Source organism: Vigna unguiculata, chromosome 7 (genome assembly GCF_004118075.2).
Source record: "Vigna unguiculata cultivar IT97K-499-35 chromosome 7, ASM411807v1, whole genome shotgun sequence".
NCBI classification, from domain to species: Eukaryota; Viridiplantae; Streptophyta; class Magnoliopsida; order Fabales; family Fabaceae; genus Vigna; species Vigna unguiculata.
Window position 1 is genome coordinate 33,310,743 of NC_040285.1, and position 64,523 is coordinate 33,375,265.

A 64,523-nucleotide genomic window follows, 5' to 3' on the forward strand; every position below is an offset into this window, starting at 1 on the left:
CAAAAAAAACTAATCCTCTTTATAATATATATATATATATATATATATATATATATATATATATATATATATATATATATAGATAGATAGATAGGTATATGTAAATATTATATGATAATATAATAATAATAAAATATAATGTAAGAGATATATTATTATTATTATTATTAAAAAGGATAATATATTAACCAATGCAATAATAAAATTTAATATATAAAAACTTTATGTTTGAGGAAAAAAATTTAAGAGAATAATTCATTTATTTAATAAATTAAATTTTTTTTTTAAATAAAATTAATTATTTTGATGAGAAAAAAAAATTTAAGAATTTTAAAGAAGTATTTTAAATAATTAAAATATTACAATTTGAAATTCCTTTAAAAAGAAGAGATATTTTACACCTTGTCATTATGTGATAACTATTTATAATAATAATAATAATAATAATAATAATGAATACCGAAAGTGAAAGTATGAGATGAGAGTTACACATACTTTAAAATATTATATTTATAAACTTGTAAGTCATGAGCAAATTATTAATAACTTTATTTTTTGGAAATCACATAACATTATGTCTTTTTAAATATTAGATAATAAATTATTATATTGTGAGATATGAATGACAATGCAACGCGAGTTCGATGGATGAGTTCGTTGGCCCACTGTCACAGTGAATAACACACGGACAGAACAAATATTCTGAGCCGAGCTGATCTATAATAAATTTTCTTAAATAAAACCTTAATGAATAGGTTTTGTTTTTTTTTAAGTGAATGATATTAACATAAAATGAATATAATTTTTTTTCACTATAATTTTTAATGTTTCTTTATTTAAATACATTATCATTTGATTTATGGTGCAATGGATATAACAACTTTTAAATTTGACCATTAGATTCATAGTGCATTAAATAGAAAAACCTTTAAATGGGACCATTAAATTCATAATGTATTAGATAGAAAAGTGTTAGATTGGAATACAGTAAATACATAGTGCGAAAAAAAGAATTAAATTCATGATTAATAAAGCTATGCTATAAATTATAATAATCAATTAATAAATAATGTATTAAAAATATATTGATTTATTCCGTTTAAACTAAATCTTGGAATTCATTCAATTTTAAATCATCAAATTGAAAATCTACACTTTTATATAGAAAAAAAGATATAAATCATTTGAATGTCCACATTTTAATTTTTAATTTTATCTTTTAATAAGTAATTATTTTTTAAATTAATATAGTTAATTTATTGATCTTGTCTTTACAGTTATAACAGCAAAAACCTCCATGATTTCAATTAGTGTTCAGTGTCACATAAAATTTATATTATTCTATTTTCAGTTCATCTTCATAAATATAGGATATTGTTTTCTTGCCATATTTTCTTTAAAACTTAATTCACAAAAACTATAATAAAATACAATAAAACTATAAATAATATTGATGCTAGATTTGAATAATAACCTAAATAAAAACTAATAAATAAATAACTAAATATTTTAAAATAAAATCGTAGAAATATAAAATCAATTATAAAATGGAAAATATTTGATATAACATTAAAGATATATTTAATTTATGATTTTATTTTACTATCTAGTTAACGTAATTAATTATTTAATATATATATATATATATATATATATAATTAATAATTATTTATGTGTATATATAAATATTATATTACGTAGCCAATAATAATAATAATAATAAAAGTAATAATAATATTAAGGAGAGGAAAACGTTTAAGTAGTTAAAACAGATTTTAACGATTTAAATTAAAAAACAAAAAATGATTTCTACTTCGTTTGGTCTCTTCCTCCATCCTTCTAACTTTATATAGATTATTATTTTTATTATTATTATATTATTATCATAAATATTTTTGAGACATTTTATAATATTCGTGACCATATATAAAATATATATTTTTTTACAAAATACATATTTTTAAATGAAATTTTGTTTTAAAAAAAATACTTGATCAAAATTTAAAGTAATATTATTAGTTACTAAAATATTTAGAAAATAAAATAATTTAATTACAACTAAATTAAATATATTAAAATCCCCGCTTTGAAAAAAATCATGCATATTATAATTTTATTGAAAAGAAAAAGACTTATGCCAAATTAAATATAATATATTCAATTCAATTTATCAAATTATATCAGTAGTTATAACTTCAACCTTTCTTAAATCGTGTCATATTATTCTAAATAAATAACATTTCTAAATAGTTTTTTTTTCGTTACTTTACACTGGTTGATTAGATAATTGTGGTATATTTGGTTTAGTTATTGGAGATAAGAGATATGTTGTTAGTAACAGCTTTTTTTTAACATTCAGGTTTAAGATTTGAAATATATAATATGTGAGACAATATTTTAATTAGTTTAGACAGTCCTGCTTAACCAGTAATTCGTAACGATGAAAATCATTTTTTATTTTAAATATACTTATTCTTGAAAATTAAGAAATTATAAAATTTGAATATTTATAAAAATATAAAATTTTATAAATTTAATTTAATGAAAATAAGGTTATTAAAATCATATAAAAAAAATACAAATATACAATTTCTTATGCGTGTCAGCTCTCAATTCTGCAAGCATAACATTACAAACCAAATGCAGAATGAATCAATGATAAGCAAATATAATGTTATTCACACAATGTATACGAGTTGAGAATTTTAAATATATACATATATAAATATCTATTTGTTCATTGTTTAAAATGGTACTCTTGTAACATTTGAATAATTGTTTTTTTTTATAGATTTCATTATCTATTTTTCTTTTCTAATATAAACTATCTTATTAATTATTTTATCATTTAAATTTTGTAACTATTTCTTTTATAATTATATAATTATTTTTGTAAGAATATATATATATATATATATATATATTGTAAATTTAATAATATTTTTTATTTTAAATTTATTGCATGTTTTACCATTTTAATTTCACGAGTTAAAAAACAAGTTTAATTTTTTAGGACTTTTATCATTTATTTTATCAAACTATACACCTAATTAAATGAGTTTATTTATTATGTTTGCTATTTGTGAAATATACTTGGTTCTTAACAAAAATTTAATTTATCATTAATTTTAATTTTAATAGCTGAACTTTACAATTGGCAATTTTTTATTCTACTTTCTTAATTTTTCATAATTTTAATTATCTGTATTCTTAATCTTTAATTTTATGTTATACAGTTTTTATAATCTTAATTTATGCTTTTATTTCAATTTAATTATTGATAACATTTCCTTTATATAAGGATCATACGCATTTTAAATTTTAACAACCTAAATTAAAAAAGAATATTTTTTTAAAACGTTCTTGTAATAATTAATAAAGAAAACATCAACCAAAAGTAAATATTATAAGATTTTTGCATAAGAATAAAAACTGAAAAAAGAAAAAATCTTACCCATTATCACTCTACGATAAAGTGTAAATTACCAAATAAACTTTAAAAGTAAGTACCATACTCATTTGGAAAAGATATTAATTACATAAATTTATTTTCACAAAAATATAATTTGATAAGGATTTAATATAATTTGAACATAGTTAATAATAATTAAATTTGTTAAAAGAAATTTTAGAAATCAAAATTACAAATAATATCAAACCATTTTATGTTATTTTTGAGGTAAAAGTAATTGTTGTTCTACTTTTGTCAATGATTTTAATAGATAAAATGGAGTATCTTAGTTCTCCTATACATAGGCAAGCATGAAATAGTGAAATGCAAGGGATTTATATAACAAAGGTTCTTAATAACATCATTTGTTTATTCTTAATCATAAACTTAAATTTAAAGTTATAATTTTATTATATTTTTATGATTTGCAATCACAAGTAATACAAATAAAAGATCATCTCCATACAATCTTATTGCAAAAAGCTATATTTTCTCCTGATAAATTATATTATATACTATATATTGTATATTGTATATTATATATAAATTGTAATTAGATTTTATTTGTTGAACAGTTATAACAGCAGAAACCTCCTTAACCTCCATGATTTCAATTAGTGTTATTCTGTTTGTGTTACATAAAATTTATATTATTTTATTTTCAGTTCATATTCCTAAATATAAATATTGTTTTCTGTCTTATTTTTTTATTTAAAATTTAATTGACAATAATTATAATTATAGTAAAGTACAATAAAACTATAAATAATATATTAGATAAGAAATAATCTATGATACATGGATATGACGTGTATCAAATATAACATGTATCTGATATGCTAATATGTTTATTTTAAAAAATAATATGATAGCATATATGATATATGCGTATTAATAAGGATATAAAAATTATTAAAAACATGATAAATATATGATTGTTATTATGTGAATCCAAATTAAAATCACATGCATTAAACCTTGTCAAAATAAAGAAGGAAAATGATTTTTTGACTACTAAATTTTGACAACTTTCTCTTACAACCTTAGGTGTCATCTTCTAAGTGGTTTTCCATTTTTCATATTCTCATTCTCAATATTTCAAAACCATTTAAAAGATGACACCTCATATTGTAAGAGAAAATTATCAAAATGTAGTAGTCAAAATATTATTGTCCAATAAAAAATTGTAAATTATTGTCAATACTACTGCTTTGTATATCAGATACTTCATAAAAATATTATAAATTATCATAAAGTATCAAATACGGATATTAGGAAGGATCAGTGACCAAATTGAACTATTAATATATCATAAAAAATAATAAATGAAGTCACTAAATATAAAATCAGTTATAAAATGGAAAATATTTGATATAACATTAAAAATATACTTAATTTATAATTTTATTTTATTATCTATTTTAAATAAATATTTATTTAATATATATATATATATATATTATAATAACAATTAAGAATTATTTATATGTGTATATACCTATTACGTAAATAATAATATATAAATAATTGTACAAGGAGAAAAAATATCCATAGATAAATATTTATCTTGTACCCGTATCCATATATGTGTATTCTTATGCAGGTACCCACATATTTTTTTAATATTTACGGATATTCAGGGTATTCGTGAATATTTAAAAAATAAAAAATTTAATATTTAATAAAAAAATTTAACCATAAATTCAAATAAAAATACAATGCATAACTTTTATAAATTTCATACAAATTAAAAATAACTTATTTAACTAGTGTTGAATGACAAATTACAAATAAATGAAGATTTTTTTAAATCAATTGATAAAAAATAACCCATTAAAAATTAATGTGTTAATGTTATAATATTTTTATTTTAATTTAAATTATAGTATAACATGTACGAGTATTCACGGTACAAATACTATGATATCCGTACCCGCACCATTAACTTGTGGGTATAAAAAAAATACCCATACCTGTTATATGCAATATATATTTTCAACATCGATCTCTTCTTACCTACAAATTTTTTGACATTCCTGGTTAAAACTAATTTTAATAATTGAAATTAAAAAAAACAAAAAATGATTTTAGCTATTTACATTTCATAATTTTTTTTGTTTCTAAATTTGTCTAGATTATTATTGTTATTATTATATCATTATATATAACCAGTAAAAATAATATCTATTTTTTTACTGTATCAAAAATTTATTATAGATAAAATTAAAAAGTAATTTTTGTTATCATAAATAATTATTCTTAAAAAGTCATTAATAGATAAAATGGAAAAAAAAAATATGAACACAAAAATAATCTTATACCTTTAACTGATGAGGTAATGCAATTTATACAAAATTCGGAAATTTGATTTTAAATCAGTTAGGTCAACTATATGATTTTCCTTTAATTTAAAATAAAAAAAAATTCAGTTTATAATTTTACAAAATTCGCAAAAGTAGCATTTAATAAATTAAGTATTTAATTAGTAACGTGATTAAAAATTTAGATTAAAAAAATTTATATAAGTTGTTTTTTATTTTTTTTGTTGCATGATTAGGAAGATAACAAACATGGACTTATCTCGAAAGTATCTTTATAAAGCAATCTTTTTTAAAACTAAAAGTTAAGCAAATTAAGATAAAATTATAAGAAAAATATTCTGATAAAATTTAAAATTTTACGCGAATAAGTGAATAATAAAAATTACAGTATATTTATTAAATATTTGTTGAAGATTCAGATTTTTTTTTATATAAATTGAAATAAGTTAGCTGATAGAACAAATGCACAACAGAGGAAATAGGTGTAACGTTCTATAAAATCCAAATCTTCCTCCCTAACTTCTTCCTCTTCTTCAGTTCGTTCTCTATTTTCAGAAGAGAAGAAAGAGAGGAAAAAGAATCCTAACAGGAGAATGACATCTCCATGTTATAACAACTAGGATTCATTTATATTATTTTTTCTTCTATATTTTCATTCCAACGGTTGTTATTCCTTATTTTCTTTCCATCGAGTATCAGTTATTCTTTTTGTGAAAGAATAGTGAATGGCAGCAGCGGTTTCTTCACCGATGACTCAGTCTGTGACTGCAACAGCGGCTCCGGCAACTGCATTGGCCGGAGGAACATTTTCAAATGCCTCGCTGTATGTGGGCGATCTCGACGGAAATGTAAATGAGGAGCAACTTTATGATCTTTTCAGTCAGGTTGCTCAGATTGTTTCAATTAGGGTTTGCAGGGATCAGAGCAAGCGATCCTCTCTTGGTTACGCTTATGTCAATTTTTCTAACGCTCAGGACGGTTGGTTTAATTCTAAACTTTTGTTTATTTTATTTTTTTTTTCATAATTTTTTGTGTGATACGTGAATTGTCTCTATGTGTCGATGTTTTTATTATGATCGGCGTTGAGGGGAACCGATTTGTTTGCATTGAATTTAAGAATGTATATATTCAGAAAGTTTAAAAAGGTAAATCATTTAATGTTTAATATGTGGGTTTGTTTGTGTAATATGTGTTTGTGGGTAATATAGAAAATATTAATGTTAAATTTTTTATCATAAAAAATAGATGTACAAGATAATTTCATACACTACAATAGGAAAGTTGATGTCTTTGGTGTTCATTTTTTGGAGTCGATGTTTTATAGGATAGGAGATTCATATAATTAGGGCAACTGATAGAATAGCAGTAACTGTGTGAGAAGATTGGCTGGCTGGTTGATGGTTTGAAGGAAGTTGACTTACATGCATTTAAATGCCTGTGCTGTTATTTTTTTCTTCTTATTTTTCACTTTTTTATCCTGTGTCTGTCTAACTTTTTGACAATTTTATCACAGCAACCAATGCCATGGAACTTTTGAACTTCACTCCTGTTAATGGAAAACCAATTCGAATTATGTTTTCTCAACGTGATCCAAGCATTCGGAAAAGTGGACATGGCAATGTGTTCATCAAGAACCTGGATACGTCAATTGATAACAAAGCATTGCATGACACTTTTGCTGCTTTTGGCACTGTACTTTCTTGTAAGGTGGCTACTGATCACAATACTGGTCTGTCAAAAGGGTACGGTTTTGTTCAGTATGATAATGAAGATTCTGCCCAGAGTGCAATCAAACAGTTGAATGGCATGTTGATCAATGACAAGCAAGTTTACGTCGGACTCTTTATCCGGCGTCAGGCTCGGACAAATGGATCACCCAAATTTACTAATGTCTATGTGAAAAATTTTTCGGAAGCATTCACTGATGAGGACCTCAATAAGCTGTTTAGCTCCTATGGTACAATAACGAGTGCAACCATTATGAAAGATATGAATGGGAAATCTAGATGTTTTGGTTTTGTAAATTTCCAGAGTCCAGATTCAGCAGCTGCTGCAGTTGAAAGGCTAACTGGTACCACCATTAATGACAAGGTTTTATACGTGGGGAGGGCTCAGAAGAAAGCAGAAAGAGAGGCTGAGCTGAAAGCTAAAATTGAGCAGGAAAGAATTAGTAGATATGAAAAATTACAAGGTGCTAATTTGTATTTGAAAAATCTTGATGACAACTTCAGTAATGAAAAGTTGAAAGATCTTTTTTCTGAGTTTGGGACTATAACATCTTGCAAGGTATGTGAGATATGCAAAATATTCGCATTGCATGTCTTGTTTTATTTGTGCAGTAACTACCAAGTGAATGGTCATGTATGAAATACTTATTGATTATATCATTGTTATCTGAGGCGAATGTTAATATTGGTTTATTTTATCATTATCATTTGAGCAAATGGTAATTCTTGTTGGTTTTATCGTTATTATTTGAGCGGATGACAATACTTATTGTTTTTATCATATAATTTGATCAAATGACTGTACATTGAATTGAATATGTTAGGTGACTGTCGATTCAAATGGACATAGCAAGGGATCTGGTTTTGTTGCTTTTTCTACCCCAGAGGAAGCAAGTAAAGCTGTAAGTCTTAATTTTGTTTGGTTAAATATATCTTGCATATATATTAGGTGCTACCTGTTATTTTTTTTTTCTTATTGAATGGGTAACCTTTTTATCGTGTTTTGTCCAGTTGAATGAAATGAACGGCAAGTTGATTGGACGAAAGCCTCTTTATGTTGCCGTGGCCCAGCGCAAAGAAGAGAGGAAAGCTCATTTACAGGTGACGCTTTTCTTTAATCTTATTGTTAATATTCTTGTATTGTTTAAATCTTAAATACTTTCTTATTAAGCAAATGGCACTCGTAGTTAACTGGCTTTTCTTTAATCGTGTTTCTTGAGATATTCATCTGTGCTTTATGATGTAAGCGCCTTATGACTAATGTGCTTTATTTGTAGCATTAATGATAATTTTCTTTGGGTTATTTGAGTTTCTCCTTTTTGCTGTAACTCTTATTTTGAATTGGCATGTTGTATCCTCAAAGAAGTTCTTCCTTTTATAATTCTCTTAGCAGTTTTCCCTTAATTTGATGGTATGGTAACAAATTGACTTTGTACAGGCTCATTTTGCTCAAATCCGAACATCGGGTGGAATGACACCTCTGCCTGCTGGCATTCCTGTTTATCATCATCCAGGAGCACCAAGACTTGCTCCTCAACAATTATATTTTGGTCAAGGCAGCCCTGGCTTCATGCCGCCACAGCCTGCTGGATATTCATTCCAGCAGCAAATTTTGCCTGGAATGAGGCCTGGGTTTGCCCCCAATTTCATTACTCCCTATCCCCTTCAAAGGCAGGCTCAGTCTGGACATAGGACAGGAGTTCGACGAAATGGAAATCTTCAACCAATGCAACAGAGCCAGGTGATTAATCTGTAATTCTAGGTTTGGAACTAAATAGTTTTTTTAATCCACAATTACATTGTCAATGTTGAAAAAACATGAATGTTTCAAAGCAGATGATGATACATCGTAATTCCAACCAAGGAGGGTTTCGATACATGCCTAATGGTCGAAATGGTCCAACTATGCCTATGCACTTTGATGGTTCTGGAATTAATGCAGCACCTAATGATGGTCAGCGTTCTGGACCATTGTCTACTACACTTGCATCGGCTCTTGCGTCTGCCACTCCTGAAAATCAGCGCATGGTATGTATAAACTGTATTTTTAGTTTAATCACACACAAGTTAAGTTTAGTATTAAATTTAGGATTGAAATTCAGTTCATCTAAACATGAACTAAATTTGAATTAAAGAGCTGCCTGTAAACGTATGTATGAAAATAACATATTTTCATATGCCCACTTTAACTACTTAATTCTGTGAGCATTTTTTAGGATTAAACTTTGTTTTAATAATTTTTTGTTTGCCTTGAATGGATAAGTTTACAATGAAATTGACCTGTTATGTAAATGGTCGAACCTGAACAGATGTTGGGTGAACATCTATATCCTCTCGTGGAGCGTATGACATTAAACCATTACACAGCAAAGGTGACTGGGATGCTACTGGAAATGGACCAGTCCGAAGTAATCAATCTCATCGAATCCCCTGAGGACCTGAAGACAAAGGTGTCTGAGGCTATGCAGGTATTGTATGAGGCTGCACCTGAACCTGGAGTTGCTGATCAGATTGGATCGTTAACCGTGAATGAATGAAGCACATCTGGTGTAAAAAGTTTTCACCAATATCATATCATTCTTTTTGCGGGATTACTAATTTATGAGATGATGATATAGAGGGTGATGATACGGAGGATTTCTTTTGGTAGTCTTTTTTAGCAATTTTGATTCAGTATTTTTCGACTTTTTTATCATCCTATTTAATTTAGGACTGAGTTTGCAGTAGAGTACTCGGTTTATTAGCTTTGGATACAATTTTGGAATTTTAGACATTTGAATTGGGATTTTGGTAGACACATTCTTCACTCTTTTAATTTCTTAAGTTATTAATTTTCTTTGTTGGAATATCCATCTAATGTCTGTGGTGATGAATTACACATGCAACTATTTGTTTGTGTTTTTGTGTCTTTACCTTTTCTGCAATAGCAATGTAATGGATTGTGTTAGTCTCGTTCTTCTTAATTATTAAAGTCAAACAGCAGCTCTCGTTTTAGACAGTTTAGTTTAAGTTGGTAAATTTACTCTAGAATAAAACCAGTCTTTTAGAATAAAGTTAATTAGATTATTTAGATAAACAAACTAATATAGTTAGTTAACATTCATGTGAATAAAATTATATACACGTGCTTTTAAATGGCAAAATAAATATGAATTGTTCTTTTTTTATGGAACAGATTTCATATTAAAAATAAATTGTTTAATGAAGATTTATTTGTTGGAAAACAATTATTTCTATGAAAGCTGTGAGTGGTTTACTTTAAAAATATTTTTAATGAGTTATTCGCATTAGTTGTTTATATATAAAAGATATTTTAATATAGATCCTGTACGTATATAAAGTACATAGTTATTTATTAAAGTAATTTTTTTGAATAAGGTTATTTTTTTAATATTTAAACAATTATTATATTAAAATTATGTTTTCATTTATAAAAAACTTTTCACCAAAATGTTGCAATAAGCATCCCAAAGGCTTCACTGAACTCGATCGGAATGGCTATTATTACACCATTTGGTTTAAAATGCTTCTCCGGAGGTTTAATACTGTATCAAATTATAGTAAAGTATTTTTACCAGAAAGTTAAGTATTGAGATTTTTATGCATTTATTTTTTAAAATATCATACTAAATCATTTTAGTTTTCATAGCAATTTCAGTCAAACATTTTTGGGTAGTGATTTTGACATCATTTCAGGCCTTCTATTACTTTTCCAAAATTTTGATCAAACATTTTATTATTCTCTATTCTTAAAATATATACCTTTTCAGTTGAAAAATTATAGTCTTTTTAACGTTAGAGTACATTGGTTAAGAAATATTTTTGTGATACAAATTTAATAGAAAAGTACTCTTAAAACTTTTTATTTACACATTGCTAAAAATTCAGCCACAAAAAAGCCAAAAACAAGTTATCGTCTTTGTAAAACAAACAAAAGATTAAAAAGGCCTTTATTTTAAAATGAAAAAAATATTTTCTATATTACCCATTTGTGTATGTTACCCATGTGTAAGAGAATAACATTAATGCATTTACGAAAAGAAAAAAATATCGAAAATTGAGTGAGTAAACTAAGACTTATGTGTAATTTTGGTAAATTAAAATTTTAATGTAATCTGAAGTAAAAAAATTAAAGTCTTTTAAATAACACTATTTAATGGGTTTAAGTTAAATAGACTAAATATGTTTCTAGTGCAATACAACACTCATATTTCTTAAAAAAAAGGAATATTTATTTAAACAATATTAAATTCAATAGAGTAAAAAAATTATGTGAGCATTACTCAACGGAACAAAGTAACATTTGTTGTAATTTGTGAAATAATGTAATTCAATATATTCTTGATTAAGTATTAAATAAAAAATAATAATAGTCATCGATTTATAAATTATTTTTATTCTTCGAAAAAGAAAATATTACAATTATATGAATAATAACAAAAAATAAAAATTACAAAAGTAATAAAAAAATAAAGATAAAAAAATAATTATTCTCTTTTTATTAATAAAATTTAAATTAAATATAAAACAAATTTAAGTTCAATTTCTAGATTCTTTAGATCGACTTTTAAACCTTTAATATTTATCTTTGGATAATGATATTCCAACAAAATTTTTTGACAAAGTTTTGACACAGCTTACGTGGCAGCAGTTTTTTTAATTTTTAATAACTGAAAATTCTTGTTCGCACGTGCAGCTGAAAGGGAAAGAAAAATGAGATTAAATGTCATTTAGAGAGAGAAAGAGAAGAGAAAAAAGGGGGGAGGTCCATTCCGCAGTGAGAAGTGAAGAGAGAGAAGGTGGAAATACCAACATGCGACCGGAGTTAGAAAGTGAAGAGATAAAAGGGGGAAAGTGAGGCCTGGGTGGTTTCGAACTAAGAAAGTCAAGACAGAGAAGGGAGAAAGTGAGATTCCGGCAACCATTTGGGTTGGTGGTGGTGGTGGGTCGTTATCAGGCAATGCGAGAATGAGAAGAAGTGGTCGACGACAAGGAATTCGTCAGCCCAAGCGTATAATCGACCCTTTGGCGGAGCCCATTTAATTTGTTTAAGCCAAAGGTAACGTTTTTCGGTCGTATTACGCAGAGGATGTGTATGTGGTTGTTTGGTGTTCTTTTCAAAGATAAACTGCATTCATAAGCGGGGAGTTATGCGTACGTAAGTGGGGAGTAGAGTTTAACTTTTGCAACACTGCTACAATATGGAAGAAAAACTATTCTTAAGTAGCCTCTTCGAACCGTTGACCATTTAGTTGATAAATCACGACGTCTAATTGTCCAATTTAAATTGAATGTTCGGAATTAGGTGGATTTAATATGGCCACACAACTGCATAAACAGCTGAGGCCGATGTGGGGAGTAAGGAAGGAGTACGTGGGGAGTTGAAGCAAAGTTTTCTCAACAAAGGTGCAGGACATAGAAAAAAACCTAAGTAAAATGTCGTCAAGCCTTATTCCTATTTCATTTGTTTACAAATAAATTCCTTGGCGTGACTCAAGCGTTAGCCATTTTCAAATAATTTAATTTAATGTGACTGGACCCTCACAGAACCCCAAAGATATACTGCACTCAAAAGCGGGGAGTTATGCGTACGTAAGTGGGGAGTAGAGTTTAACTTTTGCAACATTGCTACAATATGGAAGAAAAACTATTTTTAAGTAGCCTCTTGGAACCCTTGACCATGTAGTTGATAAATCACGACGTCTAATTGCCCAATTTAAATTGAATGATCGGAATTAGGTGGATTTAATATGGCCACACAACTGCATAAACAGCTGAGGCCGATGTGGGGAGTAAGGAAGAAGTACGTGGGGAGTTGAAGCAAAGTTTTCTCAACAAAGGTGCAGGACATAGAAAAAAACCTAAGTAAAATGTCGTCAAGCCTTATTCCTATTTCATTCGTTTACAAATAAATTCCTTGGCGTGACTCAAGCGTTAGCCATTTTCAAATAATTTAATTTAATGTGACTGGACCCTCACAGAACCCCAAAGATATACTGCATTCAAAAGCGGGGAGTTTTGCGTACGTAAGTGGGGAGTAGAGTTTAACTTTTGCAACAGTGCTACAATATGGAAGAAAAACTATTTTTAAGTAGCCTCTTGGAACCCTTGACCATGTAGTTGATAAATCACGACGTCTAATTGCCCAATTTAAATTGAATGATCGGAATTAGGTGGATTTAATATGGTCACACAACTGCATAAACAACTGAGGCCGATGTGGGGAGTAAGGAAGTAGTACGTGGGGAGTTGAAGCAAAGTTTTCTCAACAAATGTGCAGGACATAGAAAAAAACCCAAGTAAAATGTCGTCAAGCCTTATTCCTATTTCATTCGTTTACAAATAAATCCCTTGGCGTGACTCAAGCGTTAGCCATTTTCAAATAATTTTATTTAAATACCTCATTCATATTTCATGCTTTAAGAAAATAAATATTTGTCATCATCGAACTAAAAAGGGGAGTTATTCACCCGTATGTGGGGAGTACAGTTCGACTATTTCAATAGTGCTTCCACGTTGAATCAAAACTATTCTTTAATCGCCTGAGTCGACCAATGGCCATCATGTAAGTGAACAATGAAGTCAATCACCAAGTCCAGTACAGTAATTAACATTGCATTCGTTTAATTTTGTGCATTGTCAACTACATAAACCGCTAAAAAACATTTCACGCATATATGGGCACTTATGCATACATATGTGGGGAGTAATGGCAAACTTTTTTAACAAAACTGCAGAAAACGTTAACACAATTACTAAAATGTGTAAACACATGATTTGTGTTTCATTTTTCCCAACAAATTTTCCCGTGTATTATCCATTCCAAATGAAGTAATTTGTTTGGATGTAGACTTAGTACAAGCAACATTCAAACCTCTGATGGTAAGTGGGGAGTTAGGTGTAACTACTTGTGGAGTGGAGTTGAAATTAATCAGTATTGTACAATGAATTAAAAGTTGTTAAATACGTCTACAATATTGAATTCTGTCACACATATGCTGCATACATTAACTGGGGACTAAGCCAGTACTATGTGGGGGACTAGTGCTACCTTTTCCTATTTGCACTGCAATAACTAAAAAACATTTCAACCTGCTGTTGTAACCTGACATACAATTGCCAAAGGGTCGATTGTACGCTTGGGCTGACGAATTCCTTGTCGTCGACCACTTCTTCTCACTCTCGCATTGCTTGATAACGACCCACCACCACCACCAACCCAAATGGTTGCCGGAATCTCACTTTCCCCCTTCTCTGTCTTGACTTTCTCAGTTCGAAACCACCCAGGCCTCACTTTCCCCCTTTTATCTCTTCACTTTCTAACTCCGGCCGCAAGTTGGTATTTCCACTTTCTCTCTCTTCACTTCTCACTGACTGCGGAACGGACCTCCCCCCTTTTTTCTCTTCTCTTTCTCTCTCTAAAGGATATTTAATCTCATTTTTCTTTCCCTCTCAGCTGCACGTGCGAACAAAGATTTTCAATTATTAAAAATTAAAAAAACTGCTACCACGTAAGCTGTGTCAAAACTTTGTCAAAAAATTTTGTTGGAATATCATTATCCTTTATCTTTTGAGGTGAAACCAAAAAGGACTTCGGTAGAATATCATTTTCCTTTTTTATTATGGGTTGCTGATTATTTTAATCAGATCTAATAAATAATAGAAAAGAATGTTTAAAAAAATATCTAACTTTCTCCAAATAGAACGAGGAAACGGTAGAGAATCTTAAAAACCCTAGTAGTAGTTGCAAAGCATCCCATAAACCCTTTCTAATGAACACGACCATGCATTCCCACATCAAGACTATTCTGTGGAGCGAGGACCAAATTTCTCGCCGTGTCTCGGAGCTCGCCGCCGAAGTCTCCGCCGACTTTGCAGGTTGTTCTCTAGCGCCCATAGTCGTCGGTGTGGCCACCGGTGCCTTCCTCTTCGTGGCAGATCTTGTTCGCAAAATCGAGTTCTCAGTACCCGTTGATTTCGTCCGAGCTGAATCCTACGGCTCAGGAACAGAGTCCAATGGTGCACCCACCATTTCCCTCGATTTGAAGGTCGACATCAACGCTCGTCACGTCATCTTGGTATTCCTCTTTTCCTCCGCTCAACACCCAATGCCACTGTTTTGCAAACGCGACACTGTTTTCAAATTGCTGGAATAAAACTAATACGTTGTATTTGCAAACGAAAGTAATTAGTTCGTTCACTCTTCTTTTCAGTTGCATCTGTCCTTTCAATTTCCGATATACTTATTTCTTGATTTCTTGTTCGCTTTTTTGATAGCCCTATGGTATGTTTTATATTATACATGATTGTATTGGACGAGCTTAAATGGAGAATCAAAGAAGCTATGCAACATTTTTTTTACAAATTAGTTGTAATTTTAACTTTTATTTTTTTAATTTTTATTTGATTATCAAAGAAAGAGACTGTGGAGAAACTACTCGAACTTGTTATACATGTTTTAATCATTAAGATTGGATTGATAATTAGGTTGAAGATATTGTAGATACTGGTCATACCTTATCTAGAGTCATTAAGCACTTGAAATCAAAAGGAGCATCCTCTGTTTCTGTGTGCACTTTCCTTGATAAACCTGCAAGGAGAAAAGTAAATGTTCAGCTCGTGGGCGAAGGAAAATTCTACCGTGGATTTGAGGTATGATGCATGTTTTGGGTTTTTACAAAGTATGGATTTTTTACGCACACCAATACATGCTAATGAGCTTCTTATATAGTTGTTGAACTTAAACACAATGTTCTTAACTTCTATTGAGACTGGCTCTGATAAACTTATCAAAGTATAAAAATGTAAAGTCAACCAAATTTATCTCATCTCTTAGAATTATTTGTTTACCTTGGTTTACCTTCATCTAGGATCAATGGCCAATTAACCTTTGGGGTGGAAAATAAATTTTGTTTTCAATTTTTTTGCTGTAGCTGATTCTTTAATCCCTAGATAATTTTAGCACGGGTCTGGATATATGCTCTAAGCAGCTATGGGGACTATATTTATGGTACTGACATGAAGTGCTATGGTCTAACTACGTAGCAGAATGAGTTGGAAGTACTGATTCTGTCTACATTTGTGTTGTATGCAGTGCCCAGACTGTTTTGTTGTTGGTTATGGAATGGATTTTGCCGAACAGTATAGAAATTTGCCTTACATTGGTGTTTTGAAGCCTGAACTTTACGAGTGATCTTATATCTCTTAGTGAGCACTTGTAGCAAATGGAACCTTAAGAGTTTCGGAGCTTTACAGAGTCGTTCACACCATTATCTTATTTATAAGAGAAACCTGACAGTGTACTTTTGAAAACTAGCATTGTCGTTTATTCTTTTTAATGATAAAGTTTTTTCTTTTTACTTTTTCTATTTAAATGCGTGAAGTGACTCTTAGATAAAGATACAGGTAAGATGTTTACTTATTTGGAATATATTCCAAATTTCACGTTAGTATAGGGTTGTATAATGGTGCCTCACGGGAATAGTAAATGGAAGGAAATGATTGCCAATACGTAGATAAAATCAAGTACTTTATGACTATTGCCAATACATTGTTCTATCTTTTAATTGTTTTGACAGTTTTTCCTATCTTCAAGATTGTACTAGGGCTGTAAAAAAGCTGTGTATTGGAAGGATTGCATTGTGGTTAATATAATTATTTCTGTTGTAAGAGGATATCGGTTCTCTGTCTTCTATAAATAATTAAAAAAAAATGATAATTAAATTTTAATTAATTTAAGGTATATGGATGTGATGAAAGTAAGCTTCTTTTAGATTTGAGTGGACTTTATTAATCATATTTTAGTTTAAGGGGAGTGAAATTAGTAATTTGAAGTACTAAGTACAGAAAAACCGGTTGAAGTCTTTGGTATTGGGCTGAAAAAGGAGATAGATCAATACATGGAATGAGCTTACCAATAGATGATCCCTCTATACAATTAACAACGAAGAATACGTAACCAACGAATTTTATTGACAAATCCATTACCAACAATTTCTTTTTTTATAATTAAATTTGATTTTATCGACGAATTTATTTCTATCGTCAAAATCTCATCGGTAATTACATATTTTTTGTTAGTGCTTATATAACAGAGGTTTGTGCATGGAAATGATTTTGAGGAGATTATATAAATTATTTGTTCTTATATTATTTATTTTACCATATTAACGATGGGATTGTTACAGTTATTCTACAATGAAATTGTGTTTCTGTCAATGAATATTTCTATAAAAGTAATTGGGAGCGTCAATTACAGATTGAGCCTAGGCATAACCTTTGGACTAGTTTTCTGTTGTTGGGCATAGTGAATTTTGATATTTTTTTGTACGATGCGGGTTTAAACTATTCAGACTATATGGGTTTAATTTTGAGATAGCAAGGTAATAGTAATAAAGTTTAATTTTTATAATCTGGAAAACTATGTATACTTTCACGTGATTAGAAAGCCTCTTATGCATGATATTCAAAATGTTGGTAAAAATAAATAAGATTACTGCGTATAATAATTTATAATTTGATGACAATAAAAATAGCATTTAATATTTTAGTATAATTTAATTAAATTCATAGATATAAAAACACAAGCAATAGATAAGCAGTGTAATGACAAGTTATGTTAAATTGGTACCGTTTAAAGAATAATAAGGTGACACTATAATGTCAATACATCACTCTGTAAACAGTGTGAACTCCAATTTAATAAAAGATATCCTATTAATTTTTTTAACAAAAAATAATATTATATTAAAACAACAAGATTGAATTATTTCGAATATAATTGGAATCAAAAACAGCTATTAAACCTAAAATCTAACAATTCTATACAGAGTAAAAATAAAAAAATAAATTTAACAGATAAACTTGTCAAAATAAACATTGAATGTCATATTTAGCAATTAAGAGATTAATATAAACAACTATAATCCCCATATGTGATTTCAGAAACAACACAATTAATATATACAGGGAATGAAATATTGGTTTTGCACTGCTTTATCTATGTTGTTATTGTAGCGTAGACTCATAAAAGTTTAATGGTCTCATCAATCCTGCTACAGATAATCACCCTTAAGTTTCGTGTTGCACATGCATATATATAATGGCCCAGATTTCCCTGCTTAATTATTGAAAGACCAAACAAAACAATTATTAAGTATTTTGTTTTAATATTCTAATGCTCCTTCACACCATTAAGTCAATGTCTCTTCTGAAAAACCCAAATTTTACTTCACCTTCTCAGTTTTAAATCTAACATATCAGAATAAGAGAGAAGTTTACAAGATTGACCAAATATGCAAATGTACGAAAATAATTTGTAATACCAACGAATTTGGCATTATACATAAACCATTTTTCTCTAATTAAAAAGCATGAAAGCAAAGTCTGAATTTCTGATCCCATATCTGGGAAAAGAACAAAATGAAAAGGGAAAAATTTGTAACAACCTGAAATTAATTATATGAAGATAACTTCATTCTGAAGAATTGTAACAACCTGTTCCCTACCTAAACCTTAGAAACAAAAGTTGTTGGTGATGACTCTAGCTCTAAACAACTTTAATTCAATTAGATGCTCTTAAAGGAAAGGTTTTCTTTGATTTTCAGTTTTGTTTTTTTTACTACTCCAATCATTACTACATTATAAGCATAGAAAGGGATTTACATAGTTGTGTTTTCTCTATCTGATTAATCATTTTCTTCCAAACAAACCTTCTCTCTTTCTGGCTTTCAATATCCAATTTACCTTAAAATTTTTATAATCAAGTCAAAGTCATTTTTATTCCCTTAATCCAGCAACCATCACCAATTTGATGTTCTATTTACACCTCAATCTAACACACGGCATTATAAACAATTACGGGAAGGAATAAGAATGTGGGTGGCTATTACAAATTTAGTGTTATTCCACAATAACGTCTATAAACACAGCTAATTAACTAGCTACCATAGAGGAATAAAAGTGCTTCCTCAGCTACAGACTAGAGCTAATTTAGTTGGCAAATGCTTAGTTGTTGAATTATATTGTATTATCAAAAAGGGCCCAATGCAATTTCATAAGGGAACAATAGTGTCCACGTTTCATTCATTTATGTTACAATCATTGATAATTGATGTAAAAAAAAATGTTTTAGAAGCTGACTTTGATCAATTGCTTCAACCAATAAAGATTAATTTTATCTATAATTGGCGAATGCATAGTTGCCAACTACGTTTCTCGCGCAAAAAATTACGCGGCAACTTGAACTTCATGCCGGTTTGACAACATCACATGTTAAACTCATCATTATTGATGAACCACATGGCTGATGATAAAAATATTGAAGAAAGAGAAAGAATGTAGTGAGGTGAAACAAACCTGTTGATCAAATTGTTCTTTTCTCATTCTCATTCTCCGTGTTTGTCATATTCGTCCAAATGAATAATTATGGATATACACCATTTTTTGGAGTTACCTTTGGTCAAGATAGGCAACTGAGAGAAGGGAAAGTAGGAAGGAATGGTGATTTATATGTTAATTAGTTGTTGGGGATTTGAATGGAGTCCGATTCTGGGCATGTGGAGAAAAACACATAAGAAAGAGTTTACAAAAAGAGTGCTTTCTAAATTTCACAAGGCCAGCTAGGGACTCTCTTAATTTAAAGAATCAAAATCAAAATGAAACCAATTGAATAATTTGAAGTCTCTCATGACAGCTACCCTTTAATGACTCACTCGCACTATAAATATTTCATGCATGCAGCTTTTCTCAACACTCAATAACACCAAACCTCTTCCCTCTCCTCTCTGCACTTCCAACAACAATATCTATCATTGAGGATCTCAGCAGCATTGGGCAGAGGTGGAGAGCTTTTTTCTTCTACACATGACTGCTAGGGGCAACGACCCCAAAAGGGGTCGTCTTTGGCCACAAATGATCATGGCATTGGCCATAGCTTTCATTTCTACTACTGTGGTTTCTGTCAATGCTGATGTTTACCCTTCCTATGAATACAAGTCACCACCTCCACCTTCACCATCACCTCCTCCTCCTTATGAGTACAAGTCACCACCTCCTCCATCACCATCACCACCACCTCCTTATGAGTATAAGTCACCACCCCCTCCTTCCCCATCACCACCACCTCCTTACTATTACAAGTCTCCTCCACCGCCCTCTCCATCACCTCCTCCTCCATACTATTACAAATCTCCTCCACCGCCCTCTCCGTCGCCTCCTCCTCCATACTATTACAAATCTCCTCCACCACCCTCTCCCTCACCACCTCCTCCTTACTACTATAAGTCCCCTCCTCCACCCTCTCCCTCACCACCTCCTCCATACTATTATAAGTCTCCTCCACCACCTTCTCCCTCCCCACCTCCTCCATACTATTACAAGTCTCCTCCACCACCTTCTCCCTCACCACCTCCTCCATACTACTACAAGTCCCCTCCACCACCCTCTCCTTCCCCACCTCCTCCATACTACTACAAGTCCCCTCCACCTCCCTCTCCTTCCCCACCTCCTCCATACTACTACAAGTCCCCTCCACCTCCCTCTCCCTCACCACCTCCTCCATACTACTATAAGTCCCCTCCACCACCCTCTCCCTCCCCACCTCCTCCATACTATTACAAGTCTCCTCCACCACCCTCACCTTCACCTCCACCTCCTTACTATTACAACTCCCCACCACCACCTTCACCATCTCCCCCACCACCCTACTATTACAAGTCTCCACCTCCACCAGAAAAGTCTCCATCTCCAACTCCATATTACTACAAATCTCCTCCACCACCATCTCCAACACCTTACTACTACAACTCACCTCCTCCACCACCTTACTACTACAAATCTCCTCCACCACCATCCCCAACTCCTTATTACTACAAGTCACCTCCCCCACCACCATACTATTACAAATCTCCTCCTCCTCCATCTCCAATACCCCATCCCCCTTACTACTACAAATCTCCTCCTCCACCTTCACCCAAACCTTACTACTACAGTTCTCCACCACCTCCATACTATTATAGCTCTCCTCCTCCACCAGTTGTATATCACCCACACCCGTACCCGCATCATTACAACCACGGATTGATCGTTAAGGTAGTAGGTAAAGTTTACAGCTACAAGTGCTATGACTGGAACCATCCCGAGAAGTCCCATAACAAGAAACACCTCAAAGGTACATCATATTCATCTCATTACCTTTTTGTTCAGATATACAATTTTATTATGGTTAAAAAATGACTAATCAAGAAATTTTTTTATATATCAACATCTTACTAGCACATTTCTTTTGTCATTTTAAACTTAAAAGAGAATATTGATTATTACATATCTAATACCTTAAAAAGTTTATCCATTTATATGTCAATTATTATCTTTTCAATCCTATTTTATCTCATTTAAAATCTTAAATGTTTTAAAAATAAAAAGCTAATAGTGGTAGATAATTTATTAAAAAATTTAAAATAAATAAAGATTTTAATTGAAATTCTTATTTTATGTGTCATCTCCAAAATTGTATGCATAAAAAGAAGAAAATAAGGAATAATATAATTTGATTAGAAGAAGATAAAACCTATATATAATTAATAGATAAAGAGAACAGTTGAGAGAAAGGTAACAACCATAATGTTGAGCAATATAGTGTGCTTTCGTATAAGAATAGTTTAACTTATTAACATGTAGAAGTGCATTTATGTGTCCTAATGAATCGTTTTGGGGGCATGTAGGTGCTGTTGTGGAGGTGGAATGCAAGGCAGGGTGGAAAGTGATCAAGGCCTATGGTGAAACTAAGAGCAATGGAAAATACAGTATCACAGTTAAGGATTTTGACTATGTGAAGTATGGAGCCACAGTGTGCCAGGCCAAGCTTTATGCTCCACCTAAACACTCCCCCTTCAACATACCCACTAAATTCAACGAAGACACCAAGTTGAAGGTGAAATCTAAGGACAAGTATGAAGTGGTGCTTAAGGCTAAGTCATTTGCTTATGCTCCAAAGAAGTACTTTAAAGAATGTGAAAAGCCTTCACCCACTCCTTACTACTATAAGTCACCTCCTCCTCCAACTCCCGTTTACAAATACAACTCTCCACCTCCACCATCACCATCACCAAAACCTACACCTTCATACTACTATAAATCACCACCCCCACCTTCACCATCCCCTCCTCCTCCATACTATTACAAATCACCTCCACCACCATCTCCATCACCCCCATCTCCTTATTATTACAAATCCCCTCCACCACCATCCCCATCACCACCACCTCCATACTACTACAAGTCCCCTCCACCACCATCTCCATCTCCACCACCTCCCTATTACTATAAATCACCTCCACCACCATCTCCATCACCGCCACCTCCTTACTATTACAAATCTCCTCCACCACCATCCCCATCACCACCACCTCCATACTACTACAAATCCCCACCACCACCATCTCCTTCACCACCACCTCCATATTACTATAAATCACCTCCACCACCATCTCCATCACCGCCACCTCCTTACTATTACAAATCTCCTCCACCACCATCCCCATCATCGCCACCTCCATACTACTACAAATCCCCACCACCACCACCTCCATACTACTACACATCCCCTCCACCTCCCTCTCCATCGCCACCACCTCCCTATTACTATAAATCACCCCCACCACCATCTCCATCACCGCCACCTCCTTACTATTACAAATCCCCACCACCACCATCCCCCTCACCACCACCTCCATATTACTATAAATCACCTCCACCACCATCTCCTTCACCACCACCTCCATATTACTACAAATCCCCACCACCACCATCTCCATCACCACCACCTCCATACTACTACAAATCCCCTCCACCTCCCTCTCCATCTCCACCACCTCCCTATTACTATAAATCACCCCCACCACCATCTCCATCACCGCCACCTCCTTACTATTACAAATCCCCTCCCCCACCATCCCCATCACCACCCCCTCCTTATTACTATCAAAGTCCTCCTCCACCAGTAAAATCGCCTCCACCTATCTACAATTAAGCTGCGAATGGAAGGATCACTCATGATAAATCATGTAAGTTTACGATCCTTTATTCCTTTCAGAAAAAAAAAAAAAACACACACACACACACATTACACGCTACATCCATAAATTTTTGTAATAAAAGTTACTGTTTAATTTCTAACAGATTCTTGCTTTCATTGAGGAATAAAGACAATCTCCATTTGAAGCCAAGTGATCTATCTTCCTATTTAAGTTTTTTGAATAAAAGTCTGAAGGTGTCATCTCTGCACTTCTATACTCGTGATTCAGACCCGATTGATTCTATCTGTTTGATGGTCGTCTTGCACGTTCCAATCTTATTGTGTTCAAATGCCTCACAGATCAGAACAAGAGAGATTTGAAATGTGAATGACAAGTGAAAGTGAAAAATATAGTACACTTTTAATTTATTTGTTCATAGATTAATTGGCCTGGCCATGTATGATTGGTTTTCATTTATGCGGCATTTCCGTATTGTGCCATGTCGTTTGTGATAAGAATGTTATTACATTAGAAATAAAGCATCGCATTCAGCTTTTCTCTTCCCAACTGCAAGTATTTATGGTTACCAAAGTTTCAAATAGCTCCACTATTTATGAGACTCTTCTAAACATTCTGAATAACAAAAAATAAATCTGCTGATAAAATTTTTAGTTCTTTTCAAATTAACTCAAACAAATTAAGAATGAAAAACATGAATTTCATTACTAATTACTATTAGAGTGTCCAACTTATAAATCTTAAATTTGTTCTATTCAAATAAATAAAATACGCAACAATAACTAAATCACAACAGTAGAAGTCAACTGCGCATAAACTTTACCTATAACATTTATGTAGTTTTCTGTAGTTTTGGAGATCACAGACATAGTGTTGTTCTAACCAGATCTCACTGAAACTTGTGTTGTTTGTTACTTTTCTTCTGTAATACAGTTTTGGAATTCTTTCTTCTCTAGGGCTCTCTGTTTCTATATGTTCTTCGAGTATACCTATTCCTAGAACTTTTTTTTTCATATCAAATTTGTCTGATAAGAACTGCATGGAATTGAAGGAAAGGGATTCATGCACTACGAGGAAATTTGGTTTCTAAAACCAAATTATTAACCTCTAAAATGATAAAATTAGTCACTAAATTAGTGACCAATTTAGAGTCTAATAGTCATAAGTAGCTAAAACTTTGATATAGCTAATATTAGATACCAATTTAGCTTCTAATTTAGAGACCAATTTTGTGATAAAATATATAGAAACTAATTTTGCAACTAATTGCATAGAAACTAATTTAACAACCAATTATATTGAAACCAATTTAGCAATCAAATATATAGAAATCAATTTAGTAACCATTTTATATAGAAACCAATTTAGTAACCATGTTATCTAGAAACCAATTTAATGATCATATTACCCTATTATATAGAAACCGATGTAGTAACCAAAATATAAAGATAAAAGATGGTCACCATATTGGTCTCTAAACAATGATAATTTGTTTTCAGATATTTTCTACTTCCTTTATCTACTTAATCTTTCACATTTTATATTTATTTCTAAATTTAATTTCAATAACTTTAAAATAAATTATCAATAATTAAAATTGACTTTTTACTATAATTTAAATTATTCATTACAAATTTAAAATATTCATATCAACAAATTAAATGATTCATTATCTGGCTACCCTAAGTCATGTTAATGCTAATACATCTAGCATTTAAGTTTACTTAAAAAGTATGTTTGTTTGTGTCTCACATCTGCTAGACGTCTTAATAGCTTCGCATAATAGGTATATATATATATATATATATATATATATAAAGGAACGCTAGTAAACAGAGCAAAATACCTGGAACAATAGTAAACAGAGCAAAAACGACACTCTTCAAGACACAGTTTGAAATGGTTCAGTCGATGACACAGAATGAGATTTAGAAACTCACCTTCACAATATCACCACGACCGCAAATAACGCCTTCCCCCAGAATCTTTTTCCAGTACCTTCACCGAGTTGCGCCAATGTGAAATTGAAAGCAATGAATAGGTAATTTGTTATTAAGAATTGTATTTAAGTTAAATGGGAGAGAAAACGGAGAGAAATGTGAGAAAGGTGACAAACCCTAAGGCTCTTCTCACTTGCCTAGATAGATTTGAGGAAGAGGATGGAATTAGATGAATTTGATAGGATAATTTGTTGTGTTTCTTTGATAGGATTTAAGAGTGAATCTGAGTGAATTTTATGATGAAATTTGAGAGAATTTTGTGAGTCATTTGATCGTTAGATAAAAAATAATTTTAATAAAGTAAAAGTATAAAACTAAAATTAATATATTATTATTATTGAATATTATTAGTATCATTATAATTATTTATTATTATCATTATTTATTATAATAATTATCTAATGCATCTTACTATTTGCTTTGCATCCATTTCATCACAGAAAAAGAAAAAAAAGATGAAATACAAAAGTTATATAAGTACACGTGAGTAGGATATAATGATAAAAGCCTTCATCATCCACTAAAATCAGCAGACCTTCAAGAAGATAATAAATTTATTTTATCCTTCAAATCAACTCTTTCTACAAATCAACAAATAAAAACATGAATTAAACCTCAAATCCATTTCACCAAACCCCTCTCTACAGTAGTATCTTCTCATACGAACATAGGCTAAGACTCAAATGGCAAGCCCGGAAAGCTCTGAAATAGTTTGGTCTTTTCGCAGAATTTGGAAAATAAAGTAAGCGTGGCAAGAAAGAAATCTCTCCTCAAGTGATTCTCTTTCCACCCATAAAAAATACATACCATTTGATGAAAAATAAAATTGCTAAATTTTAAAAACTTGGGGTCCACTGATTTGTTTATATTGTTTAATTTTTTTTTTCAAATCACCTAAATAATGAGAATTGGTTGTTGTAACTTTATAATTAAATTCATGATACATAGATATATTCTATTGTATAACAAAAAATATTTATTAATAAGTTTTAAAAAATGTAAAAAAAAATAATACACAACTTCCTTATTTTCAAACATGTGTAACAATTAAGTCATTTATTTTAGGATTATACTAATTAAGTTAAAGACGTGTCTATTGTTAGTCTGTATTTTTCTTTTTTAGTTTTAAAAAAAAAAATTAATGTTGTCTTGGGTTGTAAAAGTTGTACCAAAATAATAATCAAAATTGATAAAACCTGCACCGTCTCTATTTTTTAGAGTTATTAACACTTGTAATTGACCAACACGAAAATACTCCCTTGATAAAATGCAAACAATGACAAAATGTTCAGATTCTAAATGAGGAATACATCACTTATTCAGATCTCGGAAACATGGTTTAATGTTGGGAATGAGAGATTAAACAAAATTGGAAGCAGCACAATGAATATTTATGAGTCAGTATGTAGTTCACTAGTTTATTTGCATTTGTCAGACGAAATTCCTTTTAAAGCAGTATTCAGTGTAACTCACTTGTCACCTAAACGGCCAAACCTACGTAGGCAATCAGCAAAACTGGTAACAAGACTAGCACACTTCAAAGGATCCTTGAAATGTTCCTTGTAACATGATAAGGTCGCAAATCTCTCGGCCGTGCATGGCCCAGGCTTTGGGTTTGGAAGCTTATACTCTTTATCATGAAGATCCTTTGCCTTCTGGGTTACTTCCTGCAACATAGTCTCCTCTTGCTTCTGCAATCTTTCCAAAACCTTCTCACTTTCCTGAAGCGTAGACTGAATACTCTCTAACTCTGACTGTAGAGGTTGAGCAGGAAACGTTCCAGGTAGATGCAAAGGGGGCTGCACTGGCCACCCTGGAATAACTGCACTCTCTGGCTTTCTAGTTTCATTAGATTGAGACTTTTCAGTGTCTCTTGCTATCTTTCGTCTGCTCTTTCTAGTTTTTTTCTTTGGCATGCCATCATCAACAAGCTGATTGACAAGGTCATTGCTAATCTGAATCGTAAACTCACCCATGATTGATAACTAACTCCTGCATAAGGTACCCGAAAGATATCATTAAAGTAATGATGTTAAAACATACTGATGCAGGTAATGTAGAATAAAAGAAAATTGAAATTATCTTTATGATTTATGGATATTTTTGTTGATTTTGGTGGCTCCTGTTGTTATGTATCATAAGCATTTAAGTTTCTTATTTTAAGTCCAAGGACTCTGACGCTATGTTTAAACAACTGAAGGTGGGTTAAATGGAAGGTTGGAATAAAGTGGTGGAATGGAATGGAATGAAATGGAATAACCATCAATCTGAACACAGCCTTGATGAGCTAGGGTTAGTAGTAAAGTAACAAATTACATTTATTGGGAATGTCAGATGACAGACAGACGACCATACAAACATCCCAAAAAAAAAATAATCTTTAGAGATTGAGGTAGAAGAGTAAAATACTAGACAATGCAGACAATCATACAAATACTCGAACCTTTATCTCAGATGTCAGATGACAAACGGCCACACAAACATCCCAAAAACTTACCTTTAAAAATACACTTAGATAACAAGGTCGGATACCAGAGATGCGGACGACCATACAGGTATCCAACCTTTTCAAAAATGTAAAAGCATGAAATTAAAATGTGAGAAAGGAAAAAAGAAACGTTGAACTTAAAATACTTTTAAGATAGACATTATTACATCACGTTTAGTGAAAAAGGTAGCAAAAGTGTACCGGCAAGTGTTTGCAGCTAAAGCCCATTCTTTCCATGTATCAAATTAAACCAGATTGATCAAATTCTCAAAGATAAGCCATACATTCATAAAAAAATAAAAAAACTATCATAAACCAAATAACAAACTTAAAGGGGATCCGCATCATATAATATTAAAACCCTAAGTAGATCATCATCATAACATCCACATTACGTTACTTATCATGTACGTGTTAAGCTTACAATCATTTTCATTAGATTAAATTATACTTTTAGTCCCCATTTTCATAATAAAATTTTAATTTGGTCCCTTAATTCATTTTTATCTCAATCTAGTCCCTATTTTGGAAAATTTAACTCAATTAAGTTCTTTCCGTTAGTGGTGGAATAACGGTGTTAAATGAGGTGCCACGTGTCAGCTTCTGGATTTTTTGAATTTTTTTTTAAATTTTTTATTAATTTTTTAAAATTTTTAAAAAAATTAAAATTTTACCATGTGTCAAGCTGACATCGTGCCACGTGGCACTATTTGGAAGGTGTCATTTTCTTATTCTCAATTTGATCCCTGTAATTTATCTTTTATCTCAATTTAGTCCCAATTTTTGTAAAAATTATGCAATTTCGCCTCCTCCAAATTGAAACAAAAATTATAAAATGTTATACAAATATTTTTATTCAAATTGATATTTTTATTATATATTTTCAATAAAACCAAGTTTCTTTAAATTTGTTTCACATTAAATTTTACTTAAAATTGTTTTCAAATTTTAAATTTATTTGTTTTTTATTGTTACATAAATTAACTAACTAAAATATATAATTGTTATTTTTAAATTATATAATTGTTATTTTTATACTAACTAAAATATTTGTATAGAAATTATTGAATTTTAAAAATATTTTAAATAATTGCATATTTTAAAAATATGCAATTATTTAAAATATAAATTCAAATAAAAAACAATATTAAAGTATAATGTAATAAAATATCAATATAATTTATGAATTTTTTTATCAACATTATTTTCTATTAACAACTTTAAAACAATTTTAAATAAAGTTTAACGTAAAATATAAATTAAAATAAACTTAATCTTGTTAAAAATATTTACTTGAAATATCAATTTTGATAGAAATATTTGTGCATATTTATATAGAAATTAAATTTGGTTTCAATTTGGAGAGGGACAAAATTGCACAATTTTTACAAAAATTAGGACTAAATTGAGACAAAAAATAAAATACAGGGACCAAATTGAGAATGAGAAAATGACAACTCCCAAATAGTAACACGTGGCAGGTAGCACAATGTCCGCTTGACACATGACAAAATATTAATTTTTTAAAAGATTTTAAAAAAATTAATAAAAATTCAAAAAAATTCAAAAAATAATCAAAAAATTCAAAAAAAAATTCAAAAAATCCAGAAGCTGACACGTGACACCCCATTTAACACCGTCACTCCACCACTAACGAAAAAGACTTGATTGGGTCAAATTTCCCAAAATAGGGACCAGATTGAGATAAAAAATAATTGAGGAACCAAATTCAAATTTTGCTACGAAAATGGAGAATAAAAGTATAATTTAACCTTTTCATTACATTCAAAATTATATTATATAAAATAAAAGGGACCCACCCATGCACCATTCAATCACATATACAAAGAAATTTATCAATATTTATAAAATCTCAGGATATTAAATGCACTAGCATACGAGCTTCACATATACTCATCCTGCAAACGAGTTCAGCCCATTGTAAAATAAAAGTACAACCGCAAAACTTCAGTTCTCAAAAACTTAGTTTCTGCAAATAAATTCTTAGGCCACAAAATCAAGCTAAATAGAACTTCCTGTATATGAAATCCTCCATTCCCAGAATCAATAGCTTAGCAACAATTGAATAACTTCAAACACACTTAAACCAAATATCAATTACACCTACAATCTCATGTAAACAATTTCCAAACAATCATTCAAATTATTTAGACAAATCACACAATTTCATCAATTCAATTCCAGAACCCAACAGTATTTAAAACATCATAGTTCCTCTGTAAATTCAGTCACAATGCTCATTTTCAAAGGAGACAAAAATCAGAGAAAAAATAATAAACCCCAAAAATCATAAAACGCACAAACAGTTTATCGATTTTCAACCATAGCATCTCGAACACACACCCCACGCAAATCAGTAGACTAATCAATTCAAATCGGCTTAAACAGCACATAATCCAAAACAAATTACAATTCATATTCAAGCTATGGGTCCAGAAATGAACAAAACGGAGATAGATGGGAGTAACAGTTTTCAAAACACAGTTTGAAATGGTTCAGTCGATGACACAGAATGAGATTTAAAAACTCACCTTCACAATATCACCACGAACGCAAATAACGCCTTCCCCCAGAATCTTCTTCCAGTACCTTCACCAAGTTGCGCCAATGTGAAATTGAAAGCAATTAATAGGTAATTTGTCATTACGAAGAGATGTATTGAAGTTAAATGGGAGAGAAAATTGAGAGAAATGTGAGAAAGTAGACAAACCCTAAGACTCAAATGGCAAGTCCTGAGAGCTCTGAAATAGTTTGGTCTTTTTGCAGAATTTGGAAAATAAAGTAAGCGTGGCAAGTACGAATCTCCGTTTCATATATCTCTCCTCACGTGATTCTCTTTCCACTTACTATTCGTCAGGTTCTTCTATGCAATAAAAGAAATAGTTTATAACTATATAAACTTTAATTATTAATTATTTCATAAACAAAATCTAGATCTACGTAATATATTGACTAAAAATTTAAGTCTCTAGTGATGTGATAATTAGAAACCAAAGAATTAGTTTTTAATTTGTTGTTTTTATTGACAAAAAATTAGTCTCTAAAATAAAAGTGACTAAAAAAATTGTTTCTAATTACATGTTAGCGAGTCATTAAAAAAACTATCTTTCAATAAATAAATAATTTTTATGATTATTAGTTACCAAAAAATTAATATCTAATTATATTATAAATTTTTATTAATAATAGATATTAATTTCAATATGAATAACTCTTAATTTATAACATAATATTTATTTAATATATATAATGATTAATTATTTATAATTTCTAAATTAATTATTATTAATAATTTTTTTAGTGATATGCTATTATAATATATATGTATATTAATATTTATGACAAAAATTTATAATTATTTTAGTAATTTAATATTTTATTATTGAATTAGAAATCGTGATTGAAATTAATTATTAATTTAAGAACCAATTTTAACAGCCGAATCGGTGTGAATTATCAACCGACTTTAGTATCTAAATACTTTGTCATTAAATCTAAATCAATTATCAAATTTGAAAAAAATAATTCATCACTCATTTCATTATTAACAATTATTAATATTTTAGTCATTCAATTTTGATCATCATATATTACTTTTCTAATAAAAGTAACTATTTTAGTCGGTTAAGACTCTCGTCACTAAAATTACTAATTTTAAAAAATAAATTTAATTACTAGTAATAAGTAATATTTTCGATCACTAAAATTACAACATTTCTTTATCATATTTACGGTAGTTAGCTCTAGACATCTTGTTAGTAGTTTAAGTATGATTAGGTCTTTTTGTCCATTTATTTCAATTAGTTACGACTTTTAGATGATTTTCTGCTCCTCTAATATTTGACAAATTCAAAGTTACCAAAATTAATAAAATAATAACATATAAATTTCATGTTAAACAAAAAATAAAATTAATATATTTTTTATTAACTTGTTTTACTTCATATTACTTGTTTTACAAAAATAAATTATTTTATAAATAATGATATTTTAATTTATTTTTTTTACTTACTTTTAATTCATTACTTTAATCACTATTACATTATTTATTTTCATTTTTTTAATTATATAATATAATGAACTAATAAAAATTAAAATAATAGATTAAAAATAAATCAAAAATAATAAATTAAAGTATCATTATCATTATTTTATATATAACTCTCATACACTTTCATACACTTGTCAGTTACGACTTAAGACAATATATGCAAATAATTTATAATATATACGTTAATATAATATTAATTTGTATTTTATTTTTTATTTTTAGTATTTTTGTGAATCAGAAATATTTTAAGAAAATGTAAAAATGCAAAGTGATGGATAAACAGAAATAAACAAAAAAAAATCTAATAATTACAATAAATCACTTTCACATTACATATTATATATATGATTTAATTTTTACTCATGAAAAATAAAAAAAAAAATCTAACGTGCAAAGAAATGAAGTATTTTCTAAACTTACTCTCTTTTATATTCTTAAGCCTCATTTTGTTCTATCTCTCCTTTCTTTTTCTTTTTCTTTTCTTTTTACTTTTCTCACATTTTCTTTTTGTTTTCTTCAAATTAAGCGTGGAGTTATTCATAAAGGCCTATCATTATCTTACATTGTCTATTTCTCTTTCATAAAAAAATAGCTTTTATCTATTTATATAAACCAAATTAGTCATCTATTCTATTAAAATTTACGCATAATCCTCTTAAAAAATTATACAACAAAATTCGAATATTTTTTAGTATTAATTTTTTCTATAACTGCTAAAAAAATTCAAATTACTGTTCCACCTTAAAAAAAGTTTCAAAATAAAATATCACAAATTGAGTTTGTTTACTATGGAGGAAAACAATGCGAGAAGTGAGTGTTGCTGTCAGTTTACACTGCGTTTCTGAAGAATGAACGAACCAATGGATTTTGACCATTATGTTTTTTCTCTCACAAAAACCTTAGCCTCAAAGTAGATTTTGTTTATGCAGCGCCTATTTTCTGTTCGCTAATGTATGAATATACTTTAACTTCATCAAATAAAAAACAATTTCATTGACATGAATAAAAAAATGCTGACTGACATGGTAAAAGAAAAAAAAAAGGTAGTTTTGTCATTATTAATTGAAAAAACCACTAACTATTAACATCAAGATTAGTGAAAAACATCAATTGAAAATAACATCTAAATATTGTAATATTAATTGAAAAAACCCTGGTGCTGTTCATAAAAAATAATCCACTAACATCAAAAAAATAAAAAAGAAAAACATTTAAGTTGAATTAAGTTAAGCTTTTACACTTTTTATTAAATAAAATTTAACTTAATTTATTCTTACATGATTGAGTCATATATTATGATTTTTCAATTATTTATTTTAATTTATTTTTTATGATATAATTATTTATCTATTTTTTAGAAATTAATCTCTATTTTTACATGTTTTTAATAAAATTATTTTAACAGTTATTTTTTTAATTTAATTTTTAATAAATATAATTATTTCATATATTAACTTAATAATATTTTAAAATAATCTCCTACTAATATAATATTATATATTTAAAAATTAGTTTCATAGTGTATACAAAGTAATAATAAAGTAAATGAAATTATAATTATATTTTTATTATTTTATTATTTTATTCGAATTAAGAAAAGTTCAAATTAAGCTAAATTAGTTTGAGTTGAATTTAATCCAACTGAAAAAAGTGAACCAAATTTATTCATATTAAACTTATCTGATATATGATATAATAAACAACCTTATTAACACTAAGTAACTCAATAGAGTAAAACTTAAAATCATTTGAACAAACCCTAAAAAAAGTAAAAAATAAAAAACAAAGGCTGAACTTTGATAAAGATAATTAATTTAATTTAATCCCGTAAAGAAGCTAGGATCCTTGATCTCTGGCACAATCAATCGTATTGAAGTTGCATTTCACACTCTGTTGCTTATTCTTCAATTTCCAGATTTAAGAGTCACTGTGTGTCTCTTTGCGGCCGCTGCAGCTGCAACTTCAACTTTTGTTGTAACCAAAAGCAGAATGAACGGCCGGTGGAGGTTTTCCCTCTTCTACACGTTCTTCAGAACCCGACACCCTTTTCGCCAATCCTCAATTTCCCCCCTCACTTCATCGACCCACCTTGCGTGCACCTCGAAGTTCCACTCTTTTTCCTCAATCCCCAGCACCCACTACGCGATGCGGCACAATCCAAGGAGTTTCAGTGGTGGGTCGGGCGAGTTGGACCACACCAAGGAGGTGGACACCATCAACCTTAAGTTTGCCGAGGCGAGGGAAGAGATAGAGATGGCGTTGGAGTCCAAAGACACCGTTTATTTCGACGAGGAAGCCGAGTGTGCACGCGACGCCGTCAATGAGGTTTTGGGCATGTTCGAGAACTTGTTGGCCAAGTTGCCGGAGAAAGAAAGAGGGGCTTTGCAGAGATCTATGGGTCTCAAGATTGAACAATTGAAGGCTGAAATTGCACAATTGGATGAGTAAGAGGTTTTGGTATTTGATGGTTGTGACTTCTTCATCACTTATTTGCGAGAACCGATTATTGTTGTTCTTTTCATTTAAAGGGATGTTCGTTTTGTTATACCAACTATTGGATTTTGTGATAGTGCGAGGAAACTAGTTTATTGAGATGCTTATTAGATATTAGGAAACTGAAAGTAACAATCAATAAATTTATTTTAGTAAGATAATAACTCTTACTGTTGTTTGCACTTCTCCCATCCTCTGCTGATGCTTGTTGTTCTGCTTATTTTAGCTGTGGGATGAACATTTGGATAATCTGCTTCTAAGTTAGAACATGTCGGTATTTTATATTTTATACCATTCTAATGTAGTTTTTTTTAACTATGTTAGCAACTGGTACATTACATAATACTAATAAATAGCCAAACATTTTTCAAGCCTTAAGTCTTCACTTCACACTTCCACTTCTAGCTGTTTAGTTTGTTGCTGCATAACTGATTCAACGCGATGATTACCATATTAAAGTCTGCAGACTGTGGGAGTGAACGAATTGTCTTTATATGCAGAAGTTGTTAGTCTGGTTCTATTCTTATAGGCATAGCTTAACTCATGAAGAAAGACAAGTGTGACTAACATGAAATCTTAATCTCCTTTGAGTTGACAATCCCTAAAGCAATAAAGTGAATAAACCACAGCTGCTTACTACAGATAGGCTTCATGGGCAAAGGAGTTCTTGTATCTGATTTTGGCAATGCTAATTCAACTGACTTAAATTATGGATAATTAGTGGTTGTCAACTTTTTTCTTTAGCGTAATTTCATGTGTTTGGTGTCGGTTCAATAATTTATCATTTTCCTTCTTTTAAATATACAATAATACTAATTGGGTTTTTTTTTTTACATCGATACTAATTGATGGTCGATGTGCTTGTCATTACTACATATGTCAACAATGTGAATGGCTGACCATGCCAAATAGGTGTACATGGAAACAATAATTTGTAATTTTGGAGTCTTACTCCCAAGTTTGGGCCTTTCTGAAGACCCATTAAGAAACCATTTGTCCTGCCGTATGGATTTGTTTGCATAAACTTCTACATAAGTTCAAGTATGTTGGGTCTGTCTTAGATAATAATTCTAGGTTATCCTGCGGTTAATATACAAGAGGAAAGCTTGTAGTAGCAAATGGGAAATATAAGAATGCATATACTTGTGTCATTCAAAAGATTGTGAATTCGGTAGTGACCAAGTGATACTAATCTGAAATGACAAGGTTAAATTCCTTGGTAGAACTATATATATTTCTTTTAAACTACACTTAGGAGGAAATATTACTGTAAGGATTGTCGATTCAGAAAATCAAGACGAGCTTTCTGTGATCATCGCAGTTCCACTGATAGAGAATGAAGGTATAAGAAAGGGAAAGTAATCCCTTGTGTTAGCTCCAGAAAGAATCCATTTTCTTAAATCAGTATTGTTCAATACAGTTACTGTATGGTCTAAGCATGAAGGAACAAATGTTAAGATGCCAACTTCTTGATAAGTTTAAGATTAGCATGGGAAAATTATCCTTACATGAAAATTGACAGATAGTCTTACAGAACAATCTAAAGAAACCAGCAGAGACACAATTTGAAATAACAGTGCTGTAGTGAAAGAAAACAGAAATGAAATCTAAAATAGCACTTTTTTTACTGTTGACAAAATTTGCTATCATACAAAAAAGGTGGAGGTCCGTGGAGGGATGAATGCAATGAGAATTAAGAAGGGAGATTCAGAGAGGAAACTGATGAGCATGACGATTCTGCCTTTTGACGAACATTGTCTGACAAATGAACGCGCAATGTAGTGTGTCTGATAAGACATGGAAGAAGGAGGGGGAAGCAAGACTTTGTTTCCTTTTGTCTCCTTACACGCTGCTATCTTGGCCCCCACACCCAAGCCTCTCCATATGGCTCCTGCCTCTGTAAGTCGATTCTCCAAAGTAAAAAATAAGGCTTCTATTATTCTACTTCCTATTTCATGATATGACAACCATTCCAGGTCCTCTCCACTTACATTCAGAAATCTTTACAGCCATCACTTCTTCACCATTGCAATAGTACTTCAGTAAAGAAAATAAACCACAATAAACTAGTCATTTTGGTCATCTTGGATCGGTTAATAACATTAAATCTTATATTTTTTTCTTATATAAACTTTCTGATCTCAGCTTTCTCTGAATTTAATTTAAGTACTTATCTTTTGACATTGAGCAATAATTGAATGAAATTCAACAAATGCGATGGCATGATGTGTAAACTTAAAAAAATCAGTTCTTTCATTATTGAAGCTTTAATTTCTCTGCAGGAAAGCATGCTCTTTGTCTATAGCCATTATTATTGTTCAAGGAAATTTCTGAGCCAATGGGCCCAAAGGTTCCGAATTTTCCTGTTAGGTCACCTCACACCTTTCGGCTCTCTCTGGTCTCTTGTACCCTTTTGTTGATGCGAAAACTAATGTCGCCAAAGAAATTATATACGTAGAATCAGAATAAGATCTAAAATATTTTTTAAAATAAATGAATAAGTGCGTGTTTAAGCTTTGATGTAGGAGACTTGGAATTGGAAGTGACATGGACATTATCGAAATGGAGGCACATGAATTCAGCTAAGTTTTAAATGCTTGATTTCTATGTTTACAAAACTTGAGACAGTGCCCAATCATAACGGGGCTTTTCGCCACTTAAATCAAAGTAAAAACCTTGTAGATTCTTGTGATCGGAAGCTTTAACTCTATAATTCTCAGCTTTGTAAGAAAAATATATATCATTTTGGTTATTTTTTACTCATTTCTTCACTGTCTTTCTGCAAGGAAAAAGAACAAAGTGAATTTCACAAAACTTAAAAAGTTAACATATGGATTTTATAACTTCAGCAACAACAATAAGGGTGTTTGAAAAATATATATATTACTTTTGGTTCCTACCTTAAAACCAATTTGTTGAAGAAATTATCAGAAGAATTTCAAGCAGATAAAGTGGTAGCATTCAACAAGCACGTAAATGGTGTCGAAACACAAATAGTACTGCTTCACGATGACGTGATGTGGATTACTGACATCTGTATTTCTAAAACTGTACAACAATGGCCGTTTCAGCGAAACATTAGTTCCTCTCTAGCTCCCTACTCTCGAATTTCCACGTTAGCAGCACCCTCATTTCCATCATGGAAGAGATGAAAATCAATCACTAACCATTGGAGTTTAGAAGCAAAAGAAACAAAGAAAAAAAATAAAGGGGTGGAATCAGCTTTGATTTAAGGACTGTTTTATTAGAGGTTGAGAGGTCTTTCCCATCTCCTCAGGTTGGCTCTTCACCTCCATTAGTAGTGCAACCACTTCCTTCATTGTGGGGCGCTCTGATGGGGAAGAGTTCACACAAAACATAGCAATTCCAAGTGTTTGAAGCATCTCTTGCACCATTTGATCTGGTAGACCTTGCAGCTTTGTGTCTAGTATTGAAACGGCTGGTTCAAAGCTTCCCATCTTCCTCTTCACCCATTCCACTATGTGTTGGCCATCTCCAACATGGGATTCAACAGCACTGCGACCACTTAGAATCTCTAGCAAAACCACCCCATAACTATAGACATCACTCTTCTCTGTTATGTTCATGGAGTAGCCATATTCTGCGTTAGTGATAAAACATGGTTAGTTTTGAACCAATAGCATTAAATGATAAAATACGGATGTCATCATATTCATACATTCCTGGGCTTGAATTGAACGTGTGCACATTGTTTCTACATTTAAACCAATAGCACTAAATAACAAATTAAGGGCATTGATTTTATCAATTATGTAAAGGATGTAAGAAAGGTTCGAGAAAGTAAAGCAAGATAAGCTGACTTACCTGGAGCAATATAACCATAGGAACCAGCAACTCTGGACATTGCATGATGATAATTTGGCGAATGCATTAGCTTTGCAAGACCAAAATCTGCCAGATATGCCTCAAATTTGGAGTCTAGAAGTATGTTATTGCACTTGACATCTCTATGGAGAATTGCAGGTACGCAATCATGATGAAGGTAAGCTAGACCTTGAGCTGATCCGACAGCAATCTTGTATCTTGTTTCCCAGTCTAAGTTCCTGTTCGCTTGTAATAGCTGTCGCAGATTACCATTTGGGATGTAGTTATAGAGAAGAAGATTAACGCTCCTGTTAGAGCAATAGCCTATGAGCCTCACTATGTTCCTATGCCGAATGTATCCAAGAATCTGTATCTCTGCAGCAAAAGAATCCACTATTTCATCTGCTTTGCTTGCTTTCCAAAGCTTCTTTACTGCAATCAACTCCCCATTTGGCATCTCAGCCTTATACACAACACCTGAGCAGCCCTTTCCAATCACATTTTCATCTTTCAAGCAATCCAAGATATTATCGATGCTGAAGTTTACTTTCTGAAATGGGATGAAAGTCCAAGGATAAGAGAAATCCTCAGTTCCTAATGTGGAAGTTGATGCCCCCAATGTTTTTTCAACCTTGTATCCATGATTACGAGTTACTAGAATCCAGGAAGCAATGAGAATTATAGTAACCGAGGCTAGAATGACTGTGACCAAAGCAATGGTTTTTGCAGATTTCAAACCATTTTTTCGAATCAGACTAGAAGAACAGGTAGCCCCATCAATGGACTGACAAAGCTCAGGGTTCTGAATATATGAACTGGAGGATAGTGTTCTGAAGAATGGAGTAACTGGGATAGGACCTGAGAAGTTGTTGTAGGAGATATTGAGAGAGGTGAGGCTAGTGAGAGACCCCAGAACCTTGATTTCTCCATAAAGCATGTTGTGAGAAAGATCAAGCGATTGTAACTGTGTCAAAGCAGACACTGATTCTGGGATCTCTCCTGTAAATGAATTGTAGCTCAAGTCCAAACTGATGGTTAAGCTTGTAACATGACCAATCTCAGGGGGTATGCCACCAGAGAGGCTGTTGTAACTCAAATCCAGAAGAGTTAACTTCTGCAAATTTCTAATGGATTTTGGGATTGATCCTGTCAGTACGTTATTGTTGAGGATGAGCTTGTTTAAATAGCTGAAGTTTCCGAAGCTCCAAGGAATTTCTCCTGTCAAACTGTTTCTACTGAGATCAAGCTGCTCCAAATTTTCAAGCTCCCCAATCACAGATGGAATTTCCCCGGTGAGGTAGTTGTTGTGCACATCTAACAGCTCAAGAACTGTGATATTAGCAATCTCCACTGGTATGCTTCCAGAGAAATTATTCATGTACAGGTCGAGAAACACCAGATTTTGCAATTGACCTATCTCTTTAGGAATCTGGCCTGAAAGCTGGTTCTCTCCAACCCTCAACCTCACCAAAGACTGGCAATTTGCAACACTTGGTGGCAATCCTCCTGTTAATGAATTGCCCAGAAGCAGAAGCTTACTCAGCTTCTTCAAGCCGAAAATCTCTTCTGGTATAGAACCTGTTAGCTTATTCCTTGAAAGATCAAGTGCATAGAGTTCTGTGCAGTTTCCAAAAGATGATGGTATGGTTCCAGACACTAGATTACCCCATAAGAAAAAGCTCTGCAGAACCTTTAATTTACCTAACTCCCAGGGAATAGTACCTGATAACTGATTCTTGTCGAGCTGAACAGTGGAAAGGCTGGCACAGTTGCTCAACTGCCATGGTATTTTACCTGTGAGTGAATTATCTGATAGATGAAGCTGTTCTAGAACCACCAGCTTCCCAAAGTCCCCCGGTATTTCACCAGAGAGGTCATTAGAAGAGACATCAAATATAACAAGTGATGAACAGTTTGAGAGCTCTGCTGGGATTGGACCAGTTAAGGCATTGCCCCAAAGTAGCAAGCTAGTAAGTTTTTGCAACTTGCTCAATTGCGGAGGGATAGAACCAGTGAGCTTATTCATGTGCAGATACAGATTTCTCAGCTCAGAACACAACCCAAGCTCTGGAGGCATTGAACCAGAAATTTCAGTATCATAAAGTGCTAGAGTCTGTAGATTGATCAAGTTACCAAATGTAGAAGGAATGGCACCAGAAAGTCCCGTGGCAGCCGCACCAAAAGTGGTGAGGTTGGTGAGCAGGCCTAACTGTGAAGGGATTTGTCCAGTGAGATATGGATTGCCCCCTATCCGAAACTGCTGCAGAGATGTCAAAGAGCCTAGCTGTGATGGGATTGAGCCGTTGAGAAGATTGTCTTGGAGGCAGAGAACTTCAAGTGAAGTGAGATTAGAAAGATGTTGAGGAATGCTTCCTGTCAATCTGTTGGAGTTCAAGAAAAGGAATTGAAGTAAAGAGAGGCTTCCAAGTTCAGCAGGTATGGAACCAGTGAGAGAGTTTGAGGAGAGGTCAAGCAGCTGAAGATGGGAAAGTTGACCAAAAGAGGGTGGAATGGTGCCAGAGACATTGGTGGAAGAGAGATTGAGAAGTTGAAGCATTGATAAAGAGGATAGCTGAGGAGGTAAATAGGAGAGGTTGAGAAAAGTATCTGGAATAGAGAGGGAGATAACTCTACCTTGTGGGGAGCAAGTGATACCTTTCCATGAACATGGTGTTGAGCTTGATGGGTTCCATGAGGAGAGAACAGGTGATGATTTTGCAGCAGAGCCTGCTGCAGGCAGAAGAGAAAGAAGGGATTGTCCATCGGGTGAGAGACAAGTGACTCCTATCTTTGTCAGGGTGAGGCAGAAAAATATCATGGAAAATAACAAAGTGGTAACACTCCGGGGAACAATGCTTTCCATTTGGACTACGAAAATGGCTTGGTTTTGGAGATTAAGAACTTGGTCTAATGGAGTGTTGGTTATAGTGAATGATAGTGATTGGTGAAGCTGAAGCTGAAAAAAGTCCACTCTAGGAGACCAAGTGCATGTGCAAGAGGGTCTCTGTTGCTTGAGTTTCACACTAGCGTTTTCAATACTAGCATGTGAAAGACTACATGTATATCTGAGATATACAGTGAAGAATGCAATCTATTTCCCTCTTACCCCAGAAAGTGGCTCTGCTCTCACTACTACCAAATGGTAGAATCAAAGCTAGGCTTCTGATGATGCTTATTGTTTACTGAGCTTCTGTTCCTGCACTCGTGATGCTATGCAAATGGTGATGGAAATGGTGGCATGGCCATCTAAGTTCTGGCACTTGTGGTGCATGCACTGTTGTTGGTTTCCATGATTCGGGTGACTGCTTGCAGGTAATAATAACAAAGGAGAATACCTCAGCGGTGGTAGTGCGGTGGCTGAGCTTTTCTGAGTTCAATGCACTTTGAAAACCTCCACTCTCAATATCTCTTTTACATTTAAATAGTAGTTAGTGTAGTTCTAACTTCGTTGTTTGGCTGTATTCTTTGTTGTGTGCATGTACCAAATTGACCCTCCATTATGTAGGATATGTAGTTTGTGAATTGGGACATAGACCTTTTACAAAAACCAAATTGTTCTCCAATCACTCACTGACACTCCCTTACCCTTTCATTATCTTACTATTTAGGGAGGAGTGGGGCTTCACTGTTTGTTCTTGTACCTGCTGTAGTGACTGACTTATCACACAGACAAAAATTCTCACGCCATTGATGAATCCTGTGAATTCGTATCTATATTCACATGACTTAAAACTGAATCAGTATTCATTAATGATAATGAAGTTAAGCAGAGAGGAGGAAATTATTTTCTAATCTACAACATATATGTGTTGTTAATTTTGAAGTATATCAATCAAAGTAACTGTTTGCTACAAAATGTTTTAAAAGTATATTACAAAAATTAGACCAACAAATTTATGGGTCCAACGAGGAAAGAATTCTCTTCCGATATGTAACATCGATGAAATCTGAATCTAATTTACATAAGAAATTGATATTATTTTCAACTCAAAATTTTAAAACAGTAAATTTATGAATTTTTATTTCTATGTTCTAACGTTTTCTTGTCTATTTAATGTGGGAGTTACACTCAGTCTTGATTATTAACAAAACTGTAAGACTTCTGACAGTGAAAGCAACTTTGATGTAAATAAGTGATGCCTAAAAGGACAAAAGGCCCTGAGTAGACCTGCATGAATTTGTCAAGGTTTTATATGAAATGCAAAACAGTACTTGCATCAACGTGACAAAATTTGGCATTGTGGATAAGTTCCCTCTATCTCAATCCTGCTGGTAAGGGCTCGGATTGGGACAATGCAAGAGATTCAGAGCTTTATGTGCAAATGTGTCCATGGCGTTGGCATGGCACACACAGTAAGATTGCCTTCTTGGGAAGAGGAAGAGCACTTTGATGATAATATAAGGAGTGAGGCAGCTTAGGAGATTGTGAAAGGTTAAAAGTTTAGAGTAGGAAAAACAACTTCGATGTCTTTTTCTTTGCATAAACCAAGCATCATTAAACGTGGCCTTGGTTTTAAGCAAGTAACACTTGTTATTTTAAAAGAACATGAAGGGTAAGGTAGCGTAGTAACAGAGGAATTCCTACGTGGGAGGGGTGAAATTGGTAGTGTAAATTTTGTAAGTTTTACTTTGTTTGTTTATGCTTTTTTAACTGTGTGAGTGATTAGTGTTTTGAAGATTGAATTAAGAAAGGGGAGAGTGATTTGGTTACCGAGGAGGAGGAGGTGGGTTTGTTTTGGGAGTGGAGCAAAAGAAAATTGCATGTCACATGACAGAGAGGGGGTTTTGGAATACATTAGGGCACAGGTAACGATTAGGGTTTTTATTTTGCTTTAGGTTTTGACTGTTTTCTTATTTTTCATCTGCACGAGGCTTGTCTCTCATAAATGTCACAAAATTTTAGAATTAGGGAACCTTTTGGAATGGTAACTATGATATTCTCAGATAACCAGTGGCCTTGCACCACTGCGCAGGACTACAGAAATTCTTAAATTGAGTGAGAATATGAAAAATACCATGATCATTGATATTGTCAAATACCATTCAAAAATTATGTTTAAAAATTGTAACCATTAAACGAAGAATATTTAAACTTATTTATTTTGAATATTATAAAAACTAAAAAAGAAAAACTATGAACATTGTAAACTATTTTTTAATTACTAGATTGAATTGATAGATTGATGTAAATTGGCGAGGCACCCTTTTGCATTTCGTAAGGTAAAAGCATATCATTGACTCAATGGTGTGTGTGGATTGGTCTAAGCTAGCTTACAAAATGGTGAATTTATTCGTGAAAAAATGTTATAGTGTGTCCCTCCTTTAACGTATATTGTAAACCAAGATCTTCATTATTTAATGTGTACCATAATGATATATGTACACAATCGAACTAGAGATACACATAATTACGTCTTCTTTTCCTCCTTTTGGGACTACACCAATTTAAATAACATGACGAAAGACAATAAATAATTTGACCCTGCAACTAAGAATCACTTGAAAAATATTGGAATACTTTAATGCGCCGCTACATTTACAACAACTATGAATACAAAAAATAGTTTCAGTTAAAATTGATTTGAATTGCATTATGGTTCATAATGAAAGTTTTATTATTTATTGTTATGTGGCATATCCCGATAGGACATGATGAATCCATTAAGATAAGGAGGTGGACTGAAAAGCAATCAAAGACAAACCTAGGCTTCTGCACTCTGCAGTGAACTACAGAGGGGACATGAATCTATTATTTTATGAGCTTTGTATTTAAAAATGGATGCTTTGTTTTAGCGTACAAGTTTGAAGCTTTTATCCATTAAAGTATAGAATAAGCATTTTTATAGTAACACTGTAAGAATACGTAAAAACCCTAGCTAGAGAATGGATGAGTGGGGTATATGGAGTGTATTGGGCTCCCTTGTTTTCCGGGGTCCTAGCTAAGGGTCATGAAAAAACAAAGAAAATGGGCATATATATGTGCTGTGTAGCCCCTCCTACTTGTACCTCACAATAACTACCATGGTGATGTGCAAGAAAAGATTTTGAAAACTCATGACCATATAAATATATTCTAATCATGCTTAAGTTCATAGAGCCCCAAACCCTATGATGAGATAAAGGGGTTCCAATTTTATCACTTTAAGATTCTTTTTATTAGGATCAATTTTCCTATTAGTGAATCAATTTGTCCATAGCTTATTACTTTTTAAATTTGGAGAGATATGTTTAGTCCATTGTTAACACAAGAAGAAAGAACTACAAGTCAAAAAAATATTTCTTTTATAAATAGAACTAATAAAAAATCAAGATAAGATAGGAAATTAATGTTGTATTTGTATTTAGAGATTTATTTTTTGCAAATACAAAATAGGGAGGGAGTGATTGATTGGTTTATTTCTATGAATTTAATGTGAAATGTGAGAGTGAATTTGAGGATTTATATTCAAAAGGAAAATGGTAATATGATCCTCATTTTGTTGATTTTCATCTTTTACTTCATAACTTCCTGACATGACCAACTCTTCATTGATTTAAAAAAAAACAGTGGTACATTAATTAATAGTTTACACTAAATCACGTCGAAGAATAAAGAATAAGAGTAAAAAAGATAGAAGTCATAGTATTATTCTCCTATTCAAAAATCTAGTTCGCACAAATAAGAAGATTAAAAAGAAAAGTCACGTCGTTACATACCAAATTATAGATTTGGACCTCTAAATGATGGGAAGTGAAGTTACTTTTGACTTGAGAATAGATTTCGAAATAAAAGACGAATGAACATGAAGGTTGAGAATCGATTATAGGAACAAGAAAATTGATTACTCGCATTTAATAGTTCGAGATTATCCTTTATCTAAAGCATTATAAGATCCTTTATAACTCACACATAATCGGTTATAAAAAGAAAAAAAACTTGAACCTCTATCATGAAGAAGAATTGATTGATTATCTTATATATTATAATACAAGACAATAATTATCATTATATATAATAATATAAAGTAACGTAATAATATTTCATTATAATAAATGATACTTTATTTTAATATAATTAACACTAATAATATACTATTTCAAATTACCTTTATGATAAAGGACAAATTAGTAATTTTCTATTTTTGTCAATTAAAATATTTTTTAATCTATTAAACCTATTACAAATTTATTAATTCATAAATTTTCATTTCAAAATCCTTTGATATTTTATTATCTTTTCCTTAACCTAAACAAATACTTCTTCACCTCTTCTTCTCTTCAAATTTAGTATTCCAAATTCATATAAAAATATAGGCTAAAAATCTTATTTGATCCTTTAATTCTTATAAAATATTCAATTAAATTTTTAATTTTTATTCGATTCATATAATCCTCAGTTTCTAAAATTGATCTCTTTATTAAATCTCTCTTAAAATTTATACATCAAATCATTTCATTTATAAAGTCAAAATATTTAAATTAATTCTATTTATTAGATTAAATAATTTAATATATAAATTCTAATAAAAATTTAACCTTAATTTAGTTGAAATGACTTAACCGGATATTTTTAAAAATAAAATATTAAATTGAACTAATTAAAAATTATATACCTAATTGATCTTTTTATAAAAAGTAGGGAAAAAAAGGATTTTAGACTAAAGTATAAATAGACCACAAGTATTTTAGTTTATAAGATGATTTCTTCGAATCACTTTCATTTAATGCAGAAAATGAATTTGTACTAATGATAATTTTTTGTTGTTAATGATAAGCTAAAGGACTTACTAATATAATGTTGAAGATTTTTATAATTTTATAATTTTTAAGTTTTATTAGGATCTTGTTAACAGTAAGATGTGGATATGTAAAAATCTAATATTTTTAATATATCACATTAGACATTTTTATAAAAAACTAATATTTCATAAATATAACTTTGTAACAAATTTTATGTGAACACGGTAGGATTAGTGTAATGTTGAAAGACTGCATAAACAAATAAAAAAAGAAACATAACTAGGATTGATGTAGTTGAAGAAGAGATTAAGTAATTTGAGAAAATATTTTTATTTTTTTACTTCAAGTACATTAAAATTAATGTATAAAATATTATCCTTTGAACAGTTTAATTACGATATTTTTAACATTTAAAAACATCTTTCAAATATAAAACTGATGTCGCCAAATTTGAAATCTATATGTAGTGGACTTTTTTGTATTTAGGGGTTCTTCTAAATTCAAATTTGTAAAAATGGGTCTGTTGAATTTTTTTTTGCAAAATAAGATCAAGTCGTCATGGTGGAGGACGACATTACAGGTGAAATCGTCCTCCACCATGCTGGTTTCCTTTGTTTTTTTTTCAAAAAGCAAAATCGTGCTCTAGAAAGTCGGTTTTCATTCACTTTAAAAGTGAAGTCGTCCTTGAACATGACGACTTCACTTTTTGTTTTTTTTTTTTATGTTCAACTTTATGTAAATTTTTTAAATATATATTATTTAGTTTTTTTTTAATATTTGTTTATAGTCAAGAAACAAAGTGACATCCTCCTTTCATCTAATGACGATTTTTCCGCCAGTTTCTTCCGATTTGGTCAAAACACCCTGCTTCTCCGTTTGATTTTACAAATTTAGTATTTTATTAAATGATACTTTTTATTTGATAATTAGTAGACTAACTAAAACACAAATAAAATAAACCTAAACAAATTAAATATTCAAATATAATTATTGAAGGATTTTTTAATATTTTTTAATTTTTATCATTTTATTTTTTTTGAATTTTGTATTAAGATTTAAAGATTAAGTACTTTAGAATTTTTTAAAACTATTTTTTTATATTTTTACTGTTGACAGATATTTAAAAAAAACTAAATAATGTATATTTAAAAAATGTACATAAAGCTGAACGTTAAAAAAAAAAAGGTGAACTCGTCATGCGCAATGATGACTTCACTTTTAAAGTGAATGGAAACCGGCTTCTTAAAACACGGTTCCACTTTTTGGAAAAAGAAAAAAGAAACCGGCATGGTGAAGGACGACTTCACCTGTAATGTTGTCCTCCGTTGTCTTCCACCAAGACGACTTGACCCTATTTTGCAAGAAAAAAAATTAACAGACTAATTTTTACAAATTTAAATTTAAAAGAACTCTTAAATAAAAAAAAAAAGCCATATGCGGTGACCGCGTTTTAGCCAATTTAATATCAAAATAAAACAAAAAAGCATTACTAGACAGATGGATTGAGTTTTATTTAGTTTATTTTTTAAGAATATGATAAAATAGAGCTTCAAATCATTTGGAAAACTTATTTCCTGTAACAGAAAAATATTTCAAAAAGGTTAGCTTAAGAATTATGATCTAATACTTTGGAAACAAGCGTTACCATAAGATATTTTCAGAGAATGATTGTTTATTTTTCCAAAAACCTCTTAAGCCATCCCCTCAAACACATGCGCACCTTCATTGTTTTTTGCTTGATAGATTTTCCCGTTGGAACTTGTGTTTATCAGGCATCTCTCAAAAATACGTGTTTATTTAAGAATATTGGATTCTTATTCTTTGCCATATTAACATTAAGATTAATAAAATGTATATTAATGTAAGGTAAGAGTTAGATAGTTTGTGAAATTTGTTTAATGTAAAAAATAAACTTGTTCGATAGGATAAGTAGTTATTTAAGTTATAAAATATAAAAAATAGTCATATGGATGAAATTCACTTGGTTAAGAAATTATGTTTAAGAAATTATGTTTGAGTTGTGATTTATGATTTGAGCGAGAAAAAATATTCTTAATTTGTGTTTTTTATCATCTTCTTTTCGATTTGTTGCAGACGCGATTTGTCGGGATAGCGTCATCCTTGCCTATGGCCCAGCCCATATATTTACGTAAGGCCCAGCCCATATATTTCATCTCAACTTTAACATCTTTAGCGCAAGAAGGAAGGAAAAAAGAAGACAGGAATGAGAAACTTTAACATCTTTAGCGCAAGAAGGAAGGAAAAATATAAGAAGACAGGAATGAGAAAAGGAGGAGATAAAAGAAGTACATGTATTTTTTTTTTCGTGATCTGTTAGTCGTATAGAATATTTTGGTAGGAATATGACGATAAAAGATAAATATTATATCTAATTTAAAATTTTAAATTAATGATTTTATGAATTGTTTTTTATAAAGTATTTAACTTTTATATTAGTGTCTAATTTAAACTCACACTTAAATTCTCAATCATGTGACTCATTTGACTTTATCACTTAGACAAACATTCAATCTTGATATCACAAATGATTATTTTAAAGAAGATTTACTAGAGAGAATACTGATGAGACATAAGTGTAACTCAGACAATAAATTACACCACTTTAACCCAAAACAAAATCTTAATGTTGTGTTTGCTTCTAGAATTTACTGTTTATAAGATGATAAATCAGGATAGATTAAGGATGATAACGAGTCGGGTCGAGTACGGATAGTGTCTATCTACAACCCGATCCGCAAAATAAAAAAATCCACCCACAACCAGCATCTTTACTCGCCGAGTACCCATTTAAAAAATATCATGAAATTTTTTAAAACCTGCAGATACCCATGGATCCCCGCAAACCCATATATATTTAGAAAGACATATATTGTATAAATTTTTTAAATAAAATTTATTAAAAATATAAAATATAAATTAAATTAAATATAAACTAATTTAAATTTTAATTAATTTAACCTAATAAAATATAAATTTGATTTTAATTTTAATTAAATTTAATTTACTAAAATATAAATTAAATCTTTTTTTTTGTGGGTAATGGGTACCCGCGGGTACAAGTAGTATGATACCCGCATCCGACCTGTTTATAAGCAGGTATTAAAATATCCATTTTCCACAGATAATAAATACCTACGGTACTAACAGTCTCAGATTTTATCCGCAGATACCCACTGATGCAGGCATTTTTCCCATCTCTATGAAATGAACCTTGTTTGTTGTTAGGGAATAAAGCTGATTTGTGCATATGGATTTGAGAGGGAGAAAATAATATTATCATCTTTGTATGCATGAAGAGACAACGAAAGAAAAATAACTCAACATACATACATACATGCATACATCCATCCATCCATACATACATCCATACATACATCCATGCGTACATACATACATACATACATACATCCATACATGCATACATACATGCATACATACATGCATGCATACATACATACATACATACATCCATTCATGCATATATACATGCATACATACACACATACATTCATCCATACATACATACATCCATCCATACATACATACATCCATACATACATCCATACATCCATCCATACATCCATCCATCCATACATACATACATACATGCATACATGCGTTCATACATGCATGCATGCACACATACATACATACATGCATACACACATACATGCATACATACATACATATACATACATATACATACATGCATACATACATGCATACATGCGTTCATACATGCATGCATGCACATATACATACATACATGCATGCATACACACATACATGCATATGCATACATACATACATACATGTATGCATACATACATACATGCATGCATACATACATACATACATCCATGCATGCATACATACATACATACATCCATACATACATACATACATACATGCATGCATACATACATACATACATACATCCATGCATACATATATACATGCATACATACATACATACATACATACATCCACACATACATACATCCATACATCCATCCATCCATCCATACATACATCCATACATCCATACATCCATACATCCATCCATACATACATACATACATGCATACATGCGTTCATACATGCATGCATGCACACATACATACATACATGCATACACACATACATGCATACATACGTACATACATACATGTATGCATATATACATACATGCATGCATACATACATACATCCATGCATGCATACATACATGTATACATACATACATACATACATACATCCATGCATACATACATACATATTGAATGGAGTCATGAGACTTTGTGCTTGTCATATTGTCCCTTTTCTCCTCTTTATCAACAAGGATAACTCAAGTGGAAATATCATATAAGCCCTCTAGTACTTGCAAGAATAACTTTACTAACTTCATGAGAATTATCCTCTTTTATATCATATTTATATCATATTGTATGAAGACTTATTTGACTCTTACCACCTAGTTATAATCCTCCTTTATATGAGTCAGATACTAGTCGAGTCATGATACACAAGTCCCCTTTAATACACTTAGACTCATCCTATATTAGCATTCTCTCTTATAAATAGCTAATTTGACAACCCACACTATAAACCTTTTCACTTATACATGTATCGTTAAACATAGTAATACATTCATAGTTACAAAAGGATGCAAACAAGAAAAACCATTTAGCAAGATATAACCCCTTCCTTCGCGCAAGATAAAGGTCAAAAGTAAAATCACCTTACTCCATCAAAGTCCTTCGAGCAAACAAACCCACAAGAACCATTTAATCACACAATTCACAAAAATCATACTCTCATTTATCAAATTTTCTACTATAACAACTTTTCCAACATTTGCTCATACAAATTTCATAACACCAAGAGTAACAAACACAAATCAATTTGTCTCATCCAGTAGTTTCACCCATACTTAATAATTACAAATCACAACTCAAAATTTTTTCCTCTTACAACAATCTTACCTTTATCCACACAAAAGAAAAATCACTAGTGTAGTCATCATTCATTATAATTTTATTTCTCTTGGAAAAATTTTCAAGTTTTATCAACATTCATACATTAAAATCAAACCCCTAATTTATACTTCACCATTAAAGAATTAGATTTGTAAAAAAAAAAAAAACCTTACATTATGGTCTTGACCTAATACTGCTCTTTTCTCCTTGGATAGCTCCACTCATTATAACACTTTATTTAGACAACAAAATGCCCAAGTTACGATCAAGACACAACATTAGGATCTTAACCAAAGGAAATTTGAATAATGATGAATGGAAGCAACATACAAAACAAGAAGAACACAAACGAGAAAACAAATTATTACATATAGAAAATGGGCAAATTTTCAAAATCACCATTAAGAGAGATTAAATTGGGGGTTTCGTGTATATTACTCTAATGGTAGTAAATCTTCAAAAGGATTATAATTGAATTATAAATTTATGGTAGGAAAAATATGATTTTTTAAGAGAAACAGGACTAGAGAGAGGGAAAGAAGTTCTCAGAGAGGAGATATGATTTTGGGTTCTTACATTTACTTAATATATTTTCTATTTAAATCAGTTTTTTATGAAATATTTTTGTTTTTAAAGATATATTTCAATTTTATAAAATACTTATTATTTTAGAATTAGGAAATCAAAATTGAGATATTATAGATATTTTATATTTTATGTGGTTACATATTGTCATATATATTATATAAATAAAATAAAACGACAAGTTCTTCCATATAACATATCTCTTATATCTATTTTATATTGTGTTTATACTATTCTTAAAATTTCGTAAGTCTGCATCCCAATTAAATATGTATCAAACTCTTGAAATTAATATACAAACTTAAACAATCTTACGTCTCTTTAAGACAATATATGTCAAATTAATATTCATGTTTTAATACAACCTCGAGTGAAATATAACATATAAACTTTTTTTTATATTATTCTTAAACATATTGCACATCACTTTACTACATATTTTAGAGTTGATATATAATAATTTAATTGTTATTTTATAAATATTATAAAAGACCGCAAGTTAATTTATGAATGATAACATTCATAAGAGTAATTTTAAAAAAATTGTAATCACAATCTTTTGTTTTTGGTCAAGTTTTATATTTTCTATTAAGTTATTTTGTTATGATAAATGTGGCAAAATATTAAAGAAATGATATTTTTATAAATAAATAATTAGAAGCGACTCTAAAACAATGTCAAAATATCTAAAACAACAATAATTGTAACATTATATTTTAATAGTTTAATATTGTTAAAATAAAATAGTACAATTTTACAAAATAAGACTATAATAATATTACTTATATACAATATCAAATTACTATACTAGAATCTCATTAGACCTAACATAATTTAAAGTCGTTCCTCGTCCATACAACTAACTTTTCAATATCGAGAGATGTCTCTGCACATGTATTTCCATCAGGTCACATCAATAAGGTGATAATTGTAAATGAATAACATAACAAATACAAACAACAAACAAAAAAAGGTAAGTTAGTTTATAAAAGGCATAATCATATAACAGTTAAACTTATTACATCATAAAATAACATATTTTAAATATTCATAAAAAAATACCAAACATACAATTATAAATTATCTAGACTCAAATATCTAGATCTATGCATTGACTCAAATATAAGAAGTTGTGCACATGTCATAAAAGTAGATTGCGGCAAAGGCCCTAACACCACTTGGCTTACCTAACATGAATCAATTTCCTTTATACAGGATAAATTACTTATGGCTTCTTCAGATCAATGGCTCCACCCCTAATCTCGCCATACAAATCTTCTTTAACTCTCACCCCCTATGTCACAACACTCTACATGAGTTTGTAAACCTAGTAGAGTATATGATAACTTTTTACCAAGACACATCCCTAGCCATTGCATAACAATCTACTAATGAGGACTACATTTCTTCATTAGAAGCCAAGACTCCAAACAAGGATACAATTCAACTTTAACCATTCCATCCCACTAATTCACTTTTATTCTAATAACCTCATCATTTTTCCATAAAACATGATCTCACACCGAGTTTCTCATAACAAAGGATCATACATAGTTCATTCATCGTATTCTCGTATAATCCTAATTCATCACATTCAATTACAATCTCATACATATACATACACAAAGCATATCAAAATAGTGAAAATTATTTATCTAACCACATACTTCAAAACAAAGATTCCATTGGTCAAATTGAAGAATCATGTGTTTAGGATCAATTGTCAAAATTTCAGCTCGATCCAACCGTTAACGAAGTAGGAAATCTTCATTTTATCAGGAGGAAACATACCAACCAAACAAGGTAGCACCTCGCGCTCAGCCCTAGAACCCACTGACTTTGGCGTCTAGGGGTCCAAAAGTGGCCCTCGACGAAAGTCAGTGGCCTAGCGCCCGACAACATTATAAGGGCGTTCGGTGGTGTATAAAAAACAACAATTTGGAGAAATTTGATGCTGTGAAATTGACTAATTGGATACCTTTCCTTTAGGCTGTGTTTGGATGGGATGATGAATTTGAGGGAGTGAGTTTAAGTATATTTGATAGGAAAAGAAGAAGAAGGTGAAATTGTTTGGATAAAGAGAAAGGTAGTGAGAAATGAAGAATTTTGAGATGAAAATCTAATAAAATTAGTAAATAATATGATAGATTTGATAGGTTATTATTTTTTAATTCATAAAAATGTAAATTATTATTATTTATATTCATTATTATTATTATTATTATTATTATTTATATTATTATTATCACATTATATTCAAGATTAAAAGAACACATGTAAACATAAAAGTCTCACATGCAACCAAATTTATAAGGAGATAATTGAAAGATGATTGAAACTTAACTTACGCGAATAAAGATACTGATCAATCTAATTTGAAAAGCTCGTCACGAAGAACATTCATATGATCTTAGATTTCAATGAGACAAATAAAGGATGATAACTCTTATAAAAAAAGTAAGAAAACTCTAATAAAAAATAGTAATTTTTAGATAAATTTTTTGTTTTAAAATAATGAAACTTCTCTAACATAAATATTTAAACTAAACATTTTAATATTAAAATAATTAAGTTCTACTATTTTTAAATCAATTATAAAAAGTTATTTTTGTGAAGTTTTACAATAATTGTAAAATTATAGCAAATAAAATGAATAATAAAATAATTTACAATAAAATAGAATATAAAAATTTAACCAGAATCTTTTGTTTTTAGTTAGTTTTTATAGTTTTTAATTTTTCTATTACGTTAAATTTTTACGACAAATGGATGAAAATCTTAAAGAAATAATATTTTTTATAAAGAAATAATCAGAAACGACTTTAAACAATGTCAAAAATATCTAAAAGAACAACAATAATTACAATTGTAGCAAATAAAGCGAACAATCAAATATTTTATAATAGAATAGTACTAAAATGAACATACCATAATACTAATTTTAGAATCAGAACTAACAGCAAATAAGTCACACGTTGAAAAAAAATGGCGATTTACTTCCCAATTAAAAAAACAATTTTATTAAATATAAGTAGATTTTAATTACTTTTAAAATAAATGAATATTTGTTTTTTATTTTATTAAAAACGATTTTTTTATCTATATTTTATAATACTAATTATATTATTTATAATAAAAAATTTTATTAAATTTTTTAAAATTAACGATTATTTTTATTTATTTTTTATAAAATTATTTATTTTTTCTATTTATCGATAATTAATTAATTTTTTTTACTTTACTTTTTAATAAATATTAATTTATTTTATATATTAATTTAATAATATTATATTATTATAATTTACTGACATTTATATTTAAAAAGTATTTTTATATATATATACGTTAATTATTATAATATTTTTTTATAAGAAATATCAACAGACTAATAAATTTAACACAATTAATTATTATTTTTAATCGTATCAAGATTTTTTTTTTATTATAAATTATAAATAAATGAGAACAGAGACCAGCACTCTCACATTATTACTTTTTTCTAAAAGGTTTAAAATAACCCTCACACCCTCACTTCATTCTCATTCACTTGCGCACACAGAGCAGTCTACACTCAAACCCTTTCTCACTTTCCAAACCCTAGCGGCAGCACCACACACATTATCTCATTCTCCAAAGATGTCGAGCGCCGATCCAGAGCACCGAGAGGAGGAAGAGGCCCCCGCCGCTGGCGATGACGAGGACACCGGAGCTAACATCGCTCCTATAGTCAAACTGGAGGAGGTTGCTGTCACCACTGGTGAGGAGGACGAAGATCCAATTCTAGATCTGTACGTTATTTCCTTCTCTCATTTTTCTCTATATTGGCTTTTCGATTTGGCGGTTTGTACACTGATCGGTGCGGTTTGTACGTGTTTATCTCTGATCACAGCAAATCGAAATTGTACCGTTTTGACAAAGATGGGAACCAGTGGAAGGAGAGAGGCGCAGGAACCGTGAAGTTCCTGAAGCACAAGGCTACTGGCAAGGTTAGGCTTCTCATGAGGCAGTCCAAGACTCTCAAGATCTGTGCCAATCATCTCAGTGCGTGTTCTTTTTACCTCTTATCTTATGTATCTTTTTCTTTTCTTTTCCGAATTTCCTTTTTGAGGCTTAATTTTGGTTTTCTTTGTTCTCGATTGTTGCAGTTTTGCCTACGATGTCTGTGCAAGAGCACGCCGGGAACGAGAAATCTTGTGTTTGGCATGCTAGGGATTATGCTGACGGTGAACTTAAGGATGAACTTTTCTGCATCCGATTTCCTTCTATTGAAAGTAAGTTGTGCGATTTCTAGGCTAGATTTGATTACATATATTTTCTTGCTGTTTTCTTGATTTAGACGAATTTTGTGATTAGATGATTTGGAAGTCTGCATTTACATGCTTTGAGTTATCTGTTATCACTGTGCTTCTGTTAATCGATTTGCCAATTTCTATTTGATGATAGTTGTGGTGGTGGAAAAACAAATCTGTGAAAGTATCTGCCTCCACTATTTTTAGTCAGTAGATCTTGTCTATGTTCATTATGTTCCCAATGTTCTACTTTCTAGGCCAGATTTGATTAAATATATTTTCTTGTTGTTTTCTTGATTTAGACGAATTTTGTGATCAGATGATTTGTAAGTCTGCATCTACATGCTTTGAGTTATCTGGTATCACTGTGCTTCTGTTTATCGATTTGCCAATTTCTATTTGATGATAGTTGTGGTGGTGAAAAAACAAATCTGTGAAAGTATCTGCCTTCGCTATTTTTAGTCAGTAGATCTTGTCTATGTTCATTATGTTCCCAATGTTCTGCTTCCACTGGCTCTTGAAAACGTGGTCGCATAGTTCGATTTGATGCATCCTTATTAAAACCCCAATGAATGCATCCTTATTAAAACCCCAATGTAAAGTTTATATGAAATCTTCAAATCAGTTCAGGGTTTTGTGAGCTATGAAATTTAGTGAGGGTACCTTTTCTATCCATTGGTAGTGCGAATTTGTGTGTGCCTGCAATACCTCGTAGAATCTGTGTCACTAATATTTACATCATCTGTTTTTTTGATATCTCCTCGCCATCATAGTTTGTCTGAGGCTCTTTTGATAAAATGTCCATGTTGTGTATTGTCTTGAATGTCTTGAATTGATGTTTTAGTGAAATCTATCTGATCATATTCCCAGTTTCAATAAAGATTTGGTTCAGTGAGCAAAAATGATTTGGGTACATTTTCTGGCCTAAACATTGCATATTAATATTGTTTCTTGAATGGCTTCAAGTACTAAAATATTATATTATATCGTTCCTACATCCCACTGGAAGTACTTACCCTATGTATCTTTCTTGGTTTTTACATGGCGAATATCTGACCTAAGTTGATATATTTATGGGTCACAAAATTAATTTGATGTCTTTGGCAATTTCATTTTAAGTTTATGAAATTATTTTTCATATTGTATTTCTTAGCCATCAGTTTTAAGGAATTTAGTATGGCACTAGACATTGGGGGTTGTGTGTATTTGATAGCTTAGATACATAATAATATATTTTCTGGCCTTAACAGTTGCATATTAACAATGTTTTTTGAATGGCTTCAAGTACTAAAATATTATATGATATGGTTCCTACATCCTACTGGAAGTACTTACCCTATGTATCTTTTTTGGTTTTTACATGGCGAATATCTGACCTAAGTTGATATATTTATGGGTCACAAAATTAATTTGATGTCTTTGGCAATTCCATTTTAAGTTTATGAAATTATTTGTCATATTGTATTTCTTAGCCATCAATTTTAAGGAATTTAGTATGGCACTAGACATTGGCGGTTGTGTGTGTATTTGATAGCTTAGGTACATAACAATTATTTCAATTTGCCTAGTTTCTTTGGTTTTGAAAATCCCAATAGTGCGTGATACCTCTAAGAACTACTTTTCTTGAATTTTTGGGCGGTTTGTCATCCATGATATGCCATGATTATAAACTTATACTTACATGCATTTAACAACTCTCGTATGCATTTCTTTTCAATCTTTTAATGTACCGTTACTTGGATTCCGTGTTACATGATCTACGGTTTTGAAAATCTTCTAAAGACTTTAAGGTCACTGTGGCATGTAATAATATATAATATATAATATATTTTAGACAATCACTAATGTTCTCTCCTGTGCTCATTTTGGCTGAGGGATACTTTTAATGTAATATATTTTAGACAATCGCTAATGTTCTTTCCTATACTCTTTTTGGCCTAGGATATTTTTGCATACTTTTGAACGTCTTTTTCTCCCCACTAATATCATTGGTGTGCTTTCCATAATTGTAGTTATTGATATATTTTAACAATATTCTCTTTCCTTGTCTCCTTTAGATTGCAAAAGCTTCATGGAAACATTCCAAGAAGTTGCTGAATCCCAGAAGGCAGAGGATGAGAAGGAATCCTCCGCAGCAGCTGGTCTTATTGAGAAATTAAGTGTTGAAGAGAAGGCGGAGAAGAAAGAAGGTGAAGAGAAGTCTGATGACAAAACCAAGAAGGAAGCTGGAGAGGAAAGCAAGGCAGTTGAAGATAAGAAAGCTGAAGAGCCTGCATCCTCAGCTTGAGTATTTCTTATTCATGTTCTATACTTGGCAATCTGATAAGGTTAGGTGGTTGTTGTTTTTGCCGCCCATATCTTGGAATATTCTCAAACTTAATAGTTGCCAGATTGTGTCACTGAACTGAGCTGTTTGTGTCCTCGTGAGTTTTTTGTCAGCTGGCAAAGTTAGGGTTGGGTTTGAATTTTGAGGCTTGAATGGTTGAGCTTTCGGGGTCTTGGGAGTCTATTATTATTGTTATTTTCATTCTACATGTGTATTTGTTGCGAGTAAGGAGTCATGTTGGTTGGGGAGGGTGCAGTCAAGCAATAGTCAAAATTATAAACAAAGGTTTTGGTACAAATTGTTTGAGTTTCACATTTCTTTTTCACGACTAAAAACTAAGATTTTTTGGATTGTTCCTGCTCTACCTAGTTTTCTTTGTAGGCTTTTCATTAGAGGTAGCACTTTTATCATAGGCTTTGGGTGGTGCCTTTTAAAAATGCATTTAGACCATATCAAAAGCTATCTAGTATAACTGGTGCAGGATAATCTGATGTATGTACCCAGTAATTATCTCAAGCACACGATAATGTTTATGCGGTTGTAGTTTTGATTTTTGTAGGGAAGTGAACTTAAAAATGCGGATATAGTAAATTCCTTATTCTCTCATTTTAAAAATAGATATTTATCCCTGTTAAGTTTTAGTAAAATGAAATTTATATTATTTTAGCTTTTGAATAAAGATTCTCTTTCTATATGTTTTTAACAAGTTTTATTCATTTTTTTTTTCATAAAATAATACCTACTTTTATATTACTTGAAAAAATTTATATTCATTAAAATTTAATAAAAATTACAAAAATATCTTATAAATAAAATAAAAAAGAGGATTAACACTTTATTAAAAACATAAACAATATTAATATTATTTGGGAAGATCAACGCCTAATTAAAATTTACAGAAAATTTAAATATCATTTTACTAACAACATCAAAGTATCTGTTTTAAAATTAGAGAAGACAAATATTATTCTATATAATCTCGAGGAAGGCAAGTATTTTTTTCAGTTTCAAGACTTGAACTAGTTCTAACTTCTTTCAACTAAATTCGTTCCTAGTTCCCTTTTCACGCTATTTTATATTTCACTTGTAATAGTTTAAGCAAAATATATGTAATCCTTTGTCAGCTACTGCTTTTGTTTTGACAGTTTTCTCAGATAAGAAACCGTAATTTTTATGGAAAATTTTTTTAACTACTAAATTTTGATAACTTTCTTTTATAATTTTAAGTGTCATGTTATAAATAATTTTTTATTTGTTTTTTTTTCTTATTTTTAATATTTTAAAATTACTTAGAAAATGACATCTCATATTATAAAAATATGAAAAAAATAACTATTGATAAATAAAAGAAAAAATAAGAAATAAATAAATAAATAGTTTTATAAAAACTTATAAAAATAACCGTTAATTTTTAAAAATTTAATAAATAATTAAATTGTAAAGGGTAAAGTTGAAATTATAAAATGTAAAAAAAAAAAAAAAATTTCCTTTGTTTATAGTTATAGATTAATAGTCAAAATATTGTTTTCCAACTTTTATACAATTAACCTCTCGGTATTCCAAAAAAGCCACCTCCAATTACCTGGGAATGCTTGGTTTATTTAAAAAATAAATATGTCCCAAAAAGTGTCAGAAGAGCAGAATTTCAAGTACAAGTGAAAAACTCGTAAAAAATTAAGGCAAATTGGACCTGATTTTGATCTTCACAAGTGTTAATCAAAATTAAATTCAAAATTTATCCAGAATTTACATAAAGCTACATAAATCTATCTATAAAATGATGCCCCACGGGAGAAAAATTAAGATGAAAGGAAAGGAAGACGAATCTTTCTTGGTTACAGAAAAAAGAATAAAAGTTAATTATGCTGTCCTTTTGATCTCATAGTGGCTTGTAATCTTTATGGTACTCATCAGGAGAACAATGACTGCATCTAAACGAAAAACCACTTAAGTCTTTTGATGTTTTCTTCCAGAGAGGCACGCCCCCATGCAACGCCAAGTTCTCTGAATTGAGTTTCTGTCAGTGACTAATATCATGATTTTGTGTCAACTTGTTGCATCATTATTTTTCAAACTTAAACCACTTCCAGTTTGCATAAAGAGCTTCATTTTCAAAAGGTAGGGTACTGGTAGGTATGGGTTCTAATCTTTGAGTTTCGACAGAAGGTGGTAGCTTTTCCTTGTATTTCTTTGCCATCATATCAGCCTCCAGATAAACTCTCTTTTCATGACAAAAAGATATTACACGTCTATCAAAATCAGTCCAACTAAAATCAAAGAGAACTTTGACTTTGTTTGGATACACTTCTCAATAATCACTAATAGAAAAAGAAAATAAGAGATAAAAAATGAATTAAACTTTTCAAGGAACGTAAATGAGATAACTTTTATAAATATTAAGGTGCTTATGTGCTAGCATCTTATTTCCTTCTTATAAGAACTTATTGAGAAGTTTATAGAAACAGGGTCTTATTAAGAAAATAATAAATATATACCTCTTTATTTGATAGAAAGAGGCCAGGTTCACTTTCAAGTTCAGCAATGCTGCATAGCAAAAAAAGTAGGAGTTAAAGTCAGCTATTGCAAAAACAGGAATAAACTGAATGTACCAACAATCACAGAAGAAAATTAAAGTCAGTGATCCATTACCTTAAAGAAATTTTATCAGGAAACATTGACCTCATAACAAGAACTTTGACATTCTCATCAACAGATAGTACGTCACTGACAGAAGTAATTTCAGCTCTTGAGATATTTGAAACATGCAGCAATCCACTGAAAGGTGTCAAATAGGACCATTTAATTTTAAAATGTCATGTTGTAAGCTGGCTTAATCCAACTATAAGAATAAAAGTCATGAAGTTGATATAAACATCTTCAAGACGATAAAAATGCCTAACAAGCCTCTTAACTAACAACGATGCAGCCAAATAAGAGTGGACAAAAGATCTAAATTTTAAGATCCAATCTATAATAATCCAAATCCATATTGTTTTAAGTCCATTTAAATGGATTTATCCCAGTCGAAGGTCGGCCTCGATCCCAAGGAAGGTCAATCCTAGTCGGTCCCGATTGAAGGTAGGCCAGCGTTGGCCCCGATCAGAGGTTGACCCGAGTTAGCCCCAACCGAAGGTTGGCCTGTATTGACTCTAACTGAAAGTCAAGCCAAGTCGACTAAGATCTAAGGTCGAGCCAAGTCGACCAAGTCGGGCTAAGCTGAAGAGTCTAATAGAGTCGGTCCAACCATATCTAATGGACTTAATAGTTAGGTATGTTAGACCGATCTCACTAAATGTAATCTCATTGACAAAGTGGATTCGATCTAGTTTTAATCCAATTTAAATTGGATTGAAAAAAAAATCCAAATCTATTTGATTTAGTTAAAATGGATCTGAATTTTAATCCAAATCCATTTTAACTAGATTTGGATTATAGATGCAATCCATTTTATTGGATCTACAATGAATCTAAACTGGATATTGAAAAATCCAATCCTGCTCACCCTCACAGCCAAACCATAGGGGCAGATGAAAGAGATCAGTGATATAACAGATGAGAATGGGAATTATATAAAACTAAGAAAGATAGGAAAATAACAAAGAAGATTATGTCACGATTGATGAAAGCCTTATTTTTGTTCACTTCATTTAGAAAGAGAATCCAAATTCAGTACAAGTTGCACCAATACCAATTAAATTTAGATTTATGCGGTTTCTACTTTGGGTTTAAAACAATACAATGATTAAAATGGTCTAGACAAAAGCAATGCAGACAATTGAGGAAATATTTACATCTATTATGTTGTTTTGAAATTTAAGGGAAAACATTTTTTATGAAGTAGACCATAAAAGCCCTAAAACTGCTAACTATAGTGCTGCTCAAAATTTTAAATGCTTCTATAGTGGAGCTTCAACTTTTCTTCTTATGCAAAGTACTTAAACAATTGTGCTATTATCAGTCAAAATATCTTTTTTCCTATAGGGGTTCAAGATTTTTATTTTGCATCTTTTTCTTATAGGTGAGCTCTGAAGCATGAATTTCTACTTTTTTAGGCTAGGTTGTGATGAATCTTTAAGACAAATGGAAGCAACAAGTCCCAAAGGTTAAACATTGGTTACTTTAGGCAGACACATTGAATAGGAGATGAACTACCCTTTTACACGAATTTCAATAGATCCGTAAAATGGGGCACACTAAGTTCTCTAATATTCACTTTTTATATTAAAGATCTCTCAGGAATCTAGTCAGAAAGTGACTCATTAGTACCCTGAATCTATGTCTGTTCCAGAATAATATCATCTTGATCAGAGCTATTATTCACCTATTGATCATGTCAAAGACTATAAAAGCATGTTATTATCTAAGGCAAATCATGGATTTTCAGTTATGAAAACACTTGTAGCCATGTATAGGAAACGAAGTTGAATCAAGTTTTCCTTTTTCACATTGGAATCATCATATGATTCTCTAGGATGGGGTTACCCTTGGAAAAAGAATAATACCTAGCGGAATCCCTTTGATTCAAGTTGTGATTTATCAAACAAGATAAACAAAAATGGCCAAAGCAATTCAAGTCCAATCAGTGACTAACCTTCTGTTACTTTTTCCTAGCTTAATTTGGGCTCCATACGGTAAGATCTTTTTCACAGTCCCATCTAGAAGTGTTCCCTCACGAAGATTCAGTTTTTCCTGAAACATATAGTGCACTAGAAATTTCAGAAGACCAAAAAGCCAAAGGAAGGCCTAAAAATATCTCTTGAAAAAATAAAGCAAAAGAACAAGGAAGAATCGGAAATAGTAAGAGTTGAATACTAACCCAAGCTTCCTTTTCACTAAGTATTAAATTGTTTTTAGTTTCATCTATCTGAGTAATTTGTACATACATGCGGCGCCCCACCTACGTCATTGTAATCAAGTGGTGGTAAGAAGCATTGTAAAAGGAAACTACAAATACAACAAAGAATTTTTTTATAAAGAAATACAGAATCTTTTCAGCTAATTTGCTCAACGCTTGAAATTGTAATGTATAACACCTTAAAAAAGAAACTAGTTTCACTTAAAGCATAAATTTACACTCAAACAACAGCTACATAGGAATTAAACTTAATGCAATGGTAACATTTGTGAAGCTATACATATTGTTATCAACAGATCTACCAAATAATAGACAATAAAATAAGAATATCAGCAGAAGCTATCCCAATAAGAAAAAATGTTTTTTTTTTTTTCCATGGCTTGGTCGAAAGTTCCAAGGCTGCAACTTACATTTTCTTTCAATTCTGTAAAGCTAGTTGCTTTTTTTACAAGCTCAGCTTTGGGTACGAAAGCTCGCAAACCCTGCACATACAAATCCAACAAGAGATAAGCATTTACATGAGTGCTACATGAACGTAAATTTCAAGTCAAGGGCACATACCTCAATCCTTGTTAGCAGGCCCCCGGTATTCCACTCCGTGATTCTAACCTCTATAGGATCATTGAGCTGTTTTATCTGCCCAGAACATTAAAAAAATTGTAAATTTAAATCTCACCAGCATCAGAAAGATGTTATTTGACTTTACATGGGACAAGATTGGAACAATGATAGGACAACATTCGTGAGATCAAGGGCATAGATTATAGTATAATATTAAACTATGTTTTCCTTCTCACTACAGTTTCAGGATAAATATGATGTAATATTTGCTTAACATGTTGATACAAAATGATAAAGAGTAACAACCTGTTTGTTTCCGATTATTTTCTGCTCTTAGGAACAGTAAACTTGTTTGATAAATAGTTTTTCAAAATTGTTTCAAAAAACAATATTTGTTCTTCTGTTTTAAAATAAAAAAATAAAACATTCCTAAGTTGTTTTGGTTTTCTACTATCAATTTCCTATTACTCATTTTTTTCCTGCATTGTCCCGTCTTTTCACTCCTACTCTGCAAAATTTAGATTTTGAAAGTTGTTTGGTAAAATACCACCTCTGTTCCTTTTCATAAGGACTGAGGGAGGTAGTTTTAGAAACTTAAAAAAAAACACACAATCTAGCACACCCTAAATGTCTATTTTGGCCTGTCAAACATACACAGTATCATACTCGTCCTCAATTTATAACACATTAATATCAAAAGTGGTCATGCCAATACACAATGCAAAAGTGATCCTTCAATCTCATATTTGTTTCATTAAAGTAGTCATTAAAATCACA

At 31.0% G+C, this 64,523-nt stretch overlaps 8 protein-coding genes and 1 long non-coding RNA gene across 17 annotated transcripts in view; 5 read left to right on the forward strand and 4 right to left on the reverse strand.

The window, feature by feature from the left end:
- Nucleotides 1-6,250: 6,250 nt before the first annotated feature.
- On the forward strand, nt 6,251-10,345 carry LOC114189476 (polyadenylate-binding protein 5-like). 2 transcript variants are annotated; one of them, XM_028078038.1, is made up of 7 exons: nt 6,251-6,750; nt 7,286-8,058; nt 8,324-8,401; nt 8,511-8,600; nt 8,938-9,240; nt 9,333-9,527; nt 9,809-10,345. In XM_028078038.1, the coding sequence occupies exons 1-7, from the start codon at nt 6,498-6,500 to the stop codon at nt 10,034-10,036; spliced, it is 1,920 nt and encodes a 639-aa protein (XP_027933839.1). In that variant the 5' UTR covers nt 6,251-6,497; the 3' UTR covers nt 10,037-10,345. The 2 variants fall into 2 exon arrangements, with proteins under 2 accessions (XP_027933839.1, XP_027933840.1); XM_028078039.1 differs by having other exon boundaries at nt 9,336-9,527.
- A 4,841-nt stretch (nt 10,346-15,186) lies between these two features.
- Nucleotides 15,187-16,873, forward strand: LOC114189973 (hypoxanthine-guanine phosphoribosyltransferase). 2 transcript variants are annotated; one of them, XM_028078706.1, is made up of 3 exons: nt 15,187-15,577; nt 15,987-16,151; nt 16,433-16,572. In XM_028078706.1, the coding sequence occupies exons 1-3, from the start codon at nt 15,272-15,274 to the stop codon at nt 16,442-16,444; spliced, it is 483 nt and encodes a 160-aa protein (XP_027934507.1). In that variant the 5' UTR covers nt 15,187-15,271; the 3' UTR covers nt 16,445-16,572. The 2 variants fall into 2 exon arrangements, with proteins under 2 accessions (XP_027934507.1, XP_027934506.1); XM_028078705.1 differs by lacking the exon at nt 16,433-16,572 and adding an exon at nt 16,594-16,873 and having other exon boundaries at nt 15,189-15,577.
- Nucleotides 15,443-25,778, reverse strand: LOC114189974. Of its 2 annotated transcripts, XR_003605753.1 has the most exons (5): nt 25,650-25,778; nt 25,474-25,531; nt 19,164-19,244; nt 16,016-16,089; nt 15,443-15,613 (listed from the first exon to the last, which is right to left on the reverse strand). It is a non-coding gene; the product is annotated as an uncharacterized LOC114189974 (long non-coding RNA). The 2 variants fall into 2 exon arrangements; XR_003605752.1 differs by lacking the exons at nt 15,443-15,613; nt 16,016-16,089 and adding an exon at nt 18,331-18,615.
- On the forward strand, nt 20,349-24,082 carry LOC114189971 (extensin-2-like). Of its 3 annotated transcripts, none has more exons than XM_028078703.1 (3): nt 20,349-21,669; nt 22,223-23,563; nt 23,658-24,082. In XM_028078703.1, the coding sequence occupies exons 1-2, from the start codon at nt 20,364-20,366 to the stop codon at nt 23,527-23,529; spliced, it is 2,613 nt and encodes an 870-aa protein (XP_027934504.1). In that variant the 5' UTR covers nt 20,349-20,363; the 3' UTR covers nt 23,530-23,563; nt 23,658-24,082. The 3 variants fall into 3 exon arrangements, with proteins under 3 accessions (XP_027934504.1, XP_027934503.1, XP_027934505.1); XM_028078702.1 differs by having other exon boundaries at nt 23,679-24,082; XM_028078704.1 differs by having other exon boundaries at nt 23,705-24,082.
- Nucleotides 25,779-26,769: 991 nt separating the features above from the next.
- LOC114189892 lies at nt 26,770-30,879 on the reverse strand. Of its 4 annotated transcripts, XM_028078614.1 has the most exons (5): nt 30,753-30,873; nt 30,574-30,631; nt 28,223-28,238; nt 28,031-28,097; nt 26,770-27,525 (listed from the first exon to the last, which is right to left on the reverse strand). In XM_028078614.1, exon 5 carries the CDS (start codon nt 27,507-27,509, stop codon nt 27,003-27,005), a length of 507 nt encoding a protein of 168 aa, XP_027934415.1. In that variant the 5' UTR covers nt 27,510-27,525; nt 28,031-28,097; nt 28,223-28,238; nt 30,574-30,631; nt 30,753-30,873; the 3' UTR covers nt 26,770-27,002. The 4 variants fall into 4 exon arrangements, with proteins under 4 accessions (XP_027934415.1, XP_027934416.1, XP_027934417.1 ...); XM_028078615.1 differs by lacking the exon at nt 28,223-28,238; XM_028078616.1 differs by lacking the exon at nt 30,753-30,873 and having other exon boundaries at nt 30,574-30,746.
- Nucleotides 30,880-33,912: 3,033 nt separating this feature from the next.
- Nucleotides 33,913-34,770, forward strand: LOC114190493. Its single transcript, XM_028079401.1, has one exon. The coding sequence runs from the start codon at nt 34,083-34,085 to the stop codon at nt 34,539-34,541; it is 459 nt and encodes a 152-aa protein (XP_027935202.1). The 5' UTR covers nt 33,913-34,082; the 3' UTR covers nt 34,542-34,770.
- A 2,740-nt stretch (nt 34,771-37,510) lies between these two features.
- Nucleotides 37,511-41,821, reverse strand: LOC114190340 (probable LRR receptor-like serine/threonine-protein kinase At1g34110). Its single transcript, XM_028079181.1, has 2 exons — nt 38,412-41,821; nt 37,511-38,187 (listed from the first exon to the last, which is right to left on the reverse strand). The coding sequence occupies exons 1-2, from the start codon at nt 41,272-41,274 to the stop codon at nt 37,805-37,807; spliced, it is 3,246 nt and encodes a 1,081-aa protein (XP_027934982.1). The 5' UTR covers nt 41,275-41,821; the 3' UTR covers nt 37,511-37,804.
- A 13,389-nt stretch (nt 41,822-55,210) lies between these two features.
- Nucleotides 55,211-58,682, forward strand: LOC114192090 (ran-binding protein 1 homolog b). Its single transcript, XM_028081668.1, has 4 exons — nt 55,211-55,503; nt 55,605-55,756; nt 55,861-55,986; nt 58,062-58,682. The coding sequence occupies exons 1-4, from the start codon at nt 55,352-55,354 to the stop codon at nt 58,289-58,291; spliced, it is 660 nt and encodes a 219-aa protein (XP_027937469.1). The 5' UTR covers nt 55,211-55,351; the 3' UTR covers nt 58,292-58,682.
- Nucleotides 58,683-60,024: 1,342 nt separating this feature from the next.
- The window catches only part of LOC114192492 (30S ribosomal protein S1 homolog A-like), a 6,364-nt gene continuing 1,865 nt past the window's right edge, over nt 60,025-64,523 (reverse strand). Inside the window, exons 2-8 of the mRNA XM_028082231.1 lie at nt 63,747-63,821; nt 63,596-63,667; nt 63,147-63,227; nt 62,922-63,019; nt 60,980-61,105; nt 60,826-60,874; nt 60,025-60,551 (exon numbers count right to left, since the gene is read on the reverse strand). Of these exons, the coding sequence (XP_027938032.1) occupies nt 60,393-60,551; nt 60,826-60,874; nt 60,980-61,105; nt 62,922-63,019; nt 63,147-63,227; nt 63,596-63,667; nt 63,747-63,821 (660 nt within the window). The 3' untranslated portion in view covers nt 60,025-60,392. The remainder of the gene's footprint in view (nt 60,552-60,825; nt 60,875-60,979; nt 61,106-62,921; nt 63,020-63,146; nt 63,228-63,595; nt 63,668-63,746; nt 63,822-64,523) is intronic.

Coding starts and splice junctions, on each gene's coding strand:
- LOC114190493 (XM_028079401.1), top strand. CDS start 34,083: ATGAACGGCCGGTGGAGGTTTTCCCTCTTCTACACGTTCTTCAGAACC.
- LOC114190340 (XM_028079181.1), bottom strand. CDS start 41,274: ATGGAAAGCATTGTTCCCCGGAGTGTTACCACTTTGTTATTTTCCATG. Junction 38,188..38,411: donor CTATGGTTATATTGCTCCAG/GTAAGTCAGCTT, acceptor TCACTAACGCAG/AATATGGCTACTCCATGAAC.
- LOC114189892 (XM_028078613.1), bottom strand. CDS start 27,509: ATGGGTGAGTTTACGATTCAGATTAGCAATGACCTTGTCAATCAGCTT.
- LOC114189973 (XM_028078705.1), top strand. CDS start 15,272: ATGAACACGACCATGCATTCCCACATCAAGACTATTCTGTGGAGCGAG. Junction 15,578..15,986: donor ACGCTCGTCACGTCATCTTG/GTATTCCTCTTT, acceptor ATTGATAATTAG/GTTGAAGATATTGTAGATAC. Junction 16,152..16,593: donor AATTCTACCGTGGATTTGAG/GTATGATGCATG, acceptor TGTTGTATGCAG/TGCCCAGACTGTTTTGTTGT.
- LOC114189476 (XM_028078038.1), top strand. CDS start 6,498: ATGGCAGCAGCGGTTTCTTCACCGATGACTCAGTCTGTGACTGCAACA. Junction 6,751..7,285: donor TTTTTCTAACGCTCAGGACG/GTTGGTTTAATT, acceptor ATTTTATCACAG/CAACCAATGCCATGGAACTT. Junction 9,528..9,808: donor CTCCTGAAAATCAGCGCATG/GTATGTATAAAC, acceptor GAACCTGAACAG/ATGTTGGGTGAACATCTATA.
- LOC114192090 (XM_028081668.1), top strand. CDS start 55,352: ATGTCGAGCGCCGATCCAGAGCACCGAGAGGAGGAAGAGGCCCCCGCC. Junction 55,504..55,604: donor GAAGATCCAATTCTAGATCT/GTACGTTATTTC, acceptor CTCTGATCACAG/CAAATCGAAATTGTACCGTT. Junction 55,757..55,860: donor GATCTGTGCCAATCATCTCA/GTGCGTGTTCTT, acceptor CGATTGTTGCAG/TTTTGCCTACGATGTCTGTG.
- LOC114189971 (XM_028078703.1), top strand. CDS start 20,364: ATGACTGCTAGGGGCAACGACCCCAAAAGGGGTCGTCTTTGGCCACAA. Junction 21,670..22,222: donor TAACAAGAAACACCTCAAAG/GTACATCATATT, acceptor GGGGGCATGTAG/GTGCTGTTGTGGAGGTGGAA.